A 70,423-nucleotide genomic window follows, 5' to 3' on the forward strand; every position below is an offset into this window, starting at 1 on the left:
TGCTGGGGGTGCAGAGGGGGTAACCTCACCTTTCCCTTGGGAGGGGTTTTCTGAGGGTTTCTTAGTCTGTGACACCACTAGCTCTCTTCTGTGGCTTGGTGTCTATGGTTGGGTTTTGACTCAGTGCTCATGTCCTACGGGCATATTGCTTGGTACGCATGCTGGGCACCAGAATAAAGCAAGTTACCACTGGGAGCTCTATGGCAGGGGAGGATACATGACTGGCCATCATGTCCCTAAACCCTCTGCAGGCAGAAATGAAGGGAGCCCTTGATGCCTCTCGGCATCCCCTGCCTTTGGAGGAGCTCTTCCTGGTCCCCTTTCCTCCACCCTCCCCGGTTTCTGTCCACGCAGCACCTCTGCATCACCTAGCCTGCCTGCTTCCTCTGCTGTCTCATATGCCTTCACTTCTACATTGCATCTCCTTCTCTGGCAGTGGTCAGTTCTTGCCTTTGTCCCCTTTCCCCCACAGCTTGTGCAGGGCTTGGGTGCTCGGTCCTCTTAAACTTAACACACCACAAGCTTTCTCCAGTGATCTCAGCCTGGTTGCTGCCCCCTCTGAACAGCTGGCTGAGAGATGCTCTCCGGCCATGATGCTCTGGTCTCTGTTGTGTGACCCTCAGTGTGCTAGGAGGCAAAGTTTGGCAGTCTGTTGTTACAGGACCTGTTCTTATAATTGCAAGGGGTGCAAAATCCCTTGGACTTCATGCTTCAAAGAACAAGGCTGCACAGCAGTTCTGTTCAGTATTACATTGCGGTCCTGTGCACATCCAGACCTGCTGCCATTTTGGGTGTGCAGCCCTCAGGTAGCGTATATCTCTGCAAACGCCGCATGTGCCAACTGTTTGCTGGCAGGTTTGAGCACTGGCCAACGGGTGGTGACTGTCCAGAAGGGGCCCCTCTACCGTGTGAGGGGGTCCCACGTCACACTGTGGTGCAAGGTGAGCGGCTACCAGGGCCCAGCGGAGCAGAACTTCCAGTGGTCCATCTACCTGCCCTCGGCCCCTGAGCGGGAGGTGCAGATCGTCAGCACTGTCGACCCCTCCTTCCCCTATGCCATCTACACCCAGCGCGTGCGCAGCCGGGGGATCTACGTGGAGCGGGTGCAGGGGGACGCCGTCCTGCTGCACATCACCGAGCTGCAGGACCGGGATGCCGGGGAGTACGAGTGCCACACACCCAGCACCGACGAGAGGTACTTTGGGAGCTACAGCGCCAAGACGAACCTCTCAGGTGGGTCCTGGAAGAGAGCCTTGCTCCCTGCTGGGTGGGGGTGCAGGCAGGCTTCTACAGTCCCCACCTTTGCACTAGGAAGAAATGCTTGTCTCTGGGTCTCTGATAGAGGGGTAGCTGGGGAAAGGGGTGATTAACGGGACTGGTGGGCACAAATTTTCCTTCTCTCCACACTGTGGGATTGCTATCCTACTCCCAGGTGGCCAGGGTTGGGATGCCCGGATGTCCCCTTGCAGGTTGCTTTGGCTGCTGTCTCCCAGCCAGGGCAAGGGAAGGGAGAGGAAGCCTCTGCCATCTGATGGCCCAACTTTTAACTTCAGCTCTTGACACAGCGACAGTTTTCACAACTAAGTGCTTAACAGGTCAGGAGTTTTCAGGCTCTCTGCATTAGTTGTTGGTGTCAGGGTGTGGGACTTGACCTAAGCTGGATACCCACAAATGTAGGGAGGTGGCAGGTCCTGCAGAGCACTGGGAGAGGGAAGGCAGTGGAGCAGAGAGGCAAAGGGAAAGGCCCTACTGCGAGCCACCGAGTCTGTGTGGTGGTATGGCACTTCCACTTGCTATTCACCCGTTTACTCCTTTATCTTGGTGGTGTACTAGCCTGCGCTTGGGATAACGAGGGGCTAGATGTTAATCTCCTTGGGGTTGCCTAATTAATACTGCCAGTACTTTGAAGAGGGTACTGTAGAGAGATTCACTGTGCTTTCTTCCCAGCTGAGCTTTTAACTACTTTGCACCTTGACATAGGCTGGTGGAAGCCACGTTAATCAGATGCAAAAGATACTTCTATGCTGTCAGAGCCCTTAGGGCCTGGCCACAGTTCCATAGTGGCTGGCAGGTTGCCCGTCGAGGTCAATAGATGATTTTTCCTGTGACCAGCTGCTCTCTGCATTTCTCGCCCATGTTCAGTGATCGCAGACACCCTCTCAGCTTTCATGGCGCCCAAGGTCCTCACCTGTGCTGAAGGGGATGCAGTGGAGCTCACCTGTGAGGTGTCCAAATCCACCGCCCAGCACACACATCTCTCTGTTGGCTGGTACCGTCTTCAGGGAGCAGCAGGAGAGCGCCGTGCCGAGGAGGTCCTCATCCTCTCCAAGGACTTTGTCTTGAGGCCAGGGTCCATGTACATGCAGAGGTTTCTGGCAGGGGATGTGCAGCTGAATAAGATTGGAAACACCACGTACAAGCTCTCCATCAGGGGAGTGGAGCTGTCTGACCAGGGGCAGCTGTACTGTGAAGCAGCCGAGTGGATTGAGGATCCCGATGAGACGTGGAAGGACATCTCCCGCAAGCAAACAGGGAGGACATCACTGGCAGTCACGAGCCAGGGTAAGGCCCTTGCAAACTTGCACGTCGGCTCTAACTCCTTTGTGCACTGAAGGTTCTATAACTGCAGCCTTCAGTGGACTTTGCCTGCATCCACCACAGCCCAGAGACCCACCAGTGGGTCTGGCTGCCTCTGCCAGGCACTGAGGCGTCAGACTGGGCTCAGGGCCATGGCAGCCTCTGGTTTGGGAGCTCTTGGTGCTTCTTGCTTTGAAGGTTCATGCAGCTGAGTCTCTGATGCTGGCAGCGATTGTGCAACCTCACAAGCCCATGTGAGGTGTTAGCAGAGAAAGCAATATGTGCCTGCAGCAGCCTGGCTCCTTGGCAGCATTAAGCTCCAGTGTGCAGAAAATTGTGTTGTTAGACTGCCTTGAGGGTCTCACGGCCTCAAAAACTGAAGTACATAACAGTCAGCTGTCCGTCGCAGTGCCTCAGGATGTGGGGATGCACTGCGTGTGCTGCACAGCTCTGGTGTCTGCTGAAAGTGGCTTGTCTGTCCGTGCTGTCACAAGTCTGCTGGCCTCTAGAGCAACTGGTGTTGCTGCTTATCAGACCATCCCTGTGTTTCCTCCTAGTAGTTCATGTATGGTGGTAATGGGACCATGGGTCAGGCTGTGCTTTGAAGTGAGTGCACCAAGCTTCTGGCTTATGCTCTAGAAAAATGTAGAATTAGGTATTTAGAAAGAGGAGACTTAGACCTGCTACCACAATTGAGATGGATTAAAATAGGAAAGTATGAAAACCAGTCCCTTGCCAGTGCTGCCCATCCTCCCCAGCTCCACTCAATCCCTGCCAGACACCTCCTGTTCCCTCCACCCACTGGCTTCCCATGGCTCCTGGCATCTCTAAGCCATGCATCGCTGCATGAGGGCTGGTGTGCAGCTCAGGGGGGCAAGGTACCAGGGGAGGGAAGAAGAGTTTCCCACTGTCAGAGCCTAGTTCTAGAAACCTGGCTGACAGGCAAAACTTTGTTCCGCTTATTATGCACTGTTTGCAGCAATGGCTTTCCATGTCTGCTCCTGCCTGGCCAGCAATGGCAGTCAGCGCGCTTTCCTGCATCCACTTATTTAAGAGGGTTCATCATGACCGGTAGTGTGTGGCTTCGGGTACCAATGTCACACGATTGCTTAGAAATCGAGAAACTTTGTCACAGTTTAATATTTGCACTGTGGTGGCCGTTAAGGGTAGAGGGGAGGCAATGGTGATAAGAGGACAACACGGTGGTTGTATTAGAGCCGCTGGTGTTGCCAGAGGTGAACGGTAGCAGGTGTACGAGCACTCCATCACATCTGTGGGGCTGGAGACTCCCTCCAGCGCCCTGTGGGAAAGCCCAGGCTGTGGGGCTGAGCACCCCATCACACCAGGAGTCAGTGACCACTCTGATCGTAGCCAACGGCTCCAGTGGTTTCTATAAACTCTCCAGCAAATATTTGGGAATGTCAAACATATCTGCAGCAGCTGGGATTCCTGTTCACAAACTGTTTATGAACCATTGTTTAAATTCACAGAGTACTCTGCTTTCAATAAATTATTTGAGCCCTTCCCATGGCAGTCTGGGAGCTGCTCTGTTTTACCTCCAAACTATAGCATGTAGCCTTGCCCTTGTTGTTAGACACTGGGGGCATCACAGTGACTCAAGGAGATGGAGCAGCATGAGCCAGGCTGCCTGCCCAGGGGTCAGGGCTCAGCCCTACCTCCTGTTTTTCAGTCATGCCACTGCTGTGTGGGATCACGGTGCACGGTTTAGGGGTAACCTGCAGGTCTCTGCCTGGAGCTGCTCTCCAGCTGGGCTGAAGCCAGGAACCAGGGGGCATTAGTGCCAGAGGCTTTGAATGCCCTGTGAGGAAGGTGGATTGTATCATAGGACCCAGGGACAGGGTCCTAATCTCAGGTGTGGCTAACTGCCCAAGTGGGTCTGCCAAGGAGAAGATGTCTTTGTGCTCCCCCTCTTAGCTCGGCACCTGCTGCTCATCAGTATGGGGGGCAGGACAGGGGATAGGAGATGACCTCCACTTCCACTTTTCCCTCCAACCTCCCCATGCTGCGACAAGACTTGACATTTCTGCTTTCTGTAGGAACTAACCCAAAAACTCTCCAACTTTGAGAGCATCTCTTACCCACATCCTGCAGCAGCCAGTGAGGGCTGCAGCATGCGGGACCAGTAGCATCAGATTCAGACAAGCAACTTGAATTCCAGGCCTCCATGCACCTTCTTCCACCACAAACAGCAGAGTTAAAAACACCACTGAGGGATAAGGCCCCTTTGTGCCCTTTTCTTGTTTAAGGGATATTTGTTACATGAAGCTGAACAGTTCCGGGAAGCAAGGTGGAGCAGCCCCCCACAAAAGCTGATGCCTCTGGGTTAGGGCAGCCCTTGGTTTGGATGCCTGAGCTGAGCAGGGGGTGGCTGTGGCCCAAGGCTGTCCTGATGGATGCTCTGCTCTGGGAGGGTTAACTGCCCCAAAGTGGGGAGCTCAGCTCCTCAAGAGGCTCTGGTGCTTCCTCCACCTGCAATTGCTGATTAGTGCCTGGAGCTGCAACCATCTCCCCATGGGTAAAATTTTCCATTCTGATTACTTTTCTAATGAAAGAAAATGTTTCAATAGATAATTCCCTCCCGTTTCCCTCTGCATGCTGTCAGTGCTGCCAGGTGTGAGGGAAGTGTGGGCAGGGCCACTCAGTACCCTCTTTGCTTTTGATTGCCCACAGGTGAAGACCTCTCAGTGGACATTACTGCTGCTGAAATCTCCCTTTCTGAAGGTGATACCTTGCAGCTGAATTGCACAGTGGGAGTCCAGAAGGGCAGCAGCAGGCAATTCCAAGTGCTTTGGCTCCTCAACAGCATGAAAGTGGCCAGGGTTGACCCCCATGGGATACTGACTTGGGAGGAAGAATATGAAGAGAGAGCCAATCTGGGGCAGCTCCGAGCATTCAAACAAAGCAACACGGTTTATGTCCTCACCGTCTACGAGGTGGGACTGAAGGACAATGGTACATACCACTGCTCTGTTTCGGAGATGAAGACTCCTGGAGACTTTCACAGCATCCAAACCAAACTGTCGTCAGGCATCCAAATCGACGTGAAGCCGATAGGTTAGTAAATCCTAATGGCTGCTCTTCTGGGTAAAACCTGCAGTGATCCCTGACTGGGGAATGCTTTAAGTCTGGCCTTATTTTGGCAGGGGCACCACACCTGCTCTTTACAGTAAAAGCATAAATGTGCCGTAGATTTTGGTAGATAATAATGTGAAAAACACTTGCTCTGGCAAACATTAGCATGACAGATGCAGCAGCTGTCACCAAAGTGTAAACCTTTAGCTCAGTCTCTTTGCAAAAAGTTTTGAGGCAAACAGGCAGAATTCTGGGGAGGTTGGGTCCTCCTGTGTCTTTGGTACAGAAAATAGTGAGCAATGCCTGTTGCTACTCCTGAGGATCACAGGATGACCCAGCAGAACAGGTACTTCTGTATGGGAGAGATCATTGCCATTTCCATCAGGGTGCTCTCTGTGTTTCGGAGAGATGACTTGTGAGAAACCACTCTAAGAAAGATGTGTAGGAGACTCTTGGTTTCCTTGTGGAAACCTAGCTTGGCAGTGGCTATTCTGATGTAGCAGGAGCTGCCTGTTGGGACTCTATTTCTTAAGTATTTCTTTATATATCCATGTCCTAGGAAAGACATTAAAGGACAAGAAAAAAAAAAAAAACCCACTTCAAAAAGCCCTCTCCAAAGTTATAAGAAAAGGCTAGTTGAAGATTTCAGACAATTCCTTTCCTTTTCCAGTGTCAGGATTTAGCTAGTCTCTCCATTTAATGCCACAGTGTCTCTGGCTTTGAGGGGCACAACGCTGTCTTCTGCCACGCAGTGACTGTTGTTTGCAGAGAGCTGCATGAGCCTGTCCGTACCAACCAGCACACCGCAGGTCATGGTGGGAGATGCCTTGATCCTCCTTTGCAAGGTACAAGGAGCGACCAGCCCCGTGCCTGTGCAGTGGGTGAGGTAGGAGAGGCCAGGGACTGCGTGGGGCTGCAAGAGCACAGAGCAGAGTGAGACTCGGGGGAGAGCAGCACTGGCAGAGGAGCAGCAGGACTGTGGTGGCTGGGGCAGTGGGGACGGTGTTGCATGGGAAGGGTGGCAGTGAGGTGGCATGGGGCAGGATTTCTGTCCCGGCACCAAGGGCTCTCTCTTCCCAAGCAGGTCTCGGTCTGCACGCCACGCTGAGAACCCGAATTGCCACCGTCACATACGGGCAGAGTTTTGAACTCGTCTGCCAAGTGAGCTCTAGCTACACCCTCAAGGAAGTGCCGGTGTCTGTGGGGTGGCTGTTCCAGCCCAGCCCACCCACAGGCCACTACCATGAGCTGGTCCGTGTTCTTCCCAACGGCACCATGGCCTGGGGGGCAGCACAGCCACACTTTCAGGAGAAAGCCCAGCTGACGAAGGCTGCCACCTCCTTCAGGCTGCGCATCCACAATGCTGTGGCTGCCAATGAGGGGATGTACCAGTGTGAGGTGGAGATCTGGAGGAAGAAGACCCTGACGATGGGGCTGTCAGCAGCCACCACCAGGTCCAATGTCGTGGGGATAAAGGTGGTGCTGCCAGGTAAGCTGCGCCATGGGTGCATAAGCAGAGATTTCTCCTTATGCAACTTCAAATCTGTCAAATATGCCAGGGGCAACTGGGACCACTGATGGCTGGGGTGTCCCCAGCCAGGTCATCTCCCAGGGCTTCATGAGACAGTGCTGCCTGTCCTGTTCCTTCCTCAGCACCCACAGCTCCTGACAACACTCTTGGAGGCAAATTTGGTGTTGGGGAGTGGCAATGTCTATTTGTTTTCAGATTATGCCAAGCATATAGGGATCAGCCTTGCCACTAGGATTTTAAACCTTGTTTCTAGGAAGAAGTAGTTCCCCCAAGGAGCCCAGCTGAATGCCAGGGGTGTGAGGTGCCTCCCATGATGTGGGCTTCTGGGGGGCTGGAGGGCAGTGAAGAGAGACTGGCCACCAAAGCTGGTGCTGGAAGATGTCTGTGTCCCCCTGAGTTTCCCTTTGCGTAGTAGAAGTACTGAGAAAGCACCAGGACTCTGCCAGACTGGGGGCCAGCGCTGAACTGCAGTTGTGGGCAGAGGTACCTCCTCTCGGGCACAGTTGGGCTGCGCGGCTAGGGGCCCTGCCCAGAGTTCCCTTTTATGGCCACCTCTGCAGGCAGGGGCTGTGCCACCGCTGCGCCTGCATTGTGCAGAGATCCTCATCCTCTTATGGAAGAGAGATGTTGCAAATGCTCCACAGCCCCTCAACCGGCCTGCTGTGTGCCTGCTCCCCACCAGCCCCGGCAGCAGCACGGTGTCAGCTTGCCCTGCTCATGGCTGGGGCTCCTGGGGAATTGAAGGGATTGTGATGTCCAAAACCTCTGAGCCTGTGGAGGCAGGCATGAGAATATGTTTGGGTTTTTTTCCTAGTGTCTGTTCTGCCAGCAAAGGAGAGTGCTTGCTCTTTTTTTAATGCATTAAGTGCTCCTTTCTCTTATCTTTGGATTTTTGGGATCACAACCCAGTGAACTGAAATTATGCATTTTCTGCGTTTAACTGATGGGTTTGCTGTAAAATAGGCTGATACATTCCCGTCCCCGTTTGGGCTCGTTTCCATGGTGCTCTGCCTCCTGCTCTGCTGCTGCTCTTTCCTCACCCCTGCGGAGCTGGGTGCTGGGGTGCTCCATGTCACACCTGAGCTACAGCCAGCCCGGGTAGGGGTGATAACAGCGGCTGTCAGCATATGTTAGTAGCATAAATGGCATTAAGATGAGCAGGTGTAATTCTGGATCGTCTACACAGAGGAGATGGTAGCAGCGGAGCAGCAAGATATTACAACATTTGGCTCCAAATGTATTGCAGCTGTTAGTGGATACTGTGATGTTGTAAAGATGGTGGGAACTGGGAGGGGGAAATGCACAGTGGGAGGTGGCTGCTGGCTCTAGTACTGTGTCTCTGAGAAAGGCAGCATGAGCCAGCAAAGGATATTTGGGAAGGTAGAGAGTAAGTCTGGGAAGGAAGCCGACTCAAGCAGCAATGGGATGAGGTGAAGCTGCAGAAAACAAAGCTGCAAATTATGAAAATCACCAGTGTGTTTCTTTGCATATAAAATCTCATAGCTGGAGCCTGCAGAGATACTCCAGCTCTTGACTTTTTCTTTGGCACTTTATTTACCATTCGGCATCAGTAGACGCTTTAGGGGAGTTTAAATGCTACTGTGGGTCTGGCCTGTAGCTTTAGATAGGAGCAACATGCCTGAAAGGTCGTAACAGGAGGAGAAAGAGGACAGGTCCTTTCCATCTCTGTCATGTCAGGTAGTTCAGCATCTGACCCTTGGTGGGGTCACATGATTAACGCCTTGGTCAGGCAGGTGCTGCCCAACCCTAGTGGGGATGCTTCCACCAGCCTCTCAGCACAACCGCTCAGTAGCTTCCCCTGGCTCCAGAGTGAGCCGTGGGGGCCTTCGCACCAGCTGCCCCTCCAGCCGGCCGGCCCGCACAGGTCGCTGCAGCAGCCGTACCCTTCTGTGTGTCCTGCCGCTCCTGGGCTGGGCAGAAAGCACCGTATCCTCAGGCAGGGTTCACTGTGAGATGGGCAGTGAGAGGCTCAGCTTGCTTAATTAAATTGAAATTGAAAGAGAAAATAGCGCTACGTCTTTCTGTGCCAAAGGAAAAGGCAGGCAGCTGCTCTGCCCTTTTCAGTAATTGATCTTTAGCGTGAGCAAGAGGAATGAGAGGAGACCTGCAGTTGAAAGAAAGGGGTTTTGCAGCAAGTGCTATGCTTCCTCTTGAGGTGATTTTCTCTGAGAGCATAACAGCAATTTTTCTCATCAAGATCAAGGGCTCACAGCAGCAGTTCCCATGGCTCCTCTCTGAGCTCTAGTAGTTTTTGCTTCTCTGGAGTATTTTCTGCCCCAGTGGGTATGAAGCTGGGCCGTACCTAAGTGAGAGCCCCACCCCAAACAGTTTGCTGGCTCCTGTGCTCTCAGCCTCTCTGGATTTGGGAAAAGGTCCTGGGTTTTACCCAGCCACCCCTGACCACAGCAGCACTGCCAGGAGAAGTTCACTTAGAGGTAGGCACACGTTTTGGCCCAGCATGGCCCCATAGCTGACTTTTTGGAGCTCCCTTTTGCTGGGAGAGGTGGCAGAGCTGCTTGCAATGAGCAGTGGGGCTGCTCTGCTGGCACACTCTCGCCGACAGCTGGAGCGGGGGAAGGACCATCCATGTGTCTGACATGGGAAGGCCGTCCTTGATGTCCACCACCTCCCCTGGTCCTGCCTGCTCCTCTCCTGTGGCCTTTGAAATGGGGGCAAAGCATCCAGTTAAAATACCTGGGAGTGTTTTTAGTTTTCCCTTTGGCAGAGCTGCTGTCGCATGCCTTGGGGAGGTGCCACGGAGAACAGCACCCTGCTGAGCCTGCAGCCGAGGGCATGGGGCTGAGACTCTGTGGGCTCATCTCAGCGTGTCCTCTGCAGCCTGTTCCCAAACCAGCACTCAGGGGCTGAGCTTAAGGGAGCTCGGTTGCCCCCAGCCTCCGTGGCACAGGGCATCCCGCTGCTCAGCTCATACGCAAGGAAAATCCTGAGAATGAAAACTCTGCCTACAGTCCCTTAAAACCCTGATGATGTCTCAGGTAGAGTAATTTCTGTCTACCCTTGGGTAGATACCTGTGGGTACCCTTTCACCTGACTGCTGGCCCCATCTGACAGAGGTGGTGTCTCAGCACGGAGGGGAGGGCTGAGGGAAAACGCAAGCAGTCAGAGGCCCTTCAAAGATACTAGTTTGCAGCCATTCCACTGCTGGAGGAGAAGGAAAGGTGCCAGCAATGGGTGCAGTGTGGCAGGAAGGGGATCCCTCAAACCAGGAGCAGCACAGGTGCATCGGCCAGGAGCGACTGTGTACCCTGTCAGGGGAGCAGAACTGCAGGCAGCACCAGAGCTCTCCTCTCCTGAGCTGCTCAGCACTAAACTGAACGATTGCCGAGTATAATCACAGGACCATGTTATGTGGTTTCCAGTTAATAACCACAGCAAACACCTGAGATGGCAACTGTTAGCAAAACCCATGCAGGCTCTGTAGTCTCTCTGAGATAAAAGGCACTCGTTCACAGTCTCCAAAGCCATGGGCTGCTTTTGTCACTTATGTGAACCTGCCAATAGGAGTAGTGGTAGATGGATGGTTTTGCTTCAGAGTCTTTGCCTCTAAGCTCCAACACAGTGGCTGCCTCCATTCCCCCATTCCTGCCCTGTGGTCCCCCAGGTGCCTCCTCTGCTACTCCCCTGACCAGTAGCAGCCAGAGATTCCCCTCCACCGTTCAAGTAAGGGTGTGTGGTTTTCCTCTTCCCCTCCTTCCCGCACCTGTGTTAGTGACCCTGCTCCAGCATCCCCTAGCAAGTCTTCATCCTCTGCGTACCTTCTTCCTCCCTCCTCTTTTGGTGGGTCTCTCAGACCAGCCTTATTCCTCTCCTTGCCAGCATCCCTGTATTGGCAGCTGCAGCCCGCGTGATTATTTTGTTTCTCCATTTTAGAAAGCAAGCTTCAGGTATCTACGAAAGAGAGCTCTGTGGAGATTGCCAACGGTGCTGACACAGCCATCGAGTGCAGCATCATGTTTGCCCAGAATAATTCTCAGTTCGCGGTTACTTGGTACCTCCTACCTCCTCCTCCGGCAGATGCAACCCCCCTGAAAATCGTAAGGGCCAACTACAGCAGCATACTGGAATACGGGGCTGAGTTCAGCTCTCCTGCACAAAAGTCCCGGTTCCTGAGCCAGAGGGTGTCCAGCAACATTTTCTGGCTGCGGATACTCTCTGCAGACCCCAGGGACCAGGGCAGGTACTACTGTGTGGTAGAGGAATGGCTCTGGCTGGTGGACAGCTGGTACAAACTCGGAGAGGGAGCATCGGGAATGACCACGCTGGAGTTCAAACTTCCAGGTGAGCAGCAGTTATCTCTCGCATAGGTGCTGCTGGAGGAGGTTGGGCCTATTCATGATGGGGTACCTGCCAGGCCTCTCCTAAGCTGGCAGGGCTTAGGAGAACCAGTGGCTCCAGTGTTGGATCTGAGACTTAGGGATGCGGGAGGCCTCAGTGCATCTCAAAGGGAAATAGCGAATTAGGAGGATTTACCACATCCTCCCAAACCAACCAAGCTGGTATTTTTGCCACTGGCAGATGATGTCCAATGCTTCATAACAAAGTGAATCATGGTATTTTATTTTCCCTCCAACACATGGTGGATTTGGTCAGTTGTACAGCGCTGTGAATAGAGAAGTAGTCCTTTCCTGGTACTCCCAAGCATCCTGAAGCAAGAGACAAAGTTTTGTCTTTTGGTTGCTGCACATAGCCACAGAGAACAAGGCTGAATGATCAGCTGCCCCCACCTTGTCCACTGCACTGCTGGGGTGCACAGTTGGTCCCCATGGCTCGGTTCTTCCCTCTCTCTCAGCATGACCTGGCTTATGGTTGCAGCCCTAAATAAAATGAATCAGAGAATTCCAGCTTCCTGAATAGCTTTTGGTCCAAAGGATGCCTTAGCACTTATTTGGATGGGGAAGGAAGTATTACAGCAGAGGGTCATGAACAGAGATGATGAGGGGGAAAATCACCCAAGGGATAATATGTCACAGGGCAAAGGGGGGTGTGGGTGTCCTGCCAGAGGCTATCCCAAGAGGCCATCCCAATCCCCCATGGTTCACTCTGGAAGATTTCCATTGGCCTGCAGGCACAGACAGGAGCATTTCTCTGGAAGCACAACACTGCAACATCTCTGCTTACCTCCTGCCCTAGAGCACAAACTGCACCTGGAGAAAATGAACCACAGCATCTCATTGAGGGAAGGCGAAGAGGTGACACTGCACTGCCTGCTGCGGGGTGCCCACCTGCCACCCACCTCTTGGCCACCTGGTTTCAGGGGGAGGAGAGCGGCTGCGCCAGGCCCCTGCTCACCCTGCACCACAGCAGCGCCATTGAGTACCACCGCCTGCACCTCCACCTCTGGCAACTTCAGCCTGATGCTGCGCAGCATGGAGAAAGGCGATGCTGGGGTGTACCACTGCCAGGTGCAGGAATGTCAGCTGCAGAGTGAGGGGAAGGACTGGGGTCTGCAAGCCCCGACACACACAGGGTACACTCAGCTCACCACCGTCCCGCCAGGTAATGCTGCTGGGCACGAGGGGCTGCACACCCTGCTCCAGTTCCCCTTTAGCTGTGCTGGGGTGTGTGGCAGGGGTAATGGCAGCTCTCTGCTGGTGAAGACGGCTGCAATGGCAAGGATGCAGCAGGACCGGGAGGACTTGCTAAGGGATCGCAGCAGGGGTCAGTGCTGGGGAGATCCCCAGAGTTGCCCTGGGAGCCAGGGGAGGGAGGGGAGCCCTTCAAGGGACACGTGCTATGGGCCTGGCAGGGGAAGGCAGTGAGATCCCAGTCCCATCGATCTACCAGGGCTGCAACCCAGGTGCTTGGTATAGTAAACATTGGAGGTGGTGGTCAGATGAGACACCAAGAACTCCAACAGAGGCATGTGGCCCAGAGGATACCACTGAGTGCACTTATGTCTGCAGTGCTTTGCTGGCTTGTGGGCTCTCTGCGGGACGATGGGCACAAACCCCTGCTCTCAGTCATGCCATTAGGGCCAGAATAGTAACTGTTTTGGGGAAAAAATTCTTGGTATGATTTTTCTGGCAAGTCCATCTCCATTGAGGTCTCTAGAAACAGCCTCTGTCCTCTTGGGGTGAGTTGGGGTTCATGCTGGATGCAAAAATAGAGGTGAGTTCTGCATACAGTATTTCAAATAAATAAAAGCAAAGGTTTCAGTCAGCCATACACAGTATTTTTAGAGAGGTAACAGGCAAGAAAAAAGTACTCTCTTGTTGCCCCTTTGGGGAAATAGGAGGCTTGGATGACCCATGTGGAAGAAAAAATATGAACTGTGAAATCAGCCATGTTGCACCCAGCTGAGAGGATCCTGCGGTTCTTCTCGTGCCTTCAGCCCTGGAGTTGCCATGCCCAAAGCCTGGGTGCCCACACATGGTTAAAACTTCTGTAGCAATTACCAGTTCTGACCGACATGGAAGAACTCAGGGGGACCCTGTAGTACCCTCCCTTGTGCCTGCCACTGGCACAGGCTCGCACAGAGCCCACTCACATGACTCTGCACCTACAGCAGAGCTAATCTGGATTTAATTGCACAGGGAAGGACTGACAGCGCTTCATCTCCCTGCTGTTATGTTCCTGCTGTTGTTCATCACAGCTCCCTCTAACACTCAGATTTCTCTTTCATTGGCTCCCTCTGTTTCTTGTTACCCGGTACTGGTGGGGTTACCATTGCTAAAATTGCTTAGTTACTGTTGGAAATTTCTCCTCCAATTTTTGTACAAGTGTTTTGGCCAAGTAGTTTTCATGGTTTTCACAAAATCCAAGAGGTTAGCTGGGTGTTTTTTCTTTTTGTGTGTGTGTGTGCGCACGCGCATTTCTCCAGCGATGCGATGCAGGTATCTCAAAGTGCCCCTCTGGTTCACAGTTGCAACGTTTCAGAGTTTTCCGAGGGGTAAGGACACAGCCATGTGCAAGTGTACCCATAATCAGGAGTAATCTAATCTATAATCCCTGATGCTGCCCTTTAGGATACTTCCCTAGTACTACAGAGGCATTAATGTAGTGGAGTCTTCACCTTGTTTTTATATGGCAGAGTAAATGCTGCTTCCGTCTAATGGATGGGGCACAGAGCTTCAGAGGTAAAGAGGTAAAAGCCAGTCTTACAGCCAGGAGTAGCCCCCAGGGTGGTTCACCCGTAGGGTCACACCTAACCTACCAGGCTGTGTGGGTCCCCCGTGGACAACTTCAACCCAGCAGACCTGTGTGATCATCATGGTTCTGCAGAGCAAGTGTAAAGCATCTGCGCATGGGTGTTGGGTGAGGAGGAGAACTGAGGAACAATGCTTTGAGATGGATAAAACAGTCCCAAAGGAATTGGCATGACCCTTCATGGCAGGCTAGGTGAATCTGAGGTCAGTCTGTGATGTTGAAGCTGTGTGCCAAGTGAGGAGATTTTGATGGCCAGTGGCTGTAAGGAGCCTGGGACAAAAATGGAGAGGCTGCAAGCAAGAGCTTTTTAGCTAGCATGGAGCTGGCCAAACCTAGTGTTTTGCAGTACTCAGAAGGTCTGCCAGCAGTACAGGCAGCCTCCACCTCAACCGGTGAGCTGTTCTGCAGCAGCTGCCTGCAGCTCTGCATGGCTGAAATAGGATAGCAGAGTGGCAGAAGCAAGGAAGGGCAGGTGTCTGGTGGACACAGGGACCTCCTTGATCTGGTTTCTTTGCTTTCCTCTTGTCCCTCCTTGTTCTGTGGTGCAGCCTCTGGCAGACCTTTGCCTCACCCTGCTGTCACTGGTGTCAGGCAAGGACCCAGGAGGTGAAGGGTACATGGCTTCTCCTTGCTGAGCCCAGCCTGGAATGGGTTAGCTGAAGAGCCATGCTGTTTGTTGGGATGCTTCAGCTGAATGAGCTGGGGCCCTATCTGACCTCCCAAAAAAATAAATTGAGGCAAATTACCTGGTTTCTCTCCCCCTTCTCCTCAGGTAGCCAGTATGAATTCTTAAAAATTGGTAGGTGTTGAAGATTGAGGGAAAAGTGATAAGAAGATAATGTATAGAAACAGTAGGAAAGAGAAACTCAAACTAGCTTGGGGCCTCACTTTTTTTTTTTTCTTTCTTTTTTTCCTCCAGAGTCAACTGTTTTTTCTAGGATCTGCTCATCCCCATCACTGCTGAACTTCATCCTATACTTACCACTGGTTTTGTTTCTTCTCCTGGCCCTTGCTGGCTTCTGCTGGTACTTAAAATTCCACAAAAAGGGCAACATCCCAGGAGACCAAGCAATGGAACTTTAAGGGGCTGGAGAGGTCAAGAAAACCTAGCTGGTCTATAATGGCAGATGTAACTTGAAGGAGCAGAGCTGGACGGCTGAGGAGGACTGAGTACTTGCAGCAGGGCTTTTTATTGTTTTGCAGCAGCTCTTGCAATAAATCCTTGAAATTGAGTGTTTACGTTCAATGGAACAAAGCAGCTTTAAATACTAACCAAACAGGGTTTTCATAAACGGATGTTCCTGTCTCTTAGGTTAGGTACCCACCCATTCACACTATGTTCATTGTAGTATATTTGAGGTCTTTGCAGTATGTGTCTCCCAGTATGGATGGAAGTGGTGGTATTACCCTACAGGTTTAAGGGAAACACCAGCTCTTCTTGCACTGTGACACAGAAGTATTAAACTGCTGCTTATTTTAGGTGACTTGACAAAATCTATTTCGTGTGCAGGCTAAAAAACAGTGGCAGAGCCTGAAATGGAAAGTTGGTGTCCCATTTAAGGCATTGCATTTGCCTTTCCCCATCCCTTGCTGGGGAACCTTTCAGACACTGTCCCCTCATTCTGAGAGCACCAGTACCCAAAGAGCACCTTCTCCAAAAGAAAATGGTTCTCCATCATAAAACCTGTCACAGGAAGATGAGGACTGAGTAAGGCTGGCTGGGGTTGAAGAAAGTCCGTAGCAGGAGCACCACAACCATCCACAAAAAACGAATCCTATTGACCCAATAAGGGACTCACATGGAGTCTTAGATTCCAGAAGGAAGAAGCAGACACCAAGCCATCTTGGAGATGCCTGCACAAAGATCTTCCAGTTCCTTCCTTTGCTGGGACTGTTGTAGGAGAAGGCAGCACCCAGCCCTGTGTGTGGGTCAGGAAGCTGCACAGCTGGGACCTGGTATTAAACACCTCCAGGTTATACCATGTAATGTATTGGGATTCAAATGGGATCAGCCACCAGCAGCTTACAGCACAGGGGCAGCCTATATCTGTAAAGAGTTATGCGTGTAATGGGGGTACTTCTGGAGCTGAGCCACTGCAGAGCTGGTGCCAAGCCCCCCATTGCCTTGAGAGACATCCTGGCAGACTCCCAACTGTGTCTTAGGGCAGTATGGAGAGAATATGTAAATCCCCAAGGCTCTCACCTGCATATAGAGGTCTTACTGGTCTGTGTGCTGGATGGATGATGAACCCCTGTGCCCTCACTCTTGGAGAGGGGCCTTCCTGAGCATGTGCCCCTTATGCTAGCTGCAAAACCACCCGAGTCATCCTCCTAGCTGCCACTGAGTCATACACAGGCTATGCCCCAGAAATTTGACACAAGAAGCCAGTAGGGTACTAAGGGGTCTGTTTGTCCTGGCAAAGCCGTGTGGATGTTGTGGGGCAGCTGCTCTCTGCCCTGGGATCCAGCTCTGACTCACCTTTTCAAGGCTGAAGAGCTCTGCTACCTGAAGGCTGGCTGGCTGATGCTTTAGGGGAAAGGTACTCAACCCCTAACTGTGCAAAGCGTTCCATGGTTCCATTGAGTTGTAAGGTCAGGTGCCAGGGCAACACTCGAAGCACCATCCTCAGACAAAAGCAGCCATATGGAAATCACAGCAGAGATTATAGACCTGCTTCCTTTGATTAGAGTAGGGGTTGGAGACACCACAGTCCCTCTAGATGATCTGTTCAAGACCTTCACATTCCTTACAACTAGAAAAAGCTGTCTGCCCTGTGTCCCAAGGAACTGGGATGTGCTTCAGCCCCTTTCTCCTTGAAGAAGTGCTTTTTGTGCAAGTTTGAAGACTTACTGCTCCCGTTTCCCTGTTCAGCCACCTCCTCTGTCTGTACTGGTTGGCTCCAGCTTGTTCAGCCTGCAGGTTATGTTTTCTGGACCTCATGCAGCTTTTCCCTTTCCTGCCCTGAACCCCAGTTGTCTCTCCCATGGCATGAGTGCTCAGAGCCGCACATGGGGTGCTCTGCAGAGGTTTCTCTGCCTTGTAGGTTACGTCCCATTTACACATCCCAGTAGGATGTTTGATTTTCTGTGTGCATGTGACAGCATGGCACTGTTTGCACTTGGCTAGCAATTGGCAGGCTCCTCTCCTGCAGGCTTGCTGTCTAGCAAGTTGTTTCTCCACTGTGCTTTCAGGCTGTTGACTTTTCCTATCTAACTGAAGCAACGTTTGCATGGGTCTGTTGAACAGCTTTCCGCACCAGTTTGCGAAGGATCCTGCTGTCTGTTTGTCTTAGTCCTGTCTTGATAACGCATTAACTCATGGACCAGTTTCAGCCTGTTTTGACAGAGAAGCAGATGCTCCCAGGACATTAAACACCTAGAAGTTTCAAGAAAAGTGGTAGCTGGATGAAGGAGAGGAGTCAGGCGAGTTGTCCCACGAAGGGAAGGCTGCAGTGTGAGTTGCCTGACAGCCAGCCGTATGCTGGCTGCCTGGTGCCCAGCTCGTAATTAGGGGATACAGGAAGGAGGTGTAGGTGTGTCAGGGCATGGGAGAGGAAAGAAGGAACAATTTTTAACCATAAGCTATTAACAATTAATCTGTACGCATAGTTTATCTGCCGATTTTGTGTTGTCCCTCTGTGTTTTCATTTGGATTGTTTCCTTAGCTTGCCCATGAGAGTACCTTGGGAGCATACTTCACAAACCTTGGTAAAGTCAAGAATATATGACGCTTACTGCTTACACCTTCCCACTATGCTTGCAGCCATCTTGCAGGGGAGATTAGACAGGTCTGATATGCTCTGTTCTTGTTTAAAACAAACCCCCAAAAGTTACTTTTTTCTTGCACTCTTTTAGGTGCTTGTAAGTACTTTGTCCCTGTACCTCCCAGAGCATTGCATTTAAGAATATGCGGGCGTTCAGTTTCCCCTTCTTTTTAAAAACAATTTTGCCACTTGTTCTTTCACACCTCCTCAGGTGTTACCGCAGCAAACCACTAACAGACAGCTTGACGGCCCATTCTTCATGTATCTTAGGATGAACCTCATCAGGACCAGCCTTCTGCTCAAAAATCTAACTTATTTAGGTTGCTACTCATGACCAGGTTGCTGGGGTAGTGGCGTGGGACAGCTCCTACCCTGATGCAGCAGTCGCATGTGTGGGTCAATCTCCATAAGCTGTGCAAGCCCTGTGAGTGACCTGGCTGGGTTTGGTGCATCCCCCAAGCCCATGCTGGCCCCTTGCTCGGAAACCTCAGCACTCCATTGCAGGTCTGTGGAGGTTTCTTTGCTGCCATCTGATCTTCATGTAAAAAGCTACAGGTTCTACTGCAACATGAGATATTTTGTGTCTGGTGGACTGGGGGAAGAAGGTGGGCAGAGAGAGGGAGGTTTCTCCACCAATGGGGCACTTTCTTCTTCTGTTCTGTTTTCACTCAGTTAACCAGAGGCCTATGTAAGTATCAGCTTTCTTTTCACACAGGTTTAGAGGTTTTAAGTTTGTAAAGTGTGTCTAGGGCCTTGATGAAAGGGCCTGCAAGAAGAATGTGTGGTTTTGCACTGGTGGGGTTTTTCCTCTTTATTTTTTTTCTGGCTTTTCTGGATCACTGCCAAACCTTTCGGCTATATATTTTTAAGATGTATTTTTTCCCATGAGTGAACTTAGAAAGAGTTGTAACTTATCACAGCAAAAGCTTCAAAACAGTCCTATTTTTAAAGAGAACATTTAACTCAGCTGAGGTAAATGTATGAGAGGGAGAGAGACATGCGTGCATGGTGGGTCAGGGGATGGTGTTGATTTTGATGCTGGGGCTCTTGGCCACCTTTACCCACCCCCATCATGACTTTTTTCCCAAGGCCAGCCTCAGATTAGAACACCTGATAAAAATATATATTTAGCTGTTATAATCCCGTGAGGGAAAACAGTGCAGACCCTGCAGCAGAGGAGTGCCCCTGTTGCACCCCGTCCCCCAGATGCGCCCTTGCCCAGGGAATGTCCTGCATGAGGGCAGCATGTACTGGGAAGGTCCAGGGTCCTTTCCTAGGCTTTAAAGCAGCTTGAAGGGGCTACAGGGCAAAGCAGAGCTGGGTTCAAGAGGAATTAATCCACTGGGAAGCAGCTGCATGGGGCTATAGAAACACAAGAGCTGTGTTGTGCTCTTGTTTTTCCATAGGAAGGTATGGAAACTGTAAGGCAAGGGGGGAGCAGCGCTGCCTCCCAGGCAAGCGAGCACAACCCTGCAGCTTGGCAGACCCTCACTGTTCCAAAGATGGATGATGTGAAGGTGGGACAGGTGGGAATATAACCCCTGCATTGCATTGCCTTCCTGGAACGCTTTTATGGCACCTGCCTTTTGGGCAGGAGCAAGGCCAGTGCTCAGTGACTGCCGGGGTGGCTCACCCGTCATGCAGTGGGACAAAGGGTCACACCAGTGACTCTCTCACCTGAAGATGGGTGCACTGAGGACCTTTCACTGCAGGGCTCCTCTATCCTGTGAGGGGGGAGGGTGGGCGTGATGAGTTAGTTGCTGTGCAGGAGTGGTGGGAAGTGGCTTGCAATCAAGGAGTTACTTTGCATCCTCTGGCAGCCAATGGCTCAGGGTTTCCTGGCCTTCGCTGGGAGCACAGGGCACGGCAGCAACATGCTGTCCTGTACTGCCAGGGCAAGGTTACTCAGGAAGGATGCCAAACTTTCAAGAAATGCTTCCAACCAAATGACTTGGAGTTGTCCTGGGATGTCCCATCTCAAGTAGCACCTCTTCATTCCTTCCTATTACCTCTGAGTTGGTTTTGAAATTTGACATTCAGTTTTCTTCCTGTGATAAAAGATTTAAAAAATGGAAATAAAAGATGCAGTTTTTATATGTACTTTGATCTCACTTGATACCATTTTATATTCCATCAGCCTTGCTTGTTTCACGTGTCCTTTGGCCTTGGTCTTTGGCACCTAAGATGAAGCAGAACCGCTCCTAGGACTCTAAACCTTCCATAACCACTAAGAAACTGCTGCATTGTATCTGCCTACTGCAGGTTCTTTGGTCCTTCTCCTCCCATCCTCTGCCTCCTCCCTCTTTTCTTCCAGCTGATAACAGTCTTTTGCTGTTTTAATAGTCCTGTTGCACAGGGCAGGAAAAGGCAGCCCCTTGCCCTAGAGTGATGCTTTCCAAGGCAGAAGCAGTATAAACTGTGGGGGTTGAGGTGGGAAGGATGTGAAAGTGGTAATGTGGTATCTGGCTCTCTTTGCTGCCGCAGCAAGCAGGAGGGCCCAGCTCAGCCTCCTTTCAGCCAACTGCACTCACCGGCAAAGAGGCTGGTTGTGGTGGTGTGGGACTGACAAGATTAATGGCCGCCTCCCTGCTTGGGAATCTTAAAAAAAATGTCTTTAATGGACATTATTTAAACCAAATATAGGCATGTTTCTCTAACAGCTCTGATTTAGAAATGCAAACAGGAAAGCAAGGCTTACTTGCTTCTGCAATCTGGACAGGAAACAGAATACCACAGGAAACAAATTTGAGCATGTGCTCATCTGGGCTTTCTTGCTTTCATTCATTCATTACGTTTTTTTCCCCTGTATGTTTCTAAGGAGAATTATATCTTTATAAATGATGCTGGCAGGGAACTGAGCCCTCTTCTACAGCCAGTGCCAGAGAGCTCTCCAGGGACGTCTGGGTGCAAGCTCGCTACTGCCATTACAAACCACTTGCCTCCATCAGCAGCTTTACTTAAAAAGAATGATCCGAGCAGGAGGTATTTTGTCTTTTAATTGACACTGTGCTCATATTCCATGCAAGCACTGGGAGCAGGTCCTGTGCCTGGGCTGCTGGGGAAAGTGAGGGGAGAGGGAGGGAGATGTTACGCTGGCATCCCTGGAGACTGCTCTCACGATGGGTGCCATCGTCAGACCCCTCCTTGCGGACCATCACAAAAGCAAAGCATGATGGGGGTGGCTGTGGAGCAGGGGGTGGCCTAGTCTGTGGCCTTGTGTGTGCTGTGCCTGGTCCTTGTAGGGATGGGGGAGCATTTGTTTCTGGGACTGCCGACTAAGTGTGAAAATTCACTGGCAGGGGTGGCGGAAATACTGGTTTCATCATTATTTTAAGGATGAGGGAATGAATGGGTGATTGCTGGGAGCAGTATGGCAAACCATGAGGGGCTGTGACTTCACAGCCCCCTCATGTGATGCTAATAGGGAGGAGAGGCCCACTGTCCCATTTGGAAGAGAAAGGCCATGACCAATGGCTGTTAAATGTGGCAGTAATGACTCACATAGTGGTTGGGATAAAAGGCAGAGGCAGCCTGAACTGTAAAGACATTTCATTTCCCTGGTAATGAGGGAGACACACTGTGGCAATGAAACCGGAGAGAGAGAGAGAGACCGTGAGATGCTAATTTCTGTTCCTGCTGCTGCTGCCGCTTTGATCTGAAGCAAATGCCCATTTTAAATTGCAAACGGATGCAAGTCAGATATCATCCAGCCAGTGGCTTACAGGCTTAATGAAGTGGGACGTACACTTCTGCCTGATAATGTTAGGAGAGGCAGGCAATTCAGAGAGGAATTACTGAAGGTCTAAAGAGCCGGGGAGGAAGGATGGGGATGTCACACGGCAACTCTCGCCACCATTGGTGTGGCACAATGTCCCCAGCTTTCTGTCCCTGGGAAGCTATGCCTGTGGCTAAGCCCCTAGCCCCTCTGTGCCTAGAGACAAAGCTATGAACATACTGTCCTGCTATTAGGCATCAATATTTTAAGCTGTGCATCCTGTAAAGGCAATGCAAGGTCATCCTGCTCTTTGGTCTCAGAGTGTGAACATCAATTTGGTGTGTTCCCCAGGTAAAGAAAAGGTATGGGAGGCTAAGTAGTTTATTTTGTGCTGTCACTTGGACCTTTAATTGGGCTTGAGCATGACAAAACTTGTGACTCGAGTGATGAGGCTGGGGCAGACCCAGAGGCTCCTGGGAATGGAGTCACCAAGCCAGAAGCAGTGAGCTGGGAGCCTGGTAGCTCACACTGGACAACTGCATCTTCCTGAGTCTCTGTTACATGCAAAGATCTGACCTGTTTTGAAGAATGAATGTCTAAAGGGATATTTATTACACTCTTCACTAACAAAAGGCACTTGGGCCCTAGAATCAGGCCAGAGTTTGTTGTATATCTCGTGTGGGTACTTGGATGGCTCTGCAAGCTGCTACATTAGACTAGCCAGACATGGCAAGGCTGGGGGACCTGAAGACAGCTGGAAAGCTTGACCTTTGCACCAAGCAAGGAAGAAATTATCTGCCTATTGGAAAAGGCAGGTGTGCTCATAAATCTTTTCGGTTCTTTGAAGGAGTCAGTGAGCATCTGGATGGGAAAAATCTCATGTCCATCATCAAAGGATCTTACAGAAACTAAGTAATGATGGGATAAGACTGGCAGGTCCTTGCATGGATAAACTATTTGTTAAAAATACAAGGCAGAAAAGAAAGTAAACAGTTCTGACAGAAAAGGGAGGTCACCAGTTATGAGACCTGTGATGCTCAATGGACACCTAAATGGCCCAAAAAAGAGGATGACTACTCAAAGAAGAAAGATAATATTAAGTTAGTCAAGGCATTAGGAGCAAGGGCTGTGTCTCTGATGAAATGCACAAGGCTGTTATGAGATTGAGTGACCAGGCAATGGAACAGCAGATGACATTTTGTGTAGGTGACTGTAAAGTGAGACATGGTGGCAAAAAAAAAAAAAATTCTCAGCTTCACATATAAAACAATGGACTCTGAGCTGACCATTATCATTCAGAAGAAAGATTTTATGTAAGAGTAGCCAGGTATATGTAACATCTTCCTGATGTTCAGAGCAGCCAAAGAGCAAACAGAAAGTTGTGAGGAAAGAAATACAGACCAAAACAGAGAACATAATTTTGCTGCTGTGTGCACCTGTGGTGCACCCATACCTTCTGTGTAGTGCCATTCCTCCACCCCCAGAGAGGACAGCAGACCTGGCAAGGGCACAGGGAAGGCTGGAGTGACTGATGAAATCCATGGCGCAGCTTCCAGGTGGGGAACAGCTGAACCACCTGGGCCAGGGTGGATGACCCCAGGCTGAGAGAGGTCTCAAATGGCAAGGAAAGGACTGACAGTCTTTCATCCTCTCCCTGCATGAGAGCACTGAGACACTGAGGAAGCTAGCCCACAGCAGCCTCAAAATGAAAGGAACGAAAAGGAACAGGGTTTTCCCACAACATGAAGTTCATTGAATCATAGAATCATAGAATGGGTTAGGTTGGAAGGGACCTTTAGAGGTCATCTACTCCAACCCCCCTGCAGTGAGCAGGGACATCTTAACTAGATCAGGTTGCTCAGAGCCCCATCCAACCTGACCTTGAATGTTTCCAGGGATGGGGCATCGACCACCTCTCTGGGCAACCTGTGCCAGTGTTTCACCACCCTCATTGTGAAATTTTTTTTCCTTATATCCAGTCTAAATCTACCTTCTTTAGTTTAAAACCATTACCCCTTGTCCTGTCGCAGCAGGCCTTGCTAAAGAGATTGCCCCCATCTTTCCTGTAGTCCCCCTTTAAGTACTGAAAGGCTGCAGCAAGGTCTCCCTGCAGCCTTCTCTTCTCCAGGATGAAAAACCCCAACCCTCTCAGGCTTTCTTCATAGGAGAGGTGCTCCAGCCCTCGGGTCATTTTTGTGGCCCTTGTTGGAAAGTTGGAAAGCTCTTTTTATGGGATGTTGTGCTGTAATTTTGTGTTTTCCAGGAGAAAACAAACAAGAAGGGAATCTGCTGAGCATTGCTAACCATGAAGTGGCCATCCTGGTAAGTCCTGAGCTGTGGATTGGTAGAGGTTTTGGGGAAGTATCACATATGACTGCTCTGCTTTTATCTTCTGCTTTCGGTCTGTGCTTTTGGCCATTGCTCAGACAAAGTGAGGAGGTAGAGTCTGACCATATAGTCTTTTTTAATGTTCTTATTCTATGTTTACTTTGTAGCTGTACATATAACTGTGTAAGATGAAAAAAAGGGCATATTTTTCTTTTCCTTTTATACTGCCTATCAGGGCATATTTTTTTTCTAAAAATACTTCTAAAACCATTAGAATCCTCTTTCAGCAGAGTAAAACACATTAATCTTTAGGCCACTAGGCAAGATGAAGGTTTTAGGTTATCCTTTCTTTTTCCACAACATCTCCCATTCAAGGACTTCACACCCTCACAATAGCATAGTTGAGAATTTTTCTCTGCTTAACAAATGAGGGAACTTAGACACAGTAGTTTGCTGTGAAACAGGCAAAGAAGTCAGAAATCTGCTTTTTTAGAACGTCTCTAGAGGAGGAGACAGGAGGAAAGACTGACTCCAAAAGTGAGAATCAAAGAGAAAAATATCTCTGCTGGACCCAAAATAAGTTTCCATAGAAACAGGTTTTTCTGAAAATGAATTACTGCAGTACGAAATGAAGATTGCAGATCTAATTCTGCAAAATATTTAAGCATGTTCTTTGCTTATCCCTATTCAGCTCAGGATGCAAGCATGTGACTTCCATGGAGGCTTACGTGCTTTATTTGATGGAGGTATAAATAAGGACAAGCTGTGTTGAATTGGGATCTGGGCTTTCTTGTGCTTCCTCACCGCTAACAAACTTGCAACTTATTTTTTATGACAGCACATGTTGCTTTGCTGCTAAAAATACAGACCCCAGTGCATAGACCCCAGTGCTTCAGTCTGGGAGTTCAGCACAAAGTTCCAGCACACTCTTCCCGCTAATGGGGAGTGGAGACAGCACAGTGTTTACATTGCTAGGCACTTTATTGTTTCATTAAGTAACTCTTTTTCTATTTACATGCAGGTTTAAATTTACATGGGATATTTATTCTGTAAATGAATGCCATGGTGATTATCAGATAATTACCTTCAGAACTGATGGCATAAGAGGTTAAGATTTATTCCTGATCTATCGTTTGTGCACCTCTATTTGTTGCCCATAGACATTTTGAAGGCAGGATAGGTTCTTAATATCTTGCATGCTAATTGCTTTTGTTGTGACTGTGGGCTGGCAAATGATTGGGTTTAGTTTAAGCTATTTAAGGCTGTTTTGTGTATCTTTTTCTTCCCTCTGTTGTGACTTTGTGCTCAGCCAAATAGGACAAATAAGGTCTGACTCACATTTTTATTTCCATTTGCTATACTTGGAAAGTATACACAAAGCTTTTGTGTAGCCAGGCTGCAGCTACTCTTCTACACACAAACTTTCCATCTTCTTATTCCTTCTTATTTCACACTGGCTTTCAACTTTTTATCTGCTGAGGCGTCTATTTGTAGAACCCCCCCTCTAAGCACTTCCCAACAGCACTACAGAGCCCCATATAATGAATTTAAGCCTACTGATGACAGCACTTTGGGACTCTGTTCAGAGGCTGAAGAACAAATAATCCTCATGGAAATTCTATCTAGTTTTCTTCTTCCCTCCCCTGAGCCCCTGTGCCTGTCCCAGCCAAAATAAACTCTCAAGGCATTCAAACAATCCATCTTAATGTAATGTTCAACATGGAAGCCGCTGACTTGCTGTTGAGCCCATATGAACAATCTCCTCTGCTTGTCACCCGTCAGGCCACCGGTGCTGTCACTGCACTGGGCTCTTCCATGCAGTGGGATGGTGATGGTCACCGATGGCGAACCTGGTGCTGGAGCCCAGGTCATTAGCAAAGGGGCACCAGCAGCCGAAACTGCCCCTTAGCACTGCTAGGCTTTGGTTTTCCCTTACAGCTGGAAACTATTCTTTCTCAAAATGTTCTCTGACAAGGAGATGGAAGACATGTTTCATCTCCTGGAGGGAGATTCAGTTGTTTCTTAGTGCTTGCGGAGAGCCACACTAGTTTTGCAGGCATCCTCCCCTCCTCCTCCCCACTTTGGGGCAGAGTTTTTACTTTGCTGCCATCAAAAGCACACACTCCGATGGCAGCAGTTACGTCTCTCATTTGGTGGTGGTTTTCAGCTCCAAGATTTTCAAGGTCTATGGAAAGGATGCTGTCAGAGGAAATTACCTCTCGCCAGCAAGACCAATGAGGGGAGCTGCAGGTCCCTGATAGTCTTTCTCCCTGGATGCTTTCAAATCCTTGAGGAGGCCCGTGCCCTATGTCAGCATACAAAATGTTGAACAGATTTGCAGGGGAAGAGTAGCTTTTGTCACCCTTTTGGTCCAAGTGGGGCCTCTGATCCCACGTGCCTGGCAGCAACCACCACCCAGTGCAGAAGGTAACCTGCCCACTGCCCAGCTGGTCTTGTCTAGGTCTCCCCTCAGAGGTGTCCCAGGCCCGCAAAACAAGCCGTGGTGCTGGGCACATCTCCTTCCACACTGCAGGCGTGAGCCGGTGGGGTACATCCCCATGTGGGCCATCTCTGCCGGCCTTCTAGCCAGGCACAGTTCCCTTCTGAGCCTGCAAAGTCTGCTGTTTTCATGCCAAATTGAAGTCATGAGAATGAATAAAAAAATTTTAAAAATCTATTTTTAATCCAGTGTGAGATCTTTTACTCTTGGCTATTTTTTTCATAATTGGTTCTGTTTTCTGCTAATGATTTGAAATTTAGCATCTACTTGTGCCTCGGAGTGTTACTTTGATAACTGGTGTTAAGGAAGAAGATTAAAACTGTTGTTAGCAGTGGAGGCTGCAGGACATATGGGTGCTGCAGACCTGTTAGTGACAGACAGAAAGCTGTTTTGAGACAGTAGGACAGATTGTCTGGGAATCCTGGCTTAATAGCAATGAAAGGCTGATGAGGTAAGTAGTGCTGGGAAAATCCTGTTAGGGAAGGAAGAAAGCAGACTGGAACCAGGTGATCACAGGACGCCAGGTATTGATTATGCAGTTTCTCTACAAAATTGAATTAACTTTTGACACAGAAATGGGATTCTTATTTCTCTCCATATTGCACTTGCTTCATTAGCAGGCTTGTAAGGCACTCCGAGCTTTCCAGCGTTTAGTAATGGATTAGGACCAAAACCTCATTCTGAAGCTTTGAGGCAGTTGGATCAGGTTTGGATCAGATGTTTTCACCTCCATCTCATTTGTAAGTGCTGTGGAGAGGGATGAAGGGTCCAGAACAGGGTGATCCAAGACAGCATCCTGAGATCTGGTCCCTGTTGATGTGATGGAGATTAGAAGATCCAGTGCAGAAACATTCCTTGCTGAGCTGGAGGGGAGATATTTCCAAATTCAGTCAGGCAGGGTAGTATGGGCAATAGAGATGTGTACACACAGGTGTGGTGAAACCTGTGGGTAACTACCAGCACCATGTCTCCAACGCTGGGAGCTGCCCTGTAGCCAGCTTACACTTCCATGTTGCAGCACTCTTTCTAAAGCACTTCTCTGGCTCTGTTTGGCCAGCAGGTGATTTGTTGCCTGTTCCTCTACAATGGGTAGATTAGCCGTGATTTATCTGGGACAGGGTTGCGACTGGTGATCTGTATGCTCTTGTGGGTGTAGGAGTTGCGTGATCTCATGGTGAAGGCTGATTGCTTTGCAGTGCAAGGGGACAGGTTAGGATAAATGACACAGAGGAGTCTGGATCTACCGGCTGAATGGGTATGAGGATAGGATATCCAAAATCCTTTGGGTAGGTTCCTAAATACAGCCTTTCCCACTCCCTGCACCCTTCTGATTAGGGGCAACAAAGTGGCAGGCTTGACTCCCTTTTTATTCTCTGTTTTTTCAGGAGGACATGGGGGGGTGAGCAAGGGAGCGAATCCTCCTGCGGAAGAGAAGAGTCAGCGAGGGGGTCTGCAAGCAGAGACAATGCTTCTCCTGTCAAGGGCACATGCCATCTAGGGGTGCCACAGTTGTCATTCCCCCTTGTAAGAGTCAGGGGAGGGGACCCTGTGAGGGAAGGCTAGAGGCAGTGTCCCTGGGTAGCAGGGGAACTGCCCAGGAGGGGGGCTGCACAGGGTCCTGGAGGTGCAGAGACCTGGAGGGAGGCTACGGTCTGGAAACGGGACAAGTTTCATATAAGCATAGAACGGCCCAGGTTGGAAGGGACCTCAGAAGTTCATCTGGTTGAACCTTTTGTGGGAAAGAGAGTCTCAATAAGATTATCTGGCACCCTGTCCAGACGCATCTTGAAAATCTCCAGCGATGGGGACTCCACCACATCCCTGGGGAGCTTGTTCCGGTGACTGATTGTTCTTACTGTAGAAAATTTATTTTTTATATCAAGATGAAATCTTTCTTGGTGCAACTTGTACCTGTTGCCCCTTGTCCTCTCCGTGTGGCTTCTTGTGAAGAGAGAGCCTCTGCATAATTTGTAGCCACCCTTTAGGTACTGGAAAACTGTGAGAAGGTCCCCACTGAGTCTTCTCAGTGACTTCAGGGAGAAAAGACCGAAACCCTTCAGACTTTCCTCATATGGCAGGTTCTCCAACCTTTTGATCATCTTCGTGGCCCTCCTTGGGACACTTTCTAGTCTGCCCACATCTTTTTTTGAGTTGTGGGGCCCAGAACTAGACACAGTACACTAGTTATGACCTGAAAAGCACTGGGTAGAGTGGGATGATCATGCCTCTGTCTCTGCTAGTAATGTCCTTGTGGATGCAGCCCGGGATCCCATCTGCCTCTGTTTCTGCAGCGGCGCGCTGCCAGCTTGTGTTCATCTTGTCCACCAGGACCCCCTGGTCCTTGAGTCCCTCCATGAAATTGAAGTCAGGAGACCCCTAAGGGGTGGATGGTTTGTATGCAGGGTTTGTGTTTCTGCAGAGGGTACTACTCAGCTTGGCTGGCTGCCGTGCTGCAGGACCTCGCCATCCCTGCCCCCGCGACAAGGGGGGAGCTGGCCACCAAGCATGGGTAGCAGGGGCTGTTTGCATGCTGAGGACGGACAAAGTAATTGCAAAGTCAGTCAGGAAGTCTTTGATGCAACAGGAACCTGAAGGTGCTGTGACATGTGGCCTCCCCACCCCTGCAGAGCAGTAGTTTCTCCTTTCTTGTGGGAAGTGCTGAGGCCTGGGGCTGGGTAAGGCCACCAGTGCCCGTGCTGTGGGTCCTGCCTTGCAGATTTGCTCCTGCCACCATGGGCTCTGTGCGTACACATCTTCCAGGGGAGGGTCTGTCCAGCTGGCACAGGCATTTGGAAAATATTTTCCCGATGCCTGTTTGGAAACTGCTCACGTCTTTGTAAAATGCCATTTTTCTTTTCAAAATCCCCATCTTCCACATCTCGGAATTGCAGAGCTGACCCTCAGCATCCCAAGTCTCCATATGGAGCCATCACTCCCTTGCCTGCCTGGCTATTTCTTAGCTTTTCATGCATCATGGGAGCGAGCTGAACAAGATCCTTCCTGTTTCTCTTGCTGCAACTCAGCATTCTGTCAGCCCCAGCAAAACTGCAAGCTTCTTGTCAACTTTTTGCTACTCTTGGTAAAAACTTTGAACTCCTGTGAAAATCTAGCAGCTGCATGAGCTACAGACTCAGCAAGGTGAGCAATATCTGGCAGTAGATGAATCCGGTTGGAAAGGCAGGCTGTAAAATGAGAAGGGACAGACAGAATTCTGGGATCATGGGTGCGTCCCACAGCATCTGGCAGATTGGAGTTGGATGGGAAGCTATCCTTCTCTTCTGCAGACAGAGGGGGAGCAGAGCCCATGGGACATCTATCATCTGGTGGAAGCAACCTATGGACTCTTCAGCGAGATTCTGGGGAGTTCAACCTGTCCCATCCTCCCCACAAAGAGGTATGATGGTGGGCAGGGAGGAGTGTCAGACTTCCACCTGAAGCCCATTAGCTGGTATCAGCTCCATCGGCTGTTGAATCTCATCTTTTCCTTTGAAATCCAACCCTGGGTTAGGACAAGTCTCTGTTTTTTAATCATGTTCAGGAGGAATTGAAGAAGGGTGGCTTCTTCGAAGAGCTGTGACACTGGCCCCAGAGCCATAAGGAGTGATGCAAGGAAGTAAGGGCCTTTGAGGGGTTTCTGGTTAAGAGACAGAGGAGAAGGCTGCAGGGCAATCTACAAGCAAGTAAATTTAAAACCATGATTTGTTGCTTCGAAATATTGGGAATCATCAAACCATGGCAAATCTGGAAGAAATCACTATGGGCTTTTTGTTTGGTGGTTGAAGCCAACATTATTACCAGCAGGATCCTGCCACATCTTTGTGGGCTGGAGGGGTTCGTATCTGAAAATCAGTATTACCTCCAGCCTCATAAGCAATCGCTAGACAGAGAAGTATTTTTCTGGCCTTCTGAGGGGCTCTGCCTCAGCCTGGAAGAGCATCTGCTCAGCTTTGAGCTCAGCGAAGGTGACGCTAATTCAGGAGGGGTGTGCTGCAAGATGCAGGCTCTCTCCTGCAGGGCAGCCCCTGGCTTTCACTGCTGCTTGGTTCGCAAAACATGTGGTTATTTCACCACCAGACAGAGGTCCTGTGCTCCCCTGCCTAGCATCTGAGACCTCTTACCCAGGGATAAGTCTGGGCAGCGGCAGCACTGCTTGGGGCAATTCCCCAGCGTGGGCTGGCCACCCCACTGCCGGGCGGACCAGCCGTGGCAGCCGTGCGTGCCAGGAGGCGAAGCACAGCTAACCACTTCCACGCGGCAGCTCCGGCTGCTGCTGCCACAGGCTCTGTCTTGCTGGTGGTATGACAGACAGCTCAGCGCTGTGGTTGCTTCCCCACCATGTTACCAGGCCACATATCACACCTCTCTTAGTCACCTCTTAAAAGCTTTTACAGAGAGCCAGCAGCTTGTGGTTCCCCGTTAGCCCTGCCTGCATATCGTGAGGGACCCTGGGGACGCCCTGCACTGGGATGGTGGCAGGGGTAGCCTTGCTTGCCCCTCTTCAGCTCCATTCAGGATGGTGTAGGAGAGCAAGTGGCCCCCTTTAGGTGCTGTGTGGCCATTAATGACATTGCATGGCTGTTCCCAGCAGCTGGTCTGGCTGGTGTCTTGGAGGGAGCGGGGGCTGAGGCGGGGGGGGACTGTGCGTGGGACTTGGAGTCAGGAAGGATGGCAGAGCCTTTTCGCTCAGTCAGGACAGAGGTTTTCACTCAGGTATCTTGTGTTAGGTCTGAATAATGTTGCTGTGATGAAGACATTAAGATGGAGAGACTCCAGCCCTCCACTTGGAGTGAACTACCGTGGGTAATTTTCTTCCCAGCTAAAAGCACATGGCTTTTCTTCCTGATAGTGCTTGTCTGGTTATAACTGACTGTTCTTTTACCTTTCTCCACTGAATTATTAAAGACTCTGTGAAGGTACTTGCTTAAAGCATCTCACAAGTGGTTTTGGACAACATAGACTAAGGCCTTCACTGGACAGCATTTTTCCCAGTCTTAGAAGATCAAAATGGGATTAAGTGAGCAGAAGCCTAGAGGTGTAAAAGCATTAATTTCCCAAATAACCCACACTGGGAGGTCTGCTTAAATAGTTGAGGATCATTTGATTCACCTGTACTTAAAAGAGAGCAATTAAGGAAACTAAAGATGTTCTTGAAGGTTGAATAATTCCTTCACATTAGTTTCCACTACAAAGGTGGTGCTTACTCAGAGCTTGCTCTTTTCTGGACAGAGATGAGGTAGCATCAGAGACTGAGAGAGGAGGAACTGGAACAACCAGACTGTATAAGTACCGTAAGGTCATGATGGCGTACAGCCAAGAGGTCTCTGGGATAAAAGGGCTGCATCTCATAAAGAAATATTTCTTCTTTCCTTGAAAACAACAACAACAACAACACAAACCAAAAAACCCCAGAAGAAAAAACAGTGTTTGATAAGGATGGAGGATGATGTACTCACAGATTTAACAGCTCTTGGGATGATCTGGAGAATTACAGGCCTGTTTGACATGCATGCAAATGAATGCAATACCTAGCAAATTAGGAGAATTGGCCGTGAAGCTTACACGGGTAAGACTGCTCGGAGGTGCAACCTGCAGAGATTCTGCAAAAGGAAGCCGCTTTTCCTGAACTCTTGCAAGTCTTTGAATAAACTAGTGAAATAGCTGAGAAAGAACAACTGTGTGATGTCATTTATTTAGCTTTTTCACCAGGGTTTTTGCAAGGACAGGTTCAAGACGTGACTGCAGACATCCAGCTAACATTGCAGGAAGTGGCTTATTGCTATGGCTTCAACACGAGCTAGGAGGTGGGCGAGCGGGTGATCAGTGGTGGCATGGGTGATGAAGTGCCAGTGCAGCACCTTCATCAGCTGTGGCACAGAAACCTCTGGGGATAGGGATCAACATGCCAAAGCTGCAGTGAAGCTTAGGTTACTCAAGAAGAAGGAGGAGAGGTGGGTGGAAGACCTGAAGGGATAAGTGATGGGTTCACTTGGAGGGTAGAAGGAAAAGGGGTTGAGGGGAAGGAGTACCTATGTCAAAGATGGTGCCAGGAAGGGGTACAGAAGGGTGAAAGTCATTGTCTCCTCAACATTGCATGTTTACGTTCCTGATATTGGAGATCCTGGTGTGTAGGACACCAGCATGCTGGCAGCAGGGACAAAGCTGCTTTGCTGGGCAGTTTCAGGGGTCTGTGTTAGACCAGTCCCAAGGGAAATGTTGAAAGAAATGTGGAATAGGTGATGACCCAAAACGGGAGTATGTAGGGAGAAGTGAGGACTCCCTTCTTCGTAACAGCTGAGTCGATACCCTCCAGGCATGGAGGACCAGGCTCTTGATGAGCCACCAGAGCACATCTGATCAATAACTCAAAGTCCCGACTTGCACATTAGCAGAGTCAATTATCAGCTCTGCTCTCTGCTTTCTTGATTATTATTTCAGCATGTGGCAGCTGTTTCACAAGCATTATGGCCCATCACACTCTGAAGGGACTGAGTTAAATGTGGATTATTGACCGATGAGGCCATAAGAATGTACTGTAAAATATAGTCATATTTGCCCATAAATTCCCAGCGAGAATGCTTTTTAAAGAAATTCCTCTTGCAGTGGGAGTGCTCTGGGTCACTGTCAAGGCCCTGAAAAATGTTTTTTCCATCTGATTCCCACCACCTCCTCTGTGGCATTGTTGTCTCTCTTGGCATGGTATGTTCACGTGAATGAGTGGTTCTCCCTCCCTTGAGCTGCTCATCAGGACCCCTGGGCTTTAGCAGGGACACTTGGATTTGGCTGATTCTGCATGCAGGTGAGGTGAACTGTACTTAATGTTTCTGCACTGGCCCCAGGTTTCTGCTGCTTCTGAGTTTCTCAAGTTGCTTCAAGTTCCTTAGTTTTGGCTGAGGTCATGGGCTTACTGTTTGAGGCAGCCTAAATTCGGGCAAGCATGAGCAGGCTAAAATCATGAGCTATTTGAATACCAGGTAATGACAGCTTTCCCTCCTCTGCCAGTCTGATATACTGCTGGCCGTCAGCCACGAGGTTCATGGAGGCAGGCAGAAGTCCCCAAGTTGTTTTGCTTTGCAAATCTCCTTGGCTTCAGGTTTCAAACCTATTTCAAGGAAAGGGTTGCATGTCTTTATGGTTATGAATCGGAAATGCTGTGCACCTACACTGAAAATACCTCTCTATTTAAGATGCCAGTAGCTAGGTCAACAGTGCTGTGGTGCTCAGCAGCTAGTTAGCTTGGTGGTGTCCTTTGTCCAAAACTTCAGAGCAGCCTGGGCTCCTCCCAAGCAGGTTATTGGTAGTTGGTCTTTGCAAGTATAGTGTATGCTGACAGCTTGTGTACACATACACGTATGCCTCCTGCTCTAGCAGCTAGCCATTGGAGGAAATCACTGGTTTTGATCACTGCCCCCAGGCTGAGAGATGCAGTGTTTCAGCCCAGGCAGTGAAGTTTAGTGCTCTTGAGGCTGGGTCCCTGCTGCTGCTGACAGCCTGCTGAGGCTTCCTTAGCGGTTCTAAGGATTTCTTGATCTGCTTTTCCCCAGGGTGCTCCCCTTCCAAGGACAGAGAGAAGATTTCGTGTGCTTGAGCTGGAGCACTGAAAGAAGGCTAATTTAAAGCTTGACACATTATGGAAGGTTTGGTTGGGGCTTTTTTGTTTAATATAGTTTTGACGTGGTTCTAGGATGGGTTTTTTTCCTAACCTTTCTCAAGCGCAGCATCCTGGCCAGACTTGTGAGTGCAAGTGTTTTTAAAACATTTCACTGTTGGAGCAACAGAGATCCTTGGGCCAGGCCCTCACAGGTTCCTGGGGAGGCTGGCTGAAGCGCCGGGCTGGTGCCAGCAGGTGTAGGGGGGTCCTGCTGGTCACAGCTCCTGGGACCCAGTGCTGAGTCCCAGCTACTGCAGTGTCTTCATGTCATGCAGAAAATAAAGCACTACAAGAAGCAAGGCCACAGAAAGCGCTCCCAGCAGTGGCAGGGACACCAGCTTTGTGGACATTTCTTGTCTTCTACCCTGGTGCTTACTGCTGTGAGAGCTGCCTGTCTTTCAGAAAGGACTGTGATGGCTCACTGATGCGTGTTGGGGGGAGCAATGGCCAGAGGAGTAACCAGAGTTGCTTCATGTCATGCGGGGTGGAAGAGGAAGGGATGTGCTGCCCCATGGGGTAACAGTGCCATGAGAGTCCAGGCAGGGTGACCAGGGAATTGGGAAACCAGTTCCTAGCCTTGCTCCCTGCACCGGGGAGGTTGTTCTGGTCTCAGCAGTACCTGTGTCCAGATCTGGTATTTTTACTTTCACAGGGAAAGGAGGCGAATGTTGTGAGGGCAGCCGACAAGGGTGCCAGGATGGCCAAGTGTGACACCAGTGGAACAGCAGCATGAGGGGAGGAGGCACAGCTCTAGTGCTTGTGACTTTTCCAAGGGTATCTCATGTTAGGCGTAATTCCAGGTGGTCTTTCCCTGCTGCGGGCAAGTAGACCCAGCACTGGCACATAGATACTCCAGGGTGCATTTGCACTGTTGGTCTGATGCTCCCTCAGCTTGCCTTTCCCTTCACAGGGAAAATTTCTACCCATACCTCAAACATACATTGAGCCTAAACTGATGCAGTGGTGTTATCTGCAACCTACTCACACTTTGTATTTCAAACTGGGGAGTAATGAAAGAGGTGGTCAGGACCCCAGGGCAAAGGAGGCAGCAGGAATTTGAGTCAGGAATCTTGGATTTATCATAAGCCCTTCTGCAGGCCATCACAGTAAACACACTGGATGGCTTGCAGGCCCATCCGTAATTTGGAAGGGGGTTGACAGCTACCGCCACATTTTGTTTCTCTCCCTCCTGTCTGGCCTATTGAGCAGCTCTCACTGAGGTTGCCTACCCCTGGACATGTGATGTTTTAGCCTTGAAGGCTAAATGCTGTGGTTGGGCGTGGGTGGTGGGAAGGCTCATCACGTGGCTGGGAGGCTGATAAAGTCATGCTGTGTGTTCATATCTCAACTTCTTTCCAGGTAGCTAGGATAACACAGCTGTACTGCTTGGTCCATGTCCTGTCCCTTGTCCCACCCACACCCCACAGCATGTTGTCCCCCACTGTAAACTGGCTGAGGAAGGGCCATGCACAGCAGCACACAGCATGGCCATGGGTGTGCATCTGGTGGAGCAGTTGCAGTAGGATCATATCATGTCTTTGAGTGGTATGAATTCCTTGGTGTTTGGTTTCTTTAGCTTTCTTTTTGTCTCACTTTGTGTTCCTGGGGGTGTTTGTCTGCTAACACACATGCTTGCCTTCAGCTGTGTCACGCATGTTTAATTTCACTGCCAGGGTAAATCTCTCATATCTTCTCTGCTAAGGTAAAGCTCTTATATCAGCCCTGCATAAACTCCTCTCCTTTCTCCCCCTCTTCAACACCCTGCATATGCCTGAAACACCTTTGTTTAAATATCAGCCTGGAAAGAGAGGTTTACCAGTGAGGGAGTTGGCCTCCTTCTCAAGGACATCATTGCAGCAGGGCTGAACTCATCAAGGAGAACTAAAATATTTTGAAAAGCATCCAGGAAAGGATCACTGTGAAGTGACCTCTGTCCCTTCAAAGGCCTGAGGTATGTAGAAAAGCCAACAAGCTACTGATTTTTTTTTTCTTGCTTGTCATTGTTGTACAAGTCTAGCAAGCTTGGAGTCTCATAACTGCTGCATGCAACCCATCTGGAGACCCAGATAATATCTCCAGCACTTGTTATAGATGCAGTGATATTCATTGCTGCCTTTGTTTGCTCTAGAAATGTCAGGTTACACACAATGACAGTCCCATGGTGTGGTATGAAACCTCTTCACAAACTGCGAGAACAAACCACACTGCACCAGCACAGGCTGCCCATGCAACACTTCCAGTCTGCAGCAGTTTTCAGAATGGCTTTCTCTCACTTGTCTTAAAATCTTCCATGTCCCTACAGTCAAAACTCATGGACTAGACCTATAGCTGTCATCTGGTTAAATTTGAAGGGTGCATGCCAGATCTACTCCAGTTTATACACTGGTCTTCAGGCTGAGTCCCCCCACAACTCCCCAGATGTGTCTCACTGGTCCCCCTGGACATGTCCTTGGCTTCAGCCTGTGGCAATTGCTTGAATACCAAGGCTGGTATGGAATTAGAAGTGGTTTTATTGGCTCTTTCAGGGATGCAGGTTAGGCTCCCATAGCCCTAACCGTGTCCTTTGATGTCTGAGGGATGTGAAAAGACTTCAGTTTTTGGAGAGGAGGAGGCTTGTAGGCAGTACAAACAAGGTTTGCTAAACCACAGAGGCAGTGAACAGGGAGCTGTTGTTCACCCAGCCCTGCAGCATAGCCAGTGTATGAGACTCACTGAAACTCCTACACCTCTCTGAAAAAAGCTATGGGAGGAAGAATGTCTTCATGCAGCATGTCCTGGGTGCCAGGCCCTCGCTGCCCCTGGGGAGGCAGGCAGCACTGGCAGGCTCAGGCAGGGTGAGGGGCATTTGAGGACAGCAGGCTCAGGAGTGGGGTACTTGAAAGGATGGGAAGAGCCCTCTCACACACATGGCCCTGTGATGCCAGGTGCTGTGGGAGGACAGAGGAGATGGACCCGGGGAGCGGTCAGCCCCATGTGCTCTCTCCCATGACCATGGCAGGAGACTGGGCTAGACAGCCATTGGCCTGTCTGAGGCAGGTATTTCCTGGGTGTCTTATCCCAAGAAATAGTGTCTTGCAAAAAATCTCACTCTTTCTGAGTAAAACTGAGGATTTGGAAGCTGAGAGGTAATACTGACAGAGGGAATTATCAGGCGTTAAATACATGAAATCACAGTGGTGTCCTTGATATTTTTTTTTCCTTTTTTTCCTGATTTCTCTGGTGCAGCAGTGTTCAGACTAGAGTATGTCCTGCTGAGTGATGTCTCATCTTCTCTTGCTGCAACATGGAGGTCGTGGTTTGTGACCAAGAGCCCCACTGGTGGCAGCAACCCAGCGAGAACCGAATAAGCTGAAGCCTCTGATTAAAAATGCCCCTGTGGGGGGGGACATACCTAACTGGGCCCTGGAGAGCCATAACTGCCTGGTAGCAGCCAAGCAAATGCCAGCCTACTGACAGGGTCTCAGTCCTCTATCCGCTCATGTACATTTGTGGAAATATAAGATATAAGTCAAAAAGACCTTAATATAACCAAGACCACTACCCTCTCAATCAAATTTCATTGCAACTTGAAGAGAGGGTAGTGAGCACACATCGTGGAGATGGGCAAAATGCTGTTAGGCTTCTTTTCTGCTGAAACTGGGTTGGAAATAAACCTAGGCTGGAGTGAGGCTTGATCTGTGGGTGCTTTTGAGGCTGGTAGCTGCAGGGTGGCTGCTAACACCTCGCAGCACTGCTGGGGTGGCACTGCCTGCCTGCTGCCAGGAGCAATGCAAAGAGGATGCTTTAGCTGTTGAGCACTTGATGAGCTGTGTCAGCCGGGAGGTGCTGGAGGGGAAAGAGAAACCCCTGCCATGGGGCAGAAAGCCCTGGCAGCCAGAAGCACCATTGGCCCAACCTCAGCAGAGAGACGCAGATGTTTATAAAACAAGGCTGAATCACCTGCAATCCCCAAATAAGCAGGAAATAGTTAAGCATGCTCGTGCTTGTAGGCTGCATGGCAGGGGCAAGGGAGAGGTAAGGTGGCCGCATCCTGAGGATGTGGCTGGCAGACTGGGTACACAGAGCTGGGCTCCCTGCTGGAGGAGGACATTGGGATGGTGCTTCTCAGGGAGCGTGTATAGGGAGGAGAGAGGAGCATGGCTCGTATGTGTATGGGAGGGCCGGGGCTGTGTGCTCCCTGGCTATTTAGGCAGCAGCAACCTGGAGGTTGGACTGAGGAAGATCTCCAGCATGCAGAGCCACCTGGTCTGCCTGACAGGCTTAGGAAAAATCCTTGGGTTAGAGAGCAGAATTTGGTGAGGCAGTGCCCTGTATGAGCACGTGGACTAGAGGGAAGATGAGGGCACTTGCTGGGGGAAAGCAAAGCTGAGCGGGCAAGTCTCTGCCAGACGGCTCCCGCATTCATGCTTAAACAGTAAGTCCCCTCCCGGGGCACTGGGCTGTTGGTCCTAGCCCTGCTTTCTGGAGGGGCTCTGCTCACTTAGCTCTCCCAGGCTCCAGGTTGCAGTGGTGTGCCTGGAACAGTGGTGTCATGGTTTTAAATAACATGTGGTTGATCTCAGCTGTTGGGTATAGATGAGAAATGGGTGGGCTCTCTGCTGTGTAGTTTAAAAGCTGACTTTTGTTTAGCTGTGACTGCATCACCGCCAGCTGGGAGAACCGAAGCCCACGTGGCTGTTTCTAGATCAGGAGTTTTCTGTCCTTGCTGTGCGGCTCCCTGGGGCTGACTGTCCTGCTCTTTGGGGTCCAAGATACATGAGTCTGCTGTCTGCCAGTAGTCCTCCCAACACAAGGGCATGTGTCCTCCACTGAAAAGTACTCTGGGCTCCACAAGTGGTTGAAAAACCTTTGGCTTAGTGGAGAAATGCCTAGTGCCTTCTGTGTGGCACAGACCCACCCTCAGTGCAGGACAGGCTCCATGTCACCCTGGGTCATGCATCGATATGTTTTTACTTAGAAGGCCCACCCAGGTCAAGCAGACTCTCTTCTCTTTTGCCCGGTGCACTGCTTTCCCTGAGGGCACCGCTGCCCTTTGAGCCCCAGCCCAGCCCACAACCCCTGCAAAGAGGAAGAGGAGGATGGTTGAGCTGCTGGCTCCCCTGCCTGCCTGCCCACCTCCACACCTTGGGATGCTGCTTTTCCAGGCCAGCCCAGCAGTGCTGGCTATTGAATTACTTGCTCAGGCTGTCACTGAAATGCCTTGGTCCGTCTTCCCAGGCAGCTGGTCCTTGAGATGACACAGCCTCCTGCATCTTCACCAGCCTCTGGCACAGTCCTGCTCCGAGAGAGGTGCGGGAGATGACTGCTGCTGTGGGCGCCCCAGGCATCCATGGAGAGCCCTCAGACCTGCAGTCAGCAGGAAGGGTCTGTTGTGCCTGAGTGCAGGGGAAAATCTCCTAGCTGGCTGAACTGCCATCAGCACTGAAACTGCCACTCCTGCTCTGGTGCTCCTCTGCTGGCATTCGACATGGAGACAATCCTGATTTATTCTGGAATAATAGGATGAAATGGTGCAAAGGAAAATTTTACACTGAGGATTGAGATAAATTTCCCAGAGCAGTCAGCCAAGAGAAGGGAGGGGGGAAACTCCATTGCTCTGGTCACCCAGGGGACCAAACACCGCACTGGAAAGTATAATGTTGGAAACAATGCGATGCTGGCCAAGGAGCATTGGCTGAATTAAAAGGGGTGGGTGCTGACCTTCTCATAGCCTCTGGGGTTTTACTAGCGGTTAATGCAGGTCCTCCCAAAATCTCGCACCCCTGCTTGCTGCCCTTGCCTCCTGCTGCCAGACAGGAGAGGGGAGGCAGGCGGCAGCTCCAGGGACCCCAGCGGAGGTTGAGCCGGGGCCGGGCTCCCGGAGGGTTTCTGACAGTCTGGCACCATCTGCTGGGGTTTCCCGGGAAATAAAGTGGGTTTTGGGGAGGCAGCTGTGCCCCAGGACAGCAGTCTGAGAGCTGGGGACAATGAGGCAGCAGTGGGTGCTGGGGGCTTGTCTCCACGCCAGCCTTTCCTGCTGTCCTGGGGAGGCAGAGATCACCTTCTCCTCCTCCTCCTCCTGGTCACTGCTTTGCAGTCAATACAGCCTGGCAGCACAGTGGCGAAGGTGACAGATGGCCTGTGTTTATGGACCCAGGGCCAGCTTCCAGCTTGGGCCAACCAGGTGACCCATCACTGGTTAGCCTGGTTTAGCTGTGGGGCTGGGTCCTGGCCACACACAGCCCCCTTGCTTTGGAGAAGGATGCATACTTTTCCTAGGGCCTGGCAAGGTCAACTTTCTTGCTGCCAAGTTTCCCTCATTTTCCCATCCCTTCTTGCCTGAAGGTGGTGGTTGCTCCTTTCCCTGGTACCTGGTTTGCTGCCCAAGCGCTCTTGATCAGTGCTCCGAGGCTGTGTTAATGATGGGAAAACATCCCATGGCCATTGGGAGGAGGGTCCTGGGATAGAACGAGGTGCTCTGTGGCAAGTGCTTCCTCCTCCAGACAAGCCCCTGCCAGGGTGTGCTGGGGCTTGCATTGCTGCCTTGGAGAGGGCTGAGAAGGAGCAGCATCAAGGCAAGTGTGCTTTGTGGCTCCTCGCTGGGCGGCTCCTGGGAGCAGCCCCCTGCCTGCCGCCTGCAGGAACCCATCCCTGCCTGAGCGATCTGGCAGTGTGGGTCTGGGCATGGCTATTGCCTTTAGCCTGAGTTAGCACGGCAGCAAGAGCAACTCCCTGTTGCAGCTACACTGCCCCTTTCTGATTTTGCCCATAGCTCCTGGATGAAGCCATGCCTGGCACTGGCCTCTGCCTCATGCAAGCAATAAGCAAGAGACGTCCCAGATTCACATGCACTTGTCCTTATTAGGGGCTCCGGTGGAGGAAGGAGGGAGATGAAGAAAGGCAGAAGTCTGCCTCCAGCAAGACAATCTGCACAAATGGACTGGCTTATAAATGAATTTATAAGTTGAAATTGGCCTATAATGAGAGAGTTACTGAGAAAAAAGGACTGTGCACTGCAAACCACTCAAGAAGCTGAGATCTTGGTGCATTACACAAAGCCAGAGGGGAAAAGCCAGGTCCTGTGAGCAAAGGCATCACAGATTGCTCCGAGGGGACACCAGTTATGTTGCTTACCCCACAGTTCTTCACTGGCCTTGGGTGCCTTCTGCAAAAAGCATTCCCCTCTTCTCACAAAATTGCAAAAGCATTGGGCTCTTGAAACTGCCGCTAAACACCATCCTTAAAAATGGTTTTATTTCAAGGCAGCTTTTACTAGTAATGGTTCTAGACTTAGTTCTCCAGAGAAATATGGTAGTTTTGAGGTTTTTCTTTCTAAAAATAAAGCAGTCTCCCAAGCCCACTGCTGTTGTTGGGCTTTGTGCTTACAGGCTTCTGTCGACAGCTTGCTTAATGAATGAAGATGTGAGGGAAGAAAAGCTTTTCAGTGAGGAGGCTGTGTGCTTCCCAGGGCTGGAACAGTAAACAAGACATAAGCAGTGATTGACAATATGACATCCTTCTCTCAGTACTGCCTAACACATGCAGAATCGATTTCACCTTTTGAAAGCCTTGAAACTGGAGAAGAAGTTGGTGTGCCTCCATGCATCTAACCCGTGGGTTATCCATTTGGGAAGCATACAAAGATTCAGGCTTGTCTGAGTTATGTACAGCTGGTAGGTGTGGGGAAAGTTCAGCCTATGATTGTCTTTCTCCCAACAGTAATCTGACCTCCAAAGCTGTCCAGAAACCTGTTGCCTCTGATTTCATCCTCCCCCAGCAGCTAATTGCCACCCTCATGCTGCCTTCCTGAGGCGCAGGGAACAAGCATTTTTCTCCTTTGAGTCCGAAATGATGTCAGGTACCATCCCCAGCTGTGAACACAAGGCATTCACACTGTCCTGTTGCCACTTGTGCCTCACTCCAGTGCCTACAGCTGGGGGGATGAGGGATGGAGACCAAGGAAGTACACCAGGAGGGTCTGTGGTTCCCCCGTGTCTCCCCACTGCCTCCTTCCACAGCAAATCCACTCTTTGCAGGAGGGAAAGCCACACTTCTCTTGAAAAGCTCAGCAAGCCTGACCCCTTTCTAGCCCAGCGTGCCACCAGCATGGCTGGTGACTTGCCCCCCTTGCCTGTGCAGAGCTGCTTCTCCTTGTGGGGCTTCTTCCTCTGGGAAGCCGCTGCCTTTCCCACAGTCTGACCTGGTGTTTCTCCTCCTGTGTTGGGAGCGTATTAGCATATTTTCTCTCCTTACTGTCACATGCAGCTATAAAATATCCTCTGAAACAATTGGCCTGGGAGCTTCCAGAGACCACTTACAGAGAAAAACACCATCTATATAAAGAAAATCAGCCTCAATATTCAGCTGGCGCTGCTCAAAGCTGAAAGGCTTGCAAAACTCCTCTGTAACAGGGAAGACAAGTCTTAGGCAATGGGAAGAAATTGAAAGTGAGGAGTTAAGAGCCAGGAGGTACTGCTATAGCGCCTGGCAAGTGGCAGCCCATGAAGACTCAGCGCAGCTCCAAGGTGCAAGAGGCACTGAGTACTCACCGGCATGGCTCCTGTCCCTCTACAGCGCTGGGCTCACAGGGAAGCAGCAAACCTTCTGGGATGTCTGCTGATCCCTGTTTCCCCAGCGGGTACAGAGTACAGACAGAGATCAGCTTTCTGGAGTAATTTTTAAATAAGTTCTCCCATCAGAAATGCTCTTCAGCTCGTGCAGGATAAAAGGGGACCTAGAGGACATTGGTGTGCATTGACCCAAAAATGTACATCAAAGCGGATGCATTTGGTATCAGCCAGAAATCCGATAGAAATGTCTTTGCAGACACAAACCTCCTGTGGACAGAAATGAACAACCAAATTTCTCTGGCTATTAGCTCTCCCGGGAGTATCTGAGATAACACTAAGGCATGATTTTTTTCTTTTTCCTAGAAGTGCAACACATTTGTGTTTTCTGCTGAGGTCAATTAGAGCTATGGGAGATCAGAGGCTGATGAAAAATGAATGTCTTGCTATTGTTTTGCATCCTGAAGTAGCAATTCTTTGATTTCTGGGTTATAGTAAAGCACTTACTTTGGAGTCACATGAAGAGCTCTTGTCTGTCCTGCCTCCTCCCCAGGGCAAGGAGGCAAACAGCTGGCTAGATCCCCTTCTGAAGAAAGACAAAAGGATGGCAACCGGTTTGGTTGGCCACCTTTCCTCCACCCCATTCCCTATGCATGTCCTAGAGGGCATGTTCCTGTGAGTTGCTGGGGCTTGCTTGCCCCATGGGTGCTTGCCCCTTGACTCCTTGTTTCTTAGCTTCTGCAGATGCAACTGGAGGGCCATGGCCTTGCAGAACACATGGGTGCAGGAAGCACTGGGGCTGCACTTGTATTTCCACTGGTCTTGTGTACAGGAGCTAATGCCCAGACTCGTTTCAGCAGCTCACTTTCTCATTAAATGGCTTGACCCCTGGGACCACTGCCCACGTCTCTCCCAGCCATTCTCACAAGGGCTGCCTGCCTCTCTGCAAGGCTTGTCAGTGCCATGGCAGGAGGGAGGGGGGGATAGAGGTGCCTTGTTGCTCACGTGACTCTGCTCTCGGATATACAGCTGGGCACAGCTCTGATCCACCTCCTGCTCTGGGGTGCAGCAGCACCTGGAAGAGCAAAGTCCTCCTCCCCCCAAACACCAACGACCAGCAATGCCCGGCGCTCAGCTTATGCCACATCCTCCTGCTCCCAGTGCTGAGGCTGCTGCGCTTTTGTCACTGGGGGAGATCCAGCCAGCTGTTTACTGTACAACAGCGCCTGGCTGACATCCCAAAGGGTTTTGTTGCTTTCCCTCCCCTCCTGACAGACAGAGGAGTGGGTTTATTTGGCTGAAGGAGGTTTTTCCCAGCACTGGCCTCTCTGGTAGCAGCCTTAGAAAGGGGTTGTTCATCTGGCAGTGAAAGAAAGGTACCACCTTCACTAGCACAGATACATCCAACAGGGCAGTCTCCTGCATGCAGCGTGTGCTGAGTGCCTGCCCTGGTGGCACAGAGGACTTGGTGCTCTGCCTCTTCCAGATGGACAGGAGGTTTCCTGCAGGCAGCGGAGAGCCCCTGGCACCCAGGGCCGGTGGGACCCAGAACTTCTCGGGCACCCAGGAGAGGCAGCTCTCCTGGTGCTGTGCGCTGGCTCTGCCTGGCGTGGGAAAGCAAGCTGCTAGGAGGTCAATCAGACCTCGGTGGAAAAGGGGTCCCTGACATGCCAGAGTCAATGGTGGGGGAATTCAACACTTGCAAAGAATTTCCGAGACGTTCCTCTTCTTGGTGCCGTGCAAGGGAAAAGTCTGGAGGACGCGTAAGAGGTCTGGCCTTGGTTAGAGCCATGTAAGGAAGACTGGAACTGTGGCTGCTACAGTTAAACCCAAGAGACAGGAGAGAATGCCTGTGTGGTTTGGGGGCATTTTAAGCAGGTTTTATCCTAGTCTGTCTGCAAGTTTATTAACTGCAGTATCTGCAGGGACAGAAGGAGAGCAAAGCCCGTTTCCTGCACGTACAGCGTTGGCAGGGGCTGTGGTCCTCTGCGCTGGCCCTGTGAAGTGTGCTCACACCCCTCTCCTGTGAGAAAGGGGCTCCTGCAAGTCAAGAAAGAGCTGACTGCATCTACGAGCCATAGGTGGTACACGGCGGGGATCTTGGCTGGGCGCCCCCCTGCTGCTGCGTGGGATGCCAGTAGGAAATGTAACTAATGACTCTGCCAGTGAGCTGGCTTGTGTCGCCTCAGCCTCGCGGCACGGGGGGCTGCCAGGGCTCCGGGGCTTGGCACCTCCCTCCCGGTTTTGCTTGCAGTGGCTGAAGGATGATACCAGCATGTGACAAGCTGATCCAACCGGCCATAGATTGGCCAGGTTTCAGCACATGTTTTTAATGCCTCACAAATCCTCCCTTTCACCATGCTCTAGCCAGCGTGTTGCTGTGCTACGGCTGCCTGACAGGCTTCTCTTCTACGGATCCATGGAGACCTGCCCATCTCATGTTTGCCTGAGGAGCCCAAAGCATATGACTAGAAGAAGTAGATTTTTTTTCCTCTCAAATGCAAATGAAAAGCAGCAACCCTATTAGCAGCAGGCAGCCTCTCCATGGCTTAGCTCCCCCTCGCAGCCCTCCAGCTGATGCATGAGACGAGCACCTGGTGAGGGATGCTAGAGGTTGGACACCTGCTTGGCCCGGCTGCAGCCTGCTCCCCTACAGTCTTACCCTTGCACCACTGCTCCACAGCTGGCACCCAGAAATGGCCATAAAACTGGGTAAAGATATGTTGTTTCTATGCTCAGGGCTAGAGGCAGGGCCATTTCCAAGGAGCACGTGGCACAGTCTGTCACACATTGCTGTCTCCCCGTGCTGTGCTAGCCACGTGTCAGCCCAGTTTCCCCCTGAATGACAGTGTTCAGACAGCAGAAATCCAGAGGAGAGTTTCACCTGCTGGCAGGGTCTTTCCAGGGCTTTTTGCACAGGGTTTAGGCGCTGCATCTGCTCCTGGCTGGCCAGGGAGCCTGTTAATCCCTGGAGATGTGTCCCCTTTTGCTCTGTCCTGGTGGTAAGGTGACAGTGTGGCTGTGCTGGGCTGTGGTGCTGAGCAGCCACCCTGTGATGTGAGGTAAGGGCAGTGCTTTATGTTTGCCTCTGGGGTAAAAGCAGGATGGGGGAAAACGCCAGCTCCCATGAAATACCGACTGCTCAGTGTTAGGTAGGTAGCACAAATGAATTCCTATATCACCTGTGCATGCTGGGTGTGGCAGTAGCCCAGGCCTTCTCAAGAATGCTGGCCTTTCCCTCCCCAGCAGCTCTTAATTGATCTGAAAGGTATGTGGGCTTATAGCCTGACTGAGGGCAAAGACTGTGTGTGCTAATGGGCTTGTGCGTGGAGAGAGCAATGGCTCCCTCCCAGCAGAAGGTATGCCTCACCTGTAGCTATCTGGGAGAGCTCCCTGTGTGTCTGACAATTAAAATGGCACCCCTGAGCTGGTGCAAGGGCTGGCTTGCTAGTCATCTCGCACAGCATTCACCCCTCTCCATGGGACAACGCCTGAGCCAGCGCAGAAGTGGACTGTGACAAGGTGAATTGCATGAGCTTTCTTTAGAGGTTGTTTGTGTCCAGATGCTGAAGAAAGGAGAGCTGGGAAGGACACTGGGAGACAGGAATAGGCAACCCTGCCCTGGACTAGTGACAGACTGGCCCTGAGGCAGCTCCCAGTTCAGGGGCTGCCTTGTCTACCAAACTACAGAGGGGATTGTCCTCCTGGGAAATGGGGCCATGTGGTGGGAAAGGGATATTTGCCTACTGGAGGCTACACTGTGGTAGAGCTGGAGAATGAAAGGTTTGGGGAAGGGATGGATGAAGTTAAAGGACAGCAGGGCTGCTGACACTGCTTTTGGCTCACTGGTGCCGGGGCTCATCCTCTCTTAGTTTTGTTGCTAGGCACTGTGGTTGCCAAATGCTTGCTGTGGGTGCCTGGAAAGGTGCCTTGCCCACTCCAGCAGGTCTGGAGTGGGGGGGAAGCTTGTCAACAGAGAGAAAGAAAGCTTCAGCTGGTCAAGTGGGTCTGCCCTAAAAAAAGGAGCAGCTACTCTTTGAATACCGTGCAATGGGTATCAACATGATCAGGATGAGAAAAGGAATCTTACATTTGTCACTCACCATATTATAAATGTTTCTCGCTGCCCTGCTGCTCAGGTAAGTCATGGGATGCTCTGAACAGGGCAGTCAGAGTACAGGGGAATTTCCTTCTTGTGCTAGATGGGTTGCTTGCCAGCTCCAGCTACTTCTCATCCTTCTTGTGTTGCTGTTTCTTTCCCACCTCTTTTCTTTTGGAGGAAACCAGAATTAAGAGCAGGGCTTATCACAGCCTGTCTCTGGGAACGGTAGATTTGTAGGGAGAAGATTCATTATGCTGTAAAAGCTAATCACATCTAAATAGCAAAAGAAGAAGCCTTAGATCTTCACAGCTATGGCCAGGGTGAGGTCTAGGAGAGCTGACAGCCTGGGCTAAGAAAGGTGTGGAGAGGAAAGGGTGGCTTCTGGAGGGAGGAATGGCCTCCTGTCTTAATTTTGTATGGCTCTTATGCTAGTGTAGAATAGCAGCTCTCAGGCCTTGGAGCCTGTAACCCTGAGCTTGTTATTAAACCCTTATGCACACAGCACTTCACAAATTAAGAGGATGCCCATGCTGTGTTGTCACGGATGAGGTTTGGAGGCTCCTGTAGTGCTGCTCCCCGGGGAAGAGGGTCTCTGTGCTTCTCTTCGCCCTTGTCCTCTGCTGACCCCCAGCAAAAAAACCCTTCGACAGTGGGGGAAGTCTTTCTTGCAACAATCGTTATCCATGGGGACCAGGATTAAGCTACAGTGTTCTGCAACTCATCTACCACGCTCCACCAAACAGCCTTTGGTTGGTAATGATTTTCACTCACTGCAGTTTTGTGTTTGGAGAATTAATTGCTTTAATAAGGACCTTAATTATAAGTGCAAAAGGAGGATAAACAGCAGAAATGTTGGATAAGCGCTGAAGACCACTTCCATAGAGAGATGGAGCCCTGCCACCCTCCCGGTAGGAAGGGGTATCAGGGCAGGAGGATGGCATTGCCATAACCTGCAGCCAGGTTTCACACCTTGCTGCTGTTTCTCCTAACAAGAGCCACTGAGCTGAGTGCAATGGCGTGGTACAAGGGCCCTGTGACTAGGGAAGCTCTGATGAGATACTCTATTTGGAAACGATATGCTTTTGTGTTGCTTGTGGCAAAACAGCATTTCCAGGGAGCTCTGTCTCCCAGGGGCTTCCCCTGACAGGTCTCCATGTGCAATCTGAAACCTGTAACATCCTGGGAGAGGTGTCAGGACACCAGAGCAGAAGCAGGGGCTGCAGCCTTCCCTGTGCCAGAGCGTATTGGAAGGAACTGCATCGGGGCAATGCACCTTTGTCGCTTCTGGCCTCCAGGCTGATTTCTCAGCCTGGTTGTTTCCACAGTGAAGATGAACATTTCTGACTCCAGCTGAGTTAGAGCCTCAAGAACAAATGAACTCCAAAGCAGAAACAGGCTATTTTCCCTCCACCTCCCGAAGCAGCTATCAGCAAGGAAAAAACCCTCAATTTTCAGGGCAACTGAATCCATTTGCAAATGTATGTCAAGTTCAGCAAATAGTTTGGGCTTAAATAATGGAGGGTGGTGCTTTTTTCAATCTAAATGTTTTGTTCCCACAGTTTCTAAACAAAACATTTCACTTTTTCATTTTGAAATAATGTTCTATTGTGAATTTTTTTTTTAAATCATAAAGCAAAACACAAACCCTGAAAACGAGGTAAACAGCACTGAATTTTTGTGTCAAAAGCAAAGATTTAGCCAACCCATGGTGTTTATTTTTTCCATGGTAGGTGTTAGCAAGAAAACTGGAAAACCTGCATTTCTGGACAGCCTGAAATTATTTTTTTCCCACCCCTAACAGTGAGCTCAGAAATCAATTTTCACAGGTCCGTTTTCTGAGCAATCTCATTGCTGCTGTCAAAATGATCTCTCTACTCTTGTTTGTACTCAAACCAGACAGATAAAGAAGATTCCTGAAGCAGAGGTGCAATTCCTCTTCCTGCGTCTGTCAAGCCCATTTGCATCACTCTAGTCTAAATAAGGTTATGACTTCCTCCCCCTGTCCCCGGGGCAGCTTGCCTTGCAGGTAGTGGTGGTCATGGGATCGGTGCTATTGCCTTGCTGTCCCATAGCACCTCAGCTTCCCAGGCCCTTATTAATGAATTAAGCCTTGCAATGGTGCCATGAGGTACCTGTAGTACACACAGTGATTGCTTTCCCTGCTGCCAAAATCCTCATCTGTCAAGGCACAGTATTTTCTCCATTCTCTTTCTCTCTCGGCCTCAGTCTGCAGTTGGGCTTTTCCAGCCATCACTGCCTGGCTCCTCCTTTCTGCATCCGTGAGCAAATTGGCTGATGGCGTATCTATCCTATGCAGTTGGACAAATCACACTGGTGTGAATTATTTAGTCCCCTAAGTATTGTTTGATTAACTTGCTTGGCTGGCATTATGGGGTTGTGTACCTAGCGTCGCACCAGCAGACAGAGGTAGCCAATGACCCAAGCTACCTGAGTTTGTTGTATCACTTGCAAGGCTGGGACAGGTCCTGCAGAGAACTGCCTAGGAGAAATGTCTGGTGAAACCCAGGCATCAGCATACTGCCATGCACCTCTTTATCCAGCACATACCAGCCTGAGTGGTAGCAGAGCTTTGCTTGGACAGCCTGGGGTTTTAACTGTAGCATATAGACCATTCCAGCAAGATAAGGCTCAGCCTGTACCACGGTGCCCTAGCTCTGCTCTACAGGGGAAGCAGCTTATGAAACCTTTCCCTGATTTCAGAGTGAACAAAAGTCCTTCCCTTTTCTCAGCATTTCCCTCGGAGGCTCCCTAGCCAGCTGCGAAGGTCTAATCCTTCGCTATCAAGCACTCGCCGCACCGCTCCTTTGCTTGGTACCGGTGGGTGTCTAATGTGCACTGTACAAGTGTCAATGTCCTGTGCCACACACAAAGCAGAGGAAAATGCAAGTCTTTGGCCTCTTCTCTGTTACTAACGCTTAGCCATCAGCTGTCAGAAAAGGCTCCCGCATCTTCTCACCTGCTGGCTGGCTGGTTTCGTATCTGTTTCTCTGCTTCTCTGTGATCCTCGCTGCTGGTCCCGGGAAGCATCCCTCCTCGTATCTTACAGTAAGAGCCGGTGGTTCCTATAGGCAGAGGAGCTGAAACTGTGTAAATGCAAATGTAGCTACCGAAAGAGGGCGTTGAGGCACTGTCAGTGGCGAGGCTGGCTGGGGATGAGCCTGAGGTGCTCCATGGGCAGCCCCAGCCAGGCAGCCCTGCTAGCACAGGGGCTGCAGTGCTCAGAGCAGCTCCAGCGCAGGTGGCTGTTGGTTTTGCCTGTAATTGATGCTCTGAAGACACAGAAAGAGTCGGTGCTTTTGTGAGGGCCTCAGTGGTGCTTCACAGCTGAGATAGCTGCATGGCCTGGTCTGCTGTAACATCCCACCCATGCAGGCTTTGAGAGGACCTGCCTACCTGTGCCTGAAATGATAGGGAAACATATGCTCTGTTTCTCTGTACACCCCAAACATACGTGGGTGCTTCCCACGTGTGTGTGGAGCAGGCTGCTGGTGGAGGGGCAGGAAGGGTGGTTATCCTTCCGTGCTCCCTGTTTCACACTGGCTTTCTAACCCTTGTGGGGAGAATGCAGGAGTGGGATTCAGGGACAGCAGACCCAGTATGTAGGTTGATGATGATAAGGCAGGGTTATCCTTGCCTTTTTCTTCTCCAGCCTCAGAGATGGGGGATGTCTGTGTCCTAAACTGCCCCCTGGCCTTCAGCCGTGGCAATGAATGCTCAAGCCACCTCCCTTTCTGTGGAGGTGAGCCTTGCCACCACCTCCACCTGTATCTCTGCAGGGGAGGGCAGGGGCTCTCACCAGCCAAAGCGCCCATCCACCTCCTAGGCTTGCGTCAGCCACACTGGTGGTGTTCCCTAATGGGGCAAACCCAGCCAATTGCTCTTCAAGCAGTTCTCCACACCACTGAGATGAACAGCAACGTTTATGGAAATATATTGCCTAAGGTGAAGCCAGGGTCAGTGAGAACCTCAGAGGAGAATCTCAGCCAGAGCATGAAAAACATTTCACGTTGATTTCAGAAATTTTTAACTGTCTCTTCCTTAAGAGAGGTGCTGTGTTTGAAAGTGCATGTTCAAAACTAGCAAGCGAGGCTTTACATTTGGGGAAAATAAGGGCCAGGATTTGCAAAACCAACTCATTCTGCATCACCCAGAAAGCCACTGAGCTCTGGGGCTCTGCTGTCATCTTTGGTAAGGGGTGACATTGATACTCACCTAGATGCTGGAAAGAATGGTAGAGCAGGTAAATCTCTGAGTTCTGCCAGTAGACCACAATAGGAAATGTCACAGCAGTATCATTTCAGATCCTACAGCAAGGAATTTATGTTGGGAAAACTGTTCTGAGCTCATTCTTTGGATATTAGCACTTACTGGCTTGTAAATGGGTTTTGACCGGTAGCATATACCCATAGTGGTACAATGTCCCCTGTGTGCCAGTGACAGCACCTGGATGTACATTTGCCTGGTGAAAATTTACTGCTTTGATTTTTGGCCTGGGCATCACATTTTGGAGGCTATGGGTGCCTGTGGAATGGAGGGAGAGAGATGTGAGCTAGATCGATGCAAAGAGGAAGGAATCAAAAACCAAGGCAGCTGCGTTTGTTGCAGGGAAAATGGATGGAGGCTGAGGAGAGCAATCACTGTTAGGAGCAAGAGAGTGATGGTGTCCAATCAGGAGACAAGGAAAGAGTACACTTCAGAGCAGTAACTGGTGTTAGCTTCCTGTTAACCGTAATAACAACTATATCCTGGAGTGATTGCTGAGTTCATTTAGACCCAGATACAATTATTGCATTGTGTGCAACAAGCACCCTTAATATGCTGTGTGATATTGTGCTGGAGTCAGCTCTGTTATGGGCTCTGTTTTCCAGAGGCTGGGCTGGTAACAAAGTGCCGTCTCGCTCTTGCACACCATCAGTCACTGCACTTCACATACATCTCTATTCTTTGATAAAATCAGGGTCTTTGCAGGCAAATTCCAGGCAGTATTTCTTTAAGAAAATTCTCTGTCTTCCTGACAGCAGCCTGGGACTCCCTTGTTGTGGTATCAAAGCACTCTGTGCTTGGGGAAAAAGCAGCCTGTTTCTCCAGTCACCAGCTCCTTGGTCCCCAGTTTGGGACTGGGGCAGGTGGGCTCTGTTGCAGGTGCATTTTGGCAGAAGAGTCATGGAAAGCTTGATGCAGGGCACTCATTGGCCATTGGAAACACTTTCAATAAGTTCAGCAGCCCTGGTGTTGCCTCTGCCAGACGCAACCAAAGCCCTTGGGAGTAATAAGGCTGACACACCCCAAGCTTAAATTTGGACAAGCTTTTTAATACCCAGCTGAAAAGATTACAGGAGTGACCTACTTGTTCATATGTGGCGAATCTGTGAAATGTGCAGAAGGCTCTGATCATTAGAAGAGGTCTGCAGGGTGGAGTCGCCCCACCAGTGCCAGAGCTGCAGCCAAACATGCTGACTAGATGGTGCCTCCAAGGAGCTGGGCTCTTCCATGTGTATGGAAATTCCCCACGCTGCCCCTAATTCTTACAGACAAAACACCTTATGCTGTGAGGCAGGGACGCCTAATCCCAGCCTCTAAAGCCACTAGAGGTTTGCAAGCAGTTCAGGCTCATCTGCAAAGCCAATGCTACCTTGTGCAGTGGGCCTGGGATGTACAGGCAGGGCAATGGCAAGCTGTGCCCTACAAGCCAGTCCACAAACCCAAGTGGGTTTTGTGAGTGCTGAGGTGTGCCATGCTGTAATCTGGGATCCACCACTCCTGTGTCCTGATCTTCCATATCAACGTTAATAAATGTGTTTTGGACACACGCAACATCCTCTCTTTTCTACTATCCAATAACTTTGGGGGGTGGGGGGAGGGTGGGGGGCAGAAATAACAGGGAGAAGCCATGATGCACAGCCCTAAATCGATTGAGTGCTGGATGAGTGAATTCCTGCGTGATGCATGATTCCTCAGGAGAGAGGAAAATGTAACCTGGTACAAAGACAGCTTCCTTGAGAGACAAATTTGTCCCATCTTCTGCTGGCTGAAAGTACAAAGGCCTCATGAGCATGACCCAGGGACTTACCCTGATCTGGATTTTGAGGAATTCCTAAAATGGGATCCAGTGAAGGAGCCAGAAGGTGTGTTATAACTTGATGAATATGGTAACTCAGGTTTTCTGTGCAGTGATCAGCCTGTCCCACAACATGCCAGGCTGGAAGGTGCAGGAAAAGGGCATGTGTGGCTCAGGCGATGGGAGCAGGTTGGCCAGTTCATCCTCTGAGAACCTTGTATACCCGGGGCCTCTTTGACAGTCAGAGTCAGAAGAGTGGTTTCCCTCTGCATTCACCCTTTTCTGGGGTGCTCCAAAGCCTGCTGTGCATGGCTGTTGCAGTGACTCTCAAATCTCTCATGGTCTTATGACTTTACGGATGATGGAGACATGCAGCTGGGACCTGTCTGGAGAGATAAGTGTTCAGCTTTGAGTCTCTCAGCGGGGAAGGAAGGTCAGTGTGAACCCTTCATGCTGTTAGTCACGCAAAGCACACAACCATCTGCACGACTATATTGACTGACTTGGTCCTGGTGTGACCCAAGATATGACCCCTGTGCTGTCCCCAAATTTGCCTGTGCCTTCTGCCTGCCAGGGAAGGACTTGGAGCTGTTACGTTGCTCTGATACCTCTGCATGGGGAGATAGGACAGGGCTGCTGGGGCATAGGTGGCACCTACAAGGATTCTTGCACCCTGGCGCTCCTCCCGCATCCCAGCTGAGTGAACAGGCAGGCGGTGTGGGCAAGCAACAGCCTGGGTCCCAGGGGTCACAGCAGTGCAGGTACAGCCACTGAGTCCTCGGGCCAGTGACAAGCAGAAAAAGTGTGTTGTTATAAATCTACAGCTTGGGCTTAATAGCTTTGGGCTACAGGCACGTAGATTAAATTTCAGCCCTATATTTCACAGAAGTCACACGGTGGCATGTCAAGGCACTATAACTGAGCAGCCCTCTGATGGTGTGTTGGACGTCTGGCAGGTGGACTAACTAGAGCAATGAAATAAAGCATAACAACGTGTAGGCTGAAGAACAGAATTTCTTAGTGGTGAGATCAGGTCTGTAAAACAGCGTCTTGGGGAACTGATGGAAGCTTCTCCATGATTGGGTTATTTAAAAAAAAAGGAGTTTGGACAAATTCTAAAAGGTGTATATTAGCCTAGTGGTGTGAAAATGGTGGCAATTTTGTCAGAAAAAGGATGATGGAGGGGTACGATGTTCCATTTTCAGCAGCTTTACTCTGAATGTTTCTTACTTTCCTTTGGAGAATTAGGAGGAAGGTTGGTTTGTTTGGGCTTTGGGGTTGTTGGGATTTTTTGTTGGGTTTTGGTGGTTTTATTTGTTTGGGTCTTGTGTTGGGTTTTTTGTTACTGTTCAGGAAGGGGAGGTTTCTTTAGCTGTTAATCTTACAGGAAAAGAAATTATTTTTGCTCTGAAGTTTTAGCTTGTGCACTTTCTCATGGACACGAGAGACTGGAGAGAGGTTACCTGCACCCCATAAGGATAACCTCCCACAACACAGGTTTAGACATGCTCTGTGCTAACTGTACAAAACGATTCCTCTCTGTGGTTGTCACACACAGGGAAGGGGAGAGGGAGAATGGCACAGATCAGATACCCATCAGCAGTACCACCTTTCTGGATGCTGCTCTGCAGTGGCTTCCTTTTGGGCTGCTGGTTTCATCCACACATGGCCCTACTGGAAAGCCGTAGCACAGCAGCAGGGCTGTTTTCCACAGCCATGCGCAGCAGACAAGGGAAGCAACAGCCCAGTGGTTAGGATTTCCCAGCCTCATTCCCCTGCAAAGCTGCCCCTGACCACATCAGCCTTACGCTTCCTACCTTCCCCTGTCTCTCAGGTAGTCCTGGTGGGGCTTTTCCCATCCTGTGCATGCTGTTTCCAGCTGGTATCGGCTCATCCGGGGGAGAGGCTAGCAACAAGTGTTTGGCCAGAGAGCCCTTACCTTAGTGCTGGAAATGAAGGGTCTTTCCAGGGACAACCTCTTTCAGTCCACAGTTTGTTCTTGGCTCTTTTCCCGTGTGATTGCAGCAAGCCCCTAGATTTCTGAACGCCCTGCCACAGCAGTCGGCTCTATCAAGCCCAGCAGCAGTGCGGTGCCTTCTGTGGGCTGCAGGGCCCAGCCCCTGGCCCATGTTTGCTTGCATCTTATGTCAGTGATGGTGCACAGACCTCTGTTTGGGGCGGCAGCTGGCCAGGACCAGGCAGGAAGGGGCCAGCCTTGCAGAGCCTGCTGGGGCACACACATTGAGTGCAGTCTTGGCCATCTCTTTTTGAGAAATGCCTTTCCCTCCCTGTGAATCCAGAGGTAGAAACTCTGGCCCTGGTGGTCCCTGGGGACTGCCTGTGGGGCTGTGGCGGAACAGAGGAAGGTGCCCCTCACCCCAAGGAGCCTGCCTGGATGCACATGTTGGGGGGAGCGCAGTCCTTGGTATAAAATGACAAGCTGGTAATAAATATTCAACTTATTTAGAATTGCAAATACCAGGGGAAGGAAACCAGTAAACAAGAGGCCGCAATCAGCATCCTGGCTAAAAATCCGGAACGTTGAACTCCAGCGATAGATACAGGAGAACAGAAGGCGGCGAGTGGCCAGCCAGGCCTGTGCACTAGCAATTAAACCAAATTCAAGTCTGAGAAAGAAAAAATTCAAAAGGAAGCTGCTTAAGTTAGGCTCCTCTTAATGAGAGACAAATACACTAGAAAATATTGCCTGCTAACAGTATTCATAAGCTGCTCCCAAGATGTTTTGATTAAACCGCTGTTGTCTTTCTAGTGTACTAATGGTTTTTAATCTCTCTTGATGCCTTGGGGCAAAGGGGTCTACTGATTCACAGCAGCTTGGTGAGCTGAAACTTGTCCCTGGTGAATGCATATCTCATGCCAGAATCATGGCTTTTAATTTTTAAAAATGTGAGTTTTTAGCAAAGGGAGAACCCTTAGCATGTGAACAGGGTGTAACTGCTGCAATGCCACGTGCCTGAATACGAAGGGAGCTCCTCTGGGAGAGCTTCTCTGGGGCACACTGAATTACAATGTTGGCACTATTTCACTGCTGGACAAAAATCTAATTGCGCTTTCCTACCTAGCTGATGTGGTGAGGAGGAGCAGGGTGCCATGTCTCCTGTTGCTCCTGTGCTGACCTGCCAGAAGTGGGCGCAGACCCGCAGGGGTTGCACAAGGCAGCTAGCAAAGGGAGGTCAAGCTTCATCTCAGCTTGTGGTGTGTGAAGCTGCAGCTTCGCACCTCTCCAACAGCCGCAGGGAGCGATGATGGTGTGGTGGGTGATGCTGGGGGACTGCTGCTACCTCTTCCCTTGCACAAGGTCCCTCACAAGTGGACAAGGTCCTCTGTGCTCATGAAAGAACCAGGGGTAGAGGCACTGCATGGGAGTGGGGTCTCAGCTGTGCCACAGTCGGGATCGCTGTGGGAGTGAACTGCAGGTGTTTGGCACAGAAGCTTTGTGCCAATCCCTCCCCTTTACGTTCCATTCTTGAAGGCATTTATGGGATGGACCCAAGCCTTAACAGGGCTTCTCATGTCTAGGAAGTCTGGGTCCATCTTCCTTGTGAGCACCATCTGGTTGTAGTCCATGGGCAGTGTTCTGGTTATTGTATTTTTGTTAGGAGATGGGACGTGAGAGGGATGCTTTCTGGTGTTTGGTGGCCCTCACATCACGCAAGACTGCTGGGAGATGAGGGCAGTGAGTTGGATTTGATTCCTGAGGAACTGCTGTCCTTGAGCTGGAGAAGCAATCCTTTTTGTGCCCTAAAGCAATGGTCTGGGTTTATACCAAATCCGAAGCATACCAGTCTGTCTCCCAGCGGAGAGTGTCTTTTCGGTGCTTAGCCCCCTACAGGGGTGTCTGTACCTCCCTCCCTTTATAAGCACCCCTTTTCCCCCTTGTTTTATATTCAGCATGCCTGACCACCCTGCCTGCCATGTTGCTCCACTGATGGTGGGCAGCCAGGGCTCGCCACCAGCCATGACCCCTCCTTCCTAACTCATCCTGAAACCCAGAGCCAGCTCGCCATTCCCCCTCTGTGCAAATTTCTGGCTCCACAGTTTCCTCCCCCAGACTCACATTAGTGGCTTTTACAGAAAAATAGCTGGGATGGGCTGGGAAGGGAGGGAAGGCTTTTCTGTCAGCAGGTATGAGGGAAAAGCTCTGTCTGGCAGGGGCTCGCACAGCACATGGCGTGGCCTCGCCTCCTGCCTCCTGTCTGGGCTGGGCACCAAGGAGCATCCCTGATGAGAGCAGACAGTTGCTCTGTCCTCTGGGTACAGTAGCTTCTTGTTGCTTGTGAGAATGAAAACATATTAAAGTACGAAACTGCTGTACTAGTCATTTTCCAATTCCCCACTCAGAGAACTGGCTTCCCTGGAAAATAGGTCACTTACATAAAAAGCACCTTATTATCACACCACAGCGGTGAAGGAAAGAGATGGCTCGAGAGACACTTTCATTTTGAGACCCTGCTCCTGGGTACTTAGATATTTCTGGAAAATTGACCCTTTGGGCTGCAATTTCTCATGCTCATTTTCAGCCCGTAAGGTGAATTTCAGGACCTCGTTCCCTCCACCAAACTAGATAAAGTTAGGGAAGAAAATGTGTTACGTCTTAACCCTTGGGAGGGAGTGTATCTGTACACTCTACTTTCTGTGGGGACTGGGGTGAGCCATTATCCCCAATTTTATTTTTTTTTATCAAGGGTTGGGATGACTCCCAGAGACAAGTAGCCTTGTGTCATCCCGCTCTCTAGATATTCAGTTACTTTTCTCCTCTAACTCGTAGTTGTGCTTAGCTCTCCCCTGGATGGGAAATGGTGAAGGGCAACTGGAGAAGGAGGAATGGGGAGAATAGTTCATGCTGAGCCTGAGGGTGCTTGAGATGTGAAAGGAGGCAAAGGGACTATAGGGACATGCCCTTGTGAGGAAAGGAGAAGGTGTCCAGTTTTCAGTAAAGGCACCGGAGCTGAGAGGGAAAATGGGTGGGTGGAGAGAAAGCGGGACTTGCTGAGGGCATGCGTGGTTGCCCTTGGAGTCAGGCCTTCTTGAGAGGGAAAGGGGTGGTCTCTGGTGAACAGCTTTGGTTTGGCTCACTTCGAAGCAGTGAAATTAGCAAAATGCTCAGTTATTCTCTGAAAGACAGAAGCTCTGGCTTTGGGGAACAGGCTGACTGAGAGACTCCAAAAGGCAATACCCTCCTTGGTCCTGGGCTGCGTCCTATGTTCTGCCTCCACTTCAACTGTGAGATTCAAGTGCTGTAAACCTGACAAGAGAAAGCACGGGGAGGGGTTTCAGCTTCTCTGTTTTAACGTCGCTGACTCCAGCCTTGGCCAGCACCCATTCCCCCCACTATGCTGTTCAGGCTGTAGAAGGCGGCACCTTCCTGGCAGACTTGTACTCAACTAGGCAGGTGGAAAGGGGCCAGGGTGTGAAGGAGCCCCCAGAAGAGGAGGATGAGGAGCAGGAAGTGGAAGGAGGAGTGGGATGGAGGAGGGCAGAAGGGAGAGGATGGAATAATGTGGGCAGACGGGATGGGAGGACTGAGGGTAACAACCACAGTGAGAAGCCTGTGGAGGGACTTGGAAGCTGGGGAGGGCAGATGGAGAATAGGCTAACAAAAGAGCAGGTTGCCAGCCCCACACCCTTACCAGTGCAGCTTCCCCATCCCGAGGACAAGCTTGCTGCCCTGGGATGCCATAGGCAGCATGGCTCCCGTGCAGCGTGGGACATCGCTGACACTGGCACCACTGCGAGAGGGGGGCAACAGGCCTGGTGTCTTGGCACAGAGGAGGTGCTTCTAAAAAATATTAGCAATTACCTCCGCAGCAGCGGCAGGCAGTGAGCAGGAGTAATTTACATAGTAAGAGCTGGGAGATAGATGGCTCTTTAAACCAGATCTGTCATTCCCAGCTCTCTCCCCGTCTCTGACGCTTTGATGTTCCTCTTTGAAGAGCTCTCCTCGCTTGATATTCCTCACTCCCTTGGTGCTGCTCCAGCTCTCCAAATGCCTTTCTCTGTCTTTCTGCCTGTGTGCCTTTGCTGCTGCCCTGGTACGCCTGCATCTCAGCAGGAAGGATGCAAAGCGAGTGACAGCTGGCACCCTGAAAGCCAGCACTGGCAGGGGGCTGCAGGGAGGGAAAGCGAGCTCCGGCAGGCACCAAGACATTTGTTCAGCACAAGATCTAATGCACCATCAAGGAAGGCAATGTGAAACAATAACAGCAATCATGCCAAGCAGCTTTCAGTCAGTGTGTTGGCATCTGATGGGGGACCCGAGCATTCAACCCAAAGGTAGAAAAAGGCAGAGGTGCGTGGGGGCTGGAGCTGGGAGTTCCTGGCTCTCCAGCCCTTCAAGGGCACTGTGGGCTTCCCAGTTTTTCACTGCATATGGCATCTCTCACTCCACTTGTGTCCTTGGTAGTTTCAAGTCCCTGGAAAGGAAAGGGAGAATTGACTACTGTGAGCAAAACATCTTTGGATGGTTGAAGTCTTAGGAGGGCCGGACACTCAGTGAAACAGGCCAGAGTCTCTTCTGAGTGGCAGCGGACACCAAGAAGTCTGCCACAGCAACAAGGACCAGATCAAACAAACAAAGACCCTATCTGTGAATGAGGCATAGGGAACAGAGAGGGGCAGATGGGTTAGAAGAGGTAAGTCTGGAGACAGTTTTATACATGTCAAACTAGAGGCTAAGTGTAGAATTGGAGACCACACAACTGAAGAGGCTAAACCTGTGCTGAAACTAAGGCCTTGTCTTTATGCAGTAGTTTTGCCAGATACTACGGTGTAGCTACTCATGTGGGGTTTTACCTTGCTGCAACCTACCTCCCACACTGAGGTCTTACATCCCAGGGTGCCAGTGACCGAGAGTTTGGGTTTCTTCAGTTTAGCAAAAATGTCTTCACAAGCTCCATAAGCTAAACCCCCAAAAAAGGCACTCTAATACCAGAATTAGTGACTTTTGGGTTCTTATTAAGGGATAAAAGCTGAAAGAGGTAACAGCAATGCTTTGGTTTTATCACTTATGTTGGTGAAGGGTAAAGGGGCATCAGTAGAACTCTATTCACAAAAAAGAGATCCCTTGTGTGTGAACTTTGTAGCCCAATGGTGTGCTACATCTCAGGATTGCCTAACAGGTAAAGTTGGAGAGCAAACAGCTGCCACTGAAGCACGGACACATACAAATATCCTGATGCTGGATATCTCACTTGTAAGATATTTTGAAAGGTTCATGCTTTTGAAATAAAAATTATTGTGGTGTATGCCCTGTACATGCAGAAATCTCACTTCTATCTACTCCTTTTAGAGGTACTTAAGTCTATGTTGTCTTTGAGAGCAGCACTTGAATTTGGGCTCAAGGTCCCAGGGCCAAGAGCTGTGAAGCAGATGTTTTGACTGCAGGGACTAAGCAAGAGTTTCTATTTCTAGTGCTGATTGGACAGTGCCAATCCAGCCTAAATATCCACCTGCCTAGGGAAGCATGTGTCTTCTTGCACCCCTGTCAAGCCTCAGTCTTTTTTGGCATCACAGCCCATGTTGCCAAAAGTGGGTTCTGTCTGTGTAGGGCCACTTTGAAGGGTGCTAAAGATCTGAGTTTTCTCAGTTCCTGAGACGGGACAGAGAGTTGCTTCGTAGCTCTCAAAAAATAGATGCATCCCTTGCAGATGAATTGCCCTGAACTGGAGACTGCCTTTGGAAACGCTGGGCAGCATCAAGAAATGTTGTGAGCAGCCTGTAGTCAGTGAGCAAGGCTCTCAGCCCTATGCAGGTGACTCAGGAACACAGCTCCCTTGTGGCAAACAGAGGCAGGTGGAGGCTGTCCATGTCTCGTCTCCCGTTCCAGCCACACTCACAAGAAGGATTTTTGTTTCGGCTCTCTGATGCAGCTTGATTGGTTTCAGTACACCTCTGGGTTCACCAGCTTGGAGGGATAAAACCCCAGCTGCACTCTGGATGCTCTGGTTGTATTGCCTGCTGCTGGCCACGCTGCAGGGTGCCATCACTATTTCTCAGACCTGGGTTTGTGTAGTTTGCTGGTTAAGCTGTGCTTGCAAATGCAGCAGAAGAGCTATTTCCCCTTCCAAATCTTTTTTCTGGCACAAAAAAGTGCTGCTTGACCGTACGTGGTTAGGCACAGTACAGCCAGTCACCGTGGAGGTTTGGGGAGGTGGGTGAGGAGCACAGGAGCTAACAATCAGCAGGCTTTGAGCTCTTTGGGTTTCCTTTTTATTTTCTAAATAAGGGCTGTTGCAAGAAGAGGCGGGGGGTGGTTGTTCAAGTGTGCGGCTGTCACCATTAGCACAAAAACCTGCCATGCTCAGAGACTGTTTTAATGAAAGAAACATGTCAGGTTTCACCTATGGGTTAGGGACCCTCTGCTGTTGCTGGCACTGCAAATTAACTCCAGCCTGGTACCCAGGGTAACTTGTTCTCCAGCAGTATAGGTATCCACATGGCAGAGCAGCCATTAGCAGGGGAAGTGGCCCTTTGTTTATCTTGCACAAGCTGGTGGCCTCAGGAGTTTGATTTTTTTTCTGCTACAGTGTTGGGGCATGATGAGGGCAGAATCTGGCCTTGTGGTTTCACCCTGGAAAACAAAGGCAAGCTGCAGCATTGCTAAGGCAGGATCTTATATTCCTACCGTGATGCCCCGGGGCCAAATGACATTGTCTGTATGCAGGTTTGTGTTAGGAGCAATGCTTCAGGGGAGGCTGTGGCTCCTTCTCTCTTTCTTCTGGGTTGCAGAAGACCAGGGAGTCGTGCCCTTGGTGGGAAACAAACCTCTGTGTTCTGGACTTCTGGTGCCACCGGTGAAGCAGAAAGTCCTTATGTGTGTCCAATGTTTTGTGTGCCCACAGTCACTTGAGCTGAGGTTATGGAAGGGAGATGGCTTGCTATAAACAGGATGGTAAAGGAAAAGGATTATCCTCCCTCTTGTGAGAACTAGTGAATAAATGGGCTGTAAGCACTGCCAAGTAAATCTACAATTTTTAGAAAAGCAAGCACTCAGATGTTATCACCTCGCTTTAATCTCCTCTTGCCTTTAGTGATTATTTTCTCCTTGGCCATTGCAGACTATATGACTAGCAATAAGTACAGCTTACTCCACTGTTCTGGCTCAACATTAACTGTTAATGATGTAGAGCTGTATTAAGCCTGAGCTACTCTGACCATCTTATTCGAAACATCCCTTGAATGCTGTGGAACAAATTTCTCTGCAACAAGCTGTTGGCCAGTGGATTCATGCCGTCATTGACTTGCCATTTTTGTCTTGAAAGGAAATTTTCGAGCTGAAAACTGTAGCTGTATATGTGTTGCAGGAACAGCAAATGCCTGAGACACACACTGACCTTCACTACACAAAGTGTTTTCACAAAGCTTACCTAGTCTTTAGAGGTCATCCTGCATTTTCAGTAAGGATAGAAGGCCAGGGCCCCAGCTGACATAAATCAATGCAGCCTGCCTGAGAAGGGCTGAATTCTTCAGCTGAGGATTTGCTGAATATTTTTTGATAGAGGTCTATAAAACCAGAAGCAGCACAGAAAGGGCAAGCAGAGAACATCTATTTCCTAGCTGTTGTCCTAAAAGAATAAAGGGGTAACAGCTGAAGGTAGTATGCTGGATGTTCAAAACAACAGGGACTGAGTCCTAATACAAGGTGCTGTTAATCTGGGGAACTCCCTGCCACAGTATGCTATGGGTTTATGTTTACATGGTTCAAAAATCATTTGGACAAACTCATGGAAAAAATCTCCTAGGGCTATTAAACACAAGAAAAACATGCCTTCTTGCTCAGAAAGCCCCCGAGCCACAGGTTATGAGAAACCAGGGAGGAATACATTAAAAGGGGGATCTTGGGCTAGCTAGACCACAGAAAAGCAAATAAGTGAAACCAGTATGGGCCTTTTAGTGCATGGCAGAAGGTGACGGAGTAGGAGAAAAACCTTCCTGCTCTTCCAAATTTTAGGATGATTTTAAGGAGGCAATGGTACCACCCAACTAAAGCAGCCAGCAATTTCTCTCCTACTCCCCACGATTAATTGCTCAGGCAAAGACCAGCAGTGTTATCAGGGGCTAGTCCATCACCATGGACATGAGAGATCATTCCTGGCCATAGCAAAGATTTCTTGCAGGCTTGTTGAGGAGGAGATGAGGTTCAGGCCGTCCAGACTCCCCTGACTCCTTCTGGGAGACGATAGCAGGGGACAGTGTTGGCACAACAGCAGAGGAGAGAGGAAGAGGAAGGCAATGAGTGCAATGGCAAGGCAAACTCCTCCTGGGAAGGGACTGCAAGAGGGAATGAGTCACTGATCTGGCTGTTCTGAGCAGGGTGTTGAGACATATTAGCACTGAGTGGGCCAGAAAGCAGTAGCATCATGTTAAGGGGTGAAGAGGAAGGGCTCTGCGCAAGGACAGGCTCTACACTTATTGTCACCCTGTCATGAACTATCCAGAAATGAAGCTTCTCCTAGAGTGAAAAAAAGGTGAGAAAACAGAGGTGTTCTCCCTTCCTGAGCAATCCTGACCACCATATGGTGGTGAGAATTCTTGTCACCATAATTAATTCCTTCTTGACATTGCTCTGGCAGATGCCCTCAGGTCTGCAGGAGCAGGGCCATCTTCTTAGCAGCTCCAAGGAAGTGGAGTAAGAAATAAGTGGCGGGGGGGTTCCTTCTGTTCTGCAGGCTAGCTGAGCTTGCATGAGAAAGAAGTATCTCTTGGAGGCAGAAGAGACTCTTCAATCTCTGGCCCTGCAGGCTTTCTGAGGGACTCCCTTTTCCCCCACTGTGACCCCACCCCTGGGTTACACCAAGATTGCTGCAGTGGACAGTTTCATGTGAAGCAAGTTGTGCATTGCAACAATGAAAGTAGGTTCTCTGCTTTGGCTTATCTCATGTGAACATGACCTTGGTGTCCAGCAGCCATTTGACACTCTCAATTAAACAACTCTACCTGCAATTAAAATAATATGAAATGAGGTTTTTAACTGATGGATCTTAGGGTTACAGCTCCAGAGGGACTAGTAAATGCATATTTTCCCCCTCTTGCCTTCTCTTGTGTCCCCCTGTAAAGTAGGTTCTGCATGAGACTGAAGGAGGGAACAAAAGGTGTTTTTTGATAGTTTAACCCTTCTGTTTCTAGTGTAGCAGAACCATCAACCCTCATCTCTTTACTTCTGGGTACTGCTGTGGTCCTTGCTCCCTGTGTTGTGTAGTACCGGAGGGCCAGAGAGGCACACGGGCCGTGGCTAAAGATGTTTCTGCTGGGGTTCCCATGCCATGGCTCTGGAATCTCCTGGGGCCATGTTCTGTAATTGTGTGTTGACTTGGGGCTGGTTTCAGCTACAGCCTGGACTTCTGATACAGCTGCTATAGGCCTGGAAATCCTCAGTGCACTTAGCAAACTCACCTCTTCAGGGGACCAGGAGTAGTCTGGTGATCAGAGAACCTGGTTTGGGATATGCTGGTCATCCCATGGCAATACCTTCTCCCTGCTTGGGGGCATAACTAGCTCTTGCTCTCTGCCTTTGCTGACAGGTACACCTCTCTGAGAGGGCTCCAATGGCTTCTGGTATGCAGGAGGTGTTAAGGGATGCTACAGGGCTCTGAGCCTATTCAGAGTGATACTGCTCACATTCCTGTATGTTGCTAATAGCAAAGGCTTGCCTTGGCTAAGCTACCATTATATAGGATTTTTAAGAAATGATAAACGAGGTGGATTACTGATGCGTCATAAAAACGGCCAGTTCTTCAAAAGGGTCCAGCTTCCTATCTTTTATACAGAAGATTTCACTTTTATGAATTGAATTAGGGATCTTATTTTCCCTTCCTTTCATGTAATTCCTGTTTATTATACAATCTGGCCTTATTGACTTAGTGACTTTAGCTCATGCATCATTTATTGTTATCTGAACAGTTACTGGAAGGCATCCCTGGGTAAGCTCTAGGGAGGAACGGCTGCCTCTCTAATGGAGGAAAAGTCTAACTACTTCCTAAATCAATTAACCTGAAAGGCCAGAAGGCACATCCAGGCTGCTCTAAGCATGTGCACATGCTCACATTCACACACCGCAGTGGTCTGTGCTGTGGGTAGCGGTACAGTACCCACAGACACACTTGTTATTCCCTGCGTGTCCCAGCCACACTGACAGCCTGCTGCACGTGCACTCATAACTCACGGCTCAGCAGACACCGGTTCCCCACCTGCAACTGACCCAGAGGGGATGTGTGCCTGTTCTCTAGCAGGCAGACCAGCTCTCAGGCTTGAGCCATAAAAATTCATGCTGTTTGACTCTGGAAGTCCTCAAGGTAATGGTCACCTCATACGCGCACATATCCATATAATGCCTCTTTGTTCCTTCTCACTGCATGGAGGAAAAGGCTAACTGCCTCCTGACAGACATCACTGCCATCAAAAGTAAAAGGGAATTTGGCAGAAGTCATTACTGCTAATCATTGACATTCATCCCGGGGCAAGACAGAGGTGCTGGACTGCCATGGAGAACACCTGAACATAGTGCTGCTCCTCAGCAAGCCACAAAAGCGTCCAGAACAGAGCACAGGCAGAGACCAGCACAAAGCCACCGTGCTTTGGGAAGAAGTGGGGCAGAGCACAGCGCCTTTGTCCCCCGAGACCCCTGTACACCCTGCGGGAGGGGGAGAGAAGGCATGGGTGCTGCAGTGGAAGGGGTTGAGAAAAGCAAACAGATTGCAGCTGAAGAAGATCCAAGAGAAAAATGGTCTGGTAAGTGGTGTGAAGTCAAAAGAAGGAGATGTGGGTTTTTAGAGCATGGGTTACGAACAAATGTGCAGTAAGAAGGTACAGGCACTGAGCGGAAAGGCAAGAGAAAGGGCTGAGCAGAGAAGCAGGTGGGAAGGAAGGTGACAAACTGAAGCCAAGACAACATGCTCATCTGGAAAGGATGAAGACAAGCAGGAATTACTGGTAGGAGCTGGACTGCACACTCTTTCTTCCAGGAGAGTATCTACACTGTGACTCCAAAGGTGGAACACCTGGAAGCTGGTGAATGAAAGGGAGCAAAGAGTTGGTGGTACAAGAAATTCTCTGTTCAGGAGAAGGAACATTGCTTGGAAGGAAAAAAAAGAAAGAAAAGAGTAGAGCAAGACCGGGCTGGTGGCAGAGAGGCTGTTTGGCAGAGGTTTCTTCCATAGAGCATGCAGTTCCATGGGAGAGGGAAAGTGGTTAACAGGCGATTGAGGCAAGCTGGGGATAAGAGTGTGAGATCCATGCAGCAGGGAGTAGAAGCAAGAAGAGGAAACATGGGGCTGCATGTCTGTTGGTGTGAAAGCCAAATGAATGAGGACCAGGGCAGGAAAGAGGGTGAGGTGTCAGAGGGCAGCCATGGGCATCAGGAGGACAAGAAGGAAATTTCCTTATGACTTTGCAGCTCTGCCATTGTACTACAATGAAGGAAATGTAGGCTGTAACTTGTGTAAAACCTCCAGAGGCTACATTTTCAGGAGGCAAATCTTTGAGCTGCAAGTCAGTCGGGGCAGAGGGGCTGAGAGGTTTTCAGGAGACAGGTCTAGGCATCAGCTTTGGGTGAGTTCCAGTCCTGACACAGCCAGTGCATGAGGCTTTGGGAAAGGGAAGGGAGCACTGGGACTCCAGCTGGCACATGCCCTGGCACCTCCCAGGCCCTTCAGCTCAAACAACCCCCAGAAAATCCACACACACACGCCCAGCGAGGAATAACATGTTGTGGACCTGGTGCATTGTGTCCCATGACTGCGCAGTGGGCCATGGCCAAGGCCAGGAGCTCCTGGGGAAGTTCTTCTCCTTGCCACCTGTGATAGGAAGGTCTCCAGCCTCACAGTGCAAGCAAAGAGGTTGCTGCAGACCAGGCTGAGTAAACCAGCAAGCCTTATTTCCAGGCTTGTGCCACTGACTCTTGGCAGACATGAAAGGAAGCTGAATCACCATATTATAATTTCAAGCTCCATTAAAGAAACATGGGGAAGGGGATAGTGGAGGGAAGGAGAGGGCAGGGAGGGATGAAGAGAAAATTGAACAGAGCAGAGTAGCACTTGAAGGGGAAAGAAATGTTGCTCATAGGCTCAGAAGGGGGAGTTGCAAACAGAGATGAGATTAAAAGAGAACCCTTGAGACCATCTCTTTAAATACAGCAAGATTCACTTACTCCATGCTGAGCCAGGCTTGTTGAATGCTGGAGGCACGGCCCCCACTGAGGTTTGCCAGCTGATTGAGCAGTGGAAACCTGTTGCTCCCCGTATACCAGCAAGTTGCCCTCTTCCACCTATGTTACCTAGGAATTCCCATTGCTAATAAATTTACTGTGGAGTGAACCTAGTGGGGAAGCTTTTTACTTGACTACCCTTCAGCACTGAGCATTTAAAATGATCTTTTATCCAGGGGCATACAGTCACATCAGGCTCCAAACTATGTGTCTGGGAGTGCAGCATGGGGTATCTGGGTGGAGCTTCTCTTGTGCAGGGAGGGCTGTGTTCGCTTGCTGGTCCTAAAGGTAGGGAGGAGACCTACAGGTGGAAAAGGAAAAAGCAAAGAGTCTGAGAGCATTGCCCATGGCAGCTGATCATGGAAGTTACCTGCTCTCAGAGCCAGGGGAGAGCATGCATGGAGGAGGTTTGGTGCAGAAGGAAGCAAGGTGCCCAACCCTGCTAGCTAGATCCTGACTGTTTCACTCTGCTTGGGGGCAGCTGCAGTACATTCACATTGCAAGTGTTGGTCTGACTGCGACCTGGAACCAGTCTGGAAAGTCTTTGCCAGGTTCAGTCCTTTCTCTCCCGTAGGTATAATTTCAGCAGATTTTTTTCATAGCTCACAAGGGTCAGTCAGGCTCAGCATTTGGGTGGGAGGTAGACACTGAATTGCTGAATTGCTCTGGTTGTCCCAGAGGGGCTACAGGCTTCTTCTGCTCTGTACCCAGCTGAGGTTCTGTCCACTGTGGGTAATGGTGGTGCTGCTGACTAAACAAAGGCTATAATGGTGTACGGCTGGAGAAGTGATGACCCAAATGAGATCTGGTCACCAGAGATGCTCTTGTCAATATCTGAAGCACAGTGGTGCTCAGCCTGATGTCCTAGTCACATTTAATGTGTGTAATGACATTCATGTAACACCAGATCTCACCCCTCAACTGTGATTTCAGCTCTTATTCCCACATTCCACACCTTGAATTTTTATGGTCTGACAACTGAAAGAGACTGAATTGCTTGGAACAGTGACTGGTTTCCATTTGCTCTGACAAATGCTAAGGGGGCTGAATAAATACCAAAAAGTGGTCATAATGTAACAGGGCATTCATTACTGCCTTTCTTAAGCTGTTGCCTGGCACTGCTATGTGCTATTAGGTGTCTGCCACATTATGCCTTAGGAGGTCCTGGGTCTTTGGGGTGTTTGCTTTGCTGAGTTCTTCTGGCTTCGGTTTTGTCCATACAACTCATGTGGAAGCTCAGGAGACAGGCAGTGGCCAAAGCAGATCATGCTCTCTCCACATTGTTCTCCTTCCCCGCGACCATGCTGAGAGCTCGGCAGTTTGGCCAGCAGCCCATGGGCTGACCTGCAAGAGAAGAGCTGTTCCCCACCAGCTGCAGTGTCGGGGCAGAGAGGTACTGCCAACCCAAACACGAGCACGGCTCTTTGGGTTTGGGGGTCCTGGCAGACTTTATGATGCGTCTCCTTGGTTTCTGGACTGCCTTTGAATCCTGGGGGTGGTGAGGGAATGGCCAGGATCCTACATCAATCAGAAATAAAAGCCCCCCTGCTTGGCCTCTAAGCCTTTCCTAAGGCTGGTGAATCTCAGGAGGTGCCATGTTTAGAAGTGGGAATGTTAAGACAGTAGGAAAGATTAAAACCCACTGGGCTAAAGAATATTTTGTATTCAACAGCAGTGCTTTTCCAAGAGAGTTTAAGCACTTGCTCCCAGCTGTGAGTCTCTGGCTAAATGTTCCCCACACCCAGGACAACTGTGTCCTAATCCTAACAGAGGCCCCAGGGCACTATTGTAATGCAAATAATGATAAATAACAGTAATAATAAAACCCCACTAGCACTTGCGCTGGCTCCCTAGCAATCCCAAATCAGCCATAGCAAGTTTTGTATCACCTGGGTTATGTAAAGGAGCATGAGCATTAAGACTGGAGCTGTCAAGGAGGCAACCAAATAGCTGGTGTAGCTGCCTTCTGCAGGCCAGCATGCCTTTGGGGGCAGGGCTCACCATGCTGGGTCCCAGGGCTGCTCTGCATGTAACTCAGCCCAGCGTTATGGACTGTGCACGGATGCCCCTGTGCCACCATGGTGGAGGGGACTCTGGGGAGAGCGTGAGGGATAATGTGCCTCCTGGTACCTGCACATAGGCAGGGGCATGTGGTGTAATTAAGCTGCCTGCAATGAAGCACCTGTTCAAAGAGTGGTAGTGCACGCTGACGTCATTTAAATTGCCATCAGATTAAAATTTTCTATTCCCATTTTTTTCAACAGTCAGCTCTTCATGAGCGACGTAAAGGGGGCTGCTGACCTGCTGCAAGGGCTGGCAGTGGTGGCTGGGAGGCCATGGGAGAGCAGAGGGGGCCTCCCTGGTGCTAATGTGAAGGCCAGAGTCAGCGGGCAGCCTGACACGGGAGCTGTGGGCACTGTACCCACTCAGCGCATCCAGGCTGTCCCTGGGATTTGGCCAAGCACTGCTACGATGCCATGGGCTCTCTCGTTGGGCGGGTTGCATCTGCACAACGGAGGTTAGCATGGCAGCTGGCTGAGGTTGGAGGCAATGCTAGAGTCATGTGTGGAGAGCCACCTCCCAGGCATTTTCCAGGCATTCATTACTGTCAGGGGAAATAGCCTGCCATGCTGCCTTTTCTTCCCTGGAGTCTCAGATCCTGATCCTGTGCTCTTCAGACCCGGTCCTTTATACAGACCTGATGAGTATACACAGGTAAGTGGTTTTATCTGGTAGCATTTTTATATTCTACTTATCTGTCGCTTTTAGCGGTTGCTCTGGCTTGGCTGTCAAGTATAAAGTAACACGAAATTATGCTCTGGAGTCTGAGTGCCTCCCATAGGAGTTTCTTTCCTTGAGAGAAAGTGGTAGATTGAGAGAAATTATCATCCTAAAATTTTGCCCTTTGGCCACTGAAATCCACTGTTACAGTTTTAGGCAAGTTAAGCCTTCTTCCACCTATTCAGTGTAGAGTAGCAGAAGACCACAGGAGGGAGCAGGCAGAAGTAGGCAATTATTAATCAGGCTTCTCCTTCTTGCTTGTAGTTTGTTACAGCCCCACTTAAAAGAACATGCAAATGGGCATGCTGGGACCCACTGAACAATTATCCTGCACTAGCTGTGGTGTGCTG

At 50.2% G+C, this 70,423-nt stretch overlaps 1 protein-coding gene across 1 annotated transcript; it reads left to right on the forward strand.

The window, feature by feature from the left end:
- The first annotated feature begins 263 nt into the window (after positions 1-263).
- On the forward strand, positions 264-20,360 carry CD101 (CD101 molecule). Its single transcript, XM_064469237.1, has 7 exons — positions 264-1,233; positions 2,143-2,562; positions 5,269-5,652; positions 6,755-7,159; positions 11,114-11,521; positions 12,374-12,739; positions 15,309-20,360. Exons 1-7 carry the CDS (start codon positions 399-401, stop codon positions 15,470-15,472), a joined length of 2,982 nt encoding a protein of 993 aa, XP_064325307.1. The 5' UTR covers positions 264-398; the 3' UTR covers positions 15,473-20,360.
- Positions 20,361-70,423: the final 50,063 nt, after the last annotated feature.

This window comes from Phalacrocorax carbo, chromosome 1, assembly GCF_963921805.1.
Source record: "Phalacrocorax carbo chromosome 1, bPhaCar2.1, whole genome shotgun sequence".
Classification (NCBI taxonomy): domain Eukaryota; kingdom Metazoa; phylum Chordata; class Aves; order Suliformes; family Phalacrocoracidae; genus Phalacrocorax; species Phalacrocorax carbo.

Coding starts and splice junctions, on each gene's coding strand:
- CD101 (XM_064469237.1), top strand. CDS start 399: ATGCCTTCACTTCTACATTGCATCTCCTTCTCTGGCAGTGGTCAGTTC. Junction 2,563..5,268: donor ACTGGCAGTCACGAGCCAGG/GTAAGGCCCTTG, acceptor GATTGCCCACAG/GTGAAGACCTCTCAGTGGAC. Junction 12,740..15,308: donor GCTCACCACCGTCCCGCCAG/GTAATGCTGCTG, acceptor TTTTTCCTCCAG/AGTCAACTGTTTTTTCTAGG.